Source organism: Schistocerca cancellata, chromosome 9 (assembly GCF_023864275.1).
Source record: "Schistocerca cancellata isolate TAMUIC-IGC-003103 chromosome 9, iqSchCanc2.1, whole genome shotgun sequence".
Lineage (NCBI taxonomy): Eukaryota > Metazoa > Arthropoda > Insecta > Orthoptera > Acrididae > Schistocerca > Schistocerca cancellata.
In genome coordinates, this window is record NC_064634.1 from 211,296,254 (window position 1) to 211,368,342 (window position 72,089).

The following is a 72,089-nucleotide window of genomic DNA, read 5'->3' on the forward strand; positions in this document are numbered from 1 at the left end:
AGCACACTTCACTCTCCTGTGATCCCAGTCAGAAGACATTTTAAACAGTCCATTTCAGAAAACACACTGCAACTGTGTCAACAGGCAAATTCCTCTCGAAAAGATAGAACTTACCGGATGGTCTCAGATTTCTTAGAAGCCTCCTCGTCAGTAAATAAATTGGCACTTAACAGCCAGAATACAGAAACCTGCATGAACAACCACGACGAAGAAACTGAAGAGCAACTACAACAAAGTACGAGAAATATCTGCAACAATGAAAGTGAAAAGAAATAAGTGCAACAAAGAAAGTGATAGGAAATAACTACAATAAAGATAATAAAAATAAACATTGTAAGAAGGAAATTAGTAAGAAACAACTTCAGTGATGACATAGATTACCCTTGAAAATTAAAAATAAAACCTGTCCAACTGAAAAGTGAAAGCTCTGCTTTACAGATAATATAGTACTACATGGTACTAATCAACAGAAAAAAATCTAATTTTTGAAAAAAAATTACAAAAAGAATTCGAAAGGCGACAGTAAAAGACCTTCGACAGATATGTCCAAACGGAGAATACCGTTGTAAGCATAAAGCAATTATCTTTCAAACAAAAAAAAAAAAAAAAAATACGCTAGTGAAATATCTAGAACTGTGGACATTTTTCAGAAATCTCCATCTTCAAAATGGTGTTCGCAGTGTCATCTTAGGAGGCCTTTGTCTCGGCGCACGAATGTTTTTGGAGAAAACAAAAAACTACGTTTCTTACTTTCTCGTGAATTTCAACATATGCTAAATTCAATAACGTCCGAGTCTATAAAGGTAACCCCCCTGCCTGAAGTGACGCGGTTCCTGCCAAAGGCATTTATGTTCTTACAGATCTAATTTGACAAGCATGGGTCATGTAGTCAATCGCCCATAGCCCAAAAGGAACCGTTCTACCATATGGCTGTAGTAACAGAGAAAAATCATGGACTACATAAATCACGCTACAAGACTACACTGTTTTGTTTACCACATATTTTGATTTGCTTACCTGAGAGGTTGAGTCAGTAACCTTTTATAATGAAAGAGATTTTTAATTTTTTATGTCAATCCTTGTGATAAGAACAGCGAGACTTCGGCCGTTCACTTATGTGACAAAATGAAACCCTTAAAGCCGTCCTCTTGATGTCACTTATTGTATGGCCATCTGTACGGTGCTTCAGTGCACCACCTGAAGGCCTTCGAAAATGCTGAGATGGTTAACACCATCCATATACGTGATGATCAGTGGCCAACATCTATAATTCGTTGTCGCAGACTACCTGAAACCGTAATGTTGTCTCTTCCATCATCGACTATCAACAGTTGACAGTCGATGGTTGGAGGGACAACATTGCTGTTACAGGTAGTCCGCAAAAACCAGTTACAGATACTGACCACTGATGCATCATGTATACGGAAGGTGTTAACAGCCTCAGCATTTGCTAAGGCTTGAAGATGGTGCACTGGTGGCCATACAATAAATAACACCATAAGGACGGCCGTAAGGGTTTCATTTTGTTACATGCGGCACTTTTAGTGAAGCTATCCAGGAAATGAAAACAGTTCTAAGTGCGAAAATGTGGTAGGAACAACAGAGACATTTTATGAGCATGATTATGATTTGTAATTGCGTAGGCTTCCGCGGCCAGAGTCATTCACATAAAAGTTTTTTGGGTATGGTACGGCGTCATAATGTATAAAACTGCTGCTGCTGGAGAAAAACCAACGTTTCGGCCACGGCTGCAGCCGCCGTTTTTTGGGTCTAGACCCAGAAGAAGGACGCTGCGAATATAAGGTGAATAATGAGATAGCTACGGTAAATAAACACCAAGAAAAATGTTTCTATGTGTTAGAAGGGAATACACAACTGAAAGGACAGATTATGGAGAAAAGTTTACAAGTAGTTTCTTCATAGGCTAAAAGTATGTTCTGCGAAGTTCTATCCCAACAGGGTCATTAACTTGTACTCCATTCTGCTACTTTTTTATGCAATCTATAGGTAATACATACACAACTGAGGTCGTAGAGATTCAGCAGGATATTGGAAACTTATATCCGCCAGTTCTGGTAGCGATATAATCTAATTTCTTACATATATTTAGATTCCCCTTACACCTAATCATAGCTATACAAATTTTACACCGAAAACATGCAAAAGCGACTTAGTGCATTTTTCCCAGCTTTAAGCGACCAACTGCCACGAGGTTCCAGAACAGAAACGCCTGGTTGGACAACGGTGAGCTTCTGGTTTAGAGCTAAAAAACGTGATGTGTGTCTCTCTCTCTCTCTCTCTCTCTCTCTCTCCCTCTCTCTCTCTCTCTCTCTCTCTCTCTATATATATATATATATATATATATATTAATTGTATTCTTAATCCTCTTGGGGTATTTATTGTACAATTTTATTCATCGGTAGTAAGTCCTACGTTTTATGTTTGCTTCTGATTGGCAAATGTAAGTTCAGTCTAGATCTTCTTCCGTGCTCGCAGTAAATTACATTATAGTGTTTGTTTGTTACCGCCTCTCCTGTAGGTTAGGCGTTATGTTCGTATTCTGTGCATTTAACACCCACAAAAGAATTACACAGCTAAGTACTGAGTGTATGTGTGAATAGCAAATGACTAAAGGACACTGGCTGTTACGCGCTGATGACAGAGCTCTAAATACGTAACATTTTGGTGACATTCTGTTAGCGATTATTTTTGTGTGTTCACATTTTAACTGAAAACTCATCCCTTGTTGAGCGGTTTACGGAGGTATCATCTACATTTAATCTAACAGTCTTATTTTCCTTCTTCCGATCAATATTCAAGAAATGTGGTTCTTTACGTTGATTGTAATTGTGATGCATTTTTATCAATTAATGTATCTACATACAATTTTAAAAAAATTGTACAGTCCTATGAGAGCAGTACACCTGCTAACTCTGTCTGTAGAAACGGCGTTGCACTATGAGAGTATGTCTTGCAGAAAAGATCTTGAATCTTAGTGAGAACGGGAGGAGCTTAGGAATAAAAGGCGAGCCAAACTGTCAAAGGATCAATTCTACAAACAGTATAAATCAAATTTATAGCGCTATGTAGCAATGTTTTGCTGCTGTATGTTCTGAGTACGAGCGTGACACTGACTTTTCTTGCTACCCTGTACTCGCTACGATATGTAAAACCTGCTGACGACTAGGTCACTCTCCAGACACCACTCGGTCCTTCAACGCTTGCGATTTACAACCTTGCTTTTCCCATTTAAGATGATTAAAAATTCAGCACGCAGTCTTCAGTGGCACATCCACCGTTATAAAATTGAACAGCGGGTAATAAGAGCCCGGAGAGACGTACTTTAATTGCGTGCCGGGCTATCTAGGTTCAGTGGGAGGTCATACAAAAGCTCTGGCACTTAGCTCAATGATACCTCATCTGAACATAACTTAGTAATCTGTTTATTACTAACGGTAAGTTGAATCTTAACGTCTTTTGCTTTAGCACAGAGGATGAATGCCGAATCAGATACATGATAAAGAACACCTCAGATAAAACATGTAACGTAAGCAGCTCCTCGTAATGTCGTTAATTAGACGCTGCTAAATTCTTAATAAATTTAGAATATTTGGCACATAAATTTTTCTTTGATGTCATGCAGTTTTCTGTGCGTTTAAAGTAGGTCGCAGAAGATTCCTTTTCGTGACAGCTTAATATCTTGGAGGCTAACCAGACAACTCATTTCCTGCATTCTATTTACTATCAGGCAAGTACATGACGTGTGGAGATACCGAATCCCAACATATGATGGACTCTCTGTAGTAAGAATTCCGCGTATATTAAATTACTGAGTATTTTAGCTATGTAATTGCGGTACACATTACATATATAATATTTTGGGAAAAGTGAAAAATTATTTACCGCAAATACTCTTCCTCTTGTGATTAACCTCAATTGCAGCAGACAAATAAGAGTATTTATAGTAAGTAAGTAATCATCTAAACAAACAAAGGCATTCATAATTGCAATGCTAGTAGAAAACATGGTATTCACTACTCTTTACTGAAACAGAAATGTCTCAAAATTAGATCTCTTATGTTGTGCAAAAATCCTCTGTCATTTAGCAAGAGATGTTGCATGCTAACCAAGCAGAGAGTTAATTTAAAACTGAATAAAATCATTTCCTATTCGCAGTCGCTACCTTTCTGTCATTTAATTGTTTTTTAGAAATTTGCGGCGCAAGTAGTGCAAAATTTTAGTGATGCTACTGATGTTGCTATAAAGCACTCATTTCGGCACTGTATATTCCTGTGCACGACATAGGCATATACCCATGTAGGAATCAGCTGTAACTTAACAGCCCGTTATCGTACTCATTTTATTAAAATTGTTTCTGAAGCCTGTATCTAGTTAACTAGTTTTCTGCTGAAAGTGAGAAACTAAACAGAGTTATTAATTCATTGAGTTTTAGGTCATACTTCACATACGTTAAAAGGGTAAACAACGTCTTGTTGAAAATATTTTTTGCTACTAGTTTTGACCGTAGAAGATGACTCTGTGACACTGTGATGTATTGTAGCAAGCCTACAGTACTTCAGTATGACGTCGAGCAGGTACAACAACACACACACAGATTATTGGTAATTTATTAAAACTTGAGCGTGATAAATACTTAACTTTGGAAACAATTATCATCGTCAGTTATTAGATGTATTTGATACTGTCGCTGACACAACATTTAGCACATCGTTCATAGAAGAATGATAATTTCACATCAGAATACGATTCCAGAATGAGATTTTCACTCTGCAGCGGAGTGTGCGCTGATATGAAACTTCCTGGCAGATTAAAACTGTGTGCCCGACCGAGACTCGAACTCGGGACTTTTGCCTTTCGCGGGCAAGTGCTCTACCATCTGAGCTACCGAAGCACGACTCACGCCCGGTACTCACAGCTTTACAACTGCCAGTAATTCGTCTCCTACCTTCCAAACTTTACAGAAGCTCTCCTGCGAACCTTGCAGAACTAGCACTCCTGAAAGAAAGGATATAGCGGAGACATGGCTTAGCCACAGCCTGGGGGATGTTTCCAGAATGAGATTTTCACTCTGCAGCGGAGTGTGCGCTGATATGAAACTTCCTGGCAGATTAAAACTGTGTGCCCGACCGAGACTGGAACTCGGGACTTTTGCCTTTCGCGGGCAAGTGGTAGCATCTGTGCTAACATAATACCATCGTCGTAAACGATCGTTACCGGTGGTCGCTGATTACATAGAGACTGGGCTGAGTGGCACTGCACTCGGACATAAATAGTTCTCCGACTGAGGCTGCGTAAAGAAGCACATGGCGGCGTGTCTACATCGACGTCTCCGACTCACTGATGTAGCTGTTCCCCTGGAAGACAACAGATTCGTGCCCTCCCACCGGCATGATGATGACGGTATCGGAATTCATCAGACCATGTAACCATTCGCCAACGTCCAGTACCGGTGGTCACGTGCCGCTTTCAGTCGCAGTTGCTGATGTCGTGGTGATAACATTGGTACATGCATTGGTCGCCGCTTACGGAGGCCCATCGCTAAGAGTGTTCGGCGCACTCTGTGTTCAGGCATACTTGTACTCCGCCCAACGTCAAATTCGGGGTGTTTGTTCCACCACAGTACGATGCCTGTCCTATTATACCGGTCTGCCCACGCGACGACGTCCCACATGTGTAATGAGGGGTGGCCGTCCAACCCCACAGTGTCTGGACGTGGATTCACGCTAGTTTCGCCACGTGTTGAAGACACTCAAGCCAGCACTCCTCGAACACGCGACAAGTTGTTCAGTTTCCGAAATGCTCGTGCCGAGTTTCCGGACCTCCGGTACAACTCAGACTGATCGCGCCCTCCCCATTCTACACACGGACAGCACGCTCACTGATACAGATGCACCGTGCATGTGTCTGACTAGCGGTCATCCTTCACCAGGTGACGCAATTAGCCGGCCGTAGTGGCCGAGCGGTTCTAGGCGCTACAGTCTGGAACAGCGCGACAGCTACAGTCGCAGGTTAGAATCCTGCTTCGGGCATGGATGTGTGTGATGTCCTTAGGTTAGTTAGGTTTAAGTAGTTCTAAGTTCTAGGGGTCTGATGACCTCAGAAGTTAAGTCCCATAGTGCTCAGAGCCATTTGAACCATTTGACGCTATTATAGCATGGACGAGTTTATATCGACTCTAGGTCGTGGTCTTAGTGTTCTGGCTGATCAGCGTACATGTTGTCTAGAATTAACTTGCACTTCCTTCACTGCTTTCTCACCATGCCAGTTAGATTACCAGTACAACTAGCATTACACCTTCTACACACTCTCCTTAGCGTACATATGCTTTTATCTTTACTGCTACCTGGGTTTTGCAGATATTGTTGACTACTAGTATCTTCTGCACTTACCCCCTCTCGTGATGACGAACACCTCATTGCAACTTAGCCGGCCGAAGTGGCCGTGCGGTTAAAGGCGCTGCAGTCTGGAACCGCAAGACCGCTACGGTCGCAGGTTCGAATCCTGCCTCGGGCATGGATGTTTGTGATGTCCTTAGGTTAGTTAGGTTTAACTAGTTCTAAGTTCTAGGGGACTTATGACCTCAGAAGTTGAGTCCCATAGTGCTCAGAGCCATTTGAACCATCATTGCAACTTAAATTGCATGTCATGTTGTCCATCCTCGCACAAAACTTGAAACCGTCGGACATCAGTTCACGAATACAGACAGCACTCAGAACAGCTGAACCTTGGTTGGAGCGATGGCGTATTAAAGTAAACGTCGACAAGTGCGAAGCAGTTCTGTTCACACGCAGACCGAAACTACTGCGCAAACACCAACACTGTAGACCAGTAACACTACATACACGCCCAATACGTTTCCGAGAGAAAGTCAGGCACCTTGGTGTCTGGCTGGACCGGAAACTTACATGGGGGGACCACATCGAATACGTTGCCAACCGAGCGCACGCGAGGCTCAAACAGCTATACCCAATGCTCAACAGGGAAAGCACACTGAATAGGAGGGTGTCGAGGCCAATATACATGACACTGATTAGACTTCTGATGACGTATGCAGCTCCCGTCTGGGGCTATGCAGCTCCTACACGACTGCGCCGCCTGCAGATCATGCAGAACAAGGTGCTACGAATCATTAGCAACGCACCACGCTACACACGCACCGTGGACCTTCACCATGAATACCGCCTTGATAGCCTCAAGGAAGTATTCAAAAAACACGCCACACGACTATACAGGAACTCGAGACACTCGAACAATCCTTTCATCCTCACTCTGGGAAACTACGATCACAACCACAGGTGGAAGCACAAGCGGCCAAAGACACTGCTAGCTAGGGCATAGCCACCTATGGTAAACTAACATACGCAAACAGCGACAAACGTCGGTAAGCCCCTGCATATCAGCAACACTGACTGGCAACTACCAGCTGCTATTAGAGCCGACCAACAGGCCACAGCAGGGACACCGACGAGCTCGCCCACAGACGTACAAACAATCTGCCAACATTCCCTCACACTGTGCTTCCGGTATATGACCTATCGGACACAAGATCGATAACAAACCTAACTGTTGCAGGTTGCTGACGCTGAACGAGGACTCTGTACCAGCACCCAGCGCCAGCCGCCGAGCAGCACAAACACACAACGTCAAGTTATCGACATGCATGATACCCACTACTAACAAAGCCTATCCTTGCACAACCTATCGCAGGCAGCAAGACAACCGCTACTGCTCTTACCACCCGACCTAACTTTCGCAGAGGTTTTTTTCCCTTGGCTCTTGCCTTGGCACTTTTTTTCCTCTGCCCTTCAAACCGCTACCCTTCGTCAGATTTCGACCAATCTGTCTCCAGATGAGCGCGTATTAATGGTTAATCCTAAGCAGACGTACGCAAACATCGCAGTACCCACATCCTGCGACACCTCACTTTAGTGAATACTAACCCTTATGCAGAGATGGCAGTAGACCTTTTGTGTTGGCCATCATGCTGGTGTGGGCGTGGAGGGGCTCCAAGTCTTATTAAAAAATGTCATGTTGTATTATTGCTAACAAAAGACACCCAACAGCGGAGTCTCAGTGTGTTTTCCAACGATGCCGATGATTGTTCACGATATGCGAAACTCGGTCTTTGGTACATCCAGAATAGCACTCACAGCCGAGAAAACTGAGTCAACCAAGTAGAGTGACGAACTATTTGCACATGGAGAGTTAATGGAATGTGAATGGTCTTTGTAACTGAAATTTCACCTTAGTAAATACACTGTAGTCACCAGATTATGTCTTATAAAATAAAAATGACACTTTCGATGGACTCTAGAACAGTCAGAGAAACTAAGCGTCTTAAACATTGTTTGCTCTTACCTTTTTGCTTTTCACTTTATTACTGCATAAATTTCCAAGGAAACAGCTACGTGATCACCTGAATTAACTTCCTAATATCAACGGTAATTTCTAGCTGCAACTACATTACCTGTATGTTAGGAGGTCGCAATGACTACATTTTTAACTTAATATAAGGTTGCTTCAATGGCAAAATAGAAAGGTACCTCCAAAATTGTCTGGTGAGTAGCTTATGGCGTCTGTTTTCTAGCAAACAGTTGCTTAAAACGTGGTATGCTCCAATCTTCGACAGGTGATAATAAATCATTTTATTTCGTTCAAAAAATGGTTCAAATGGCTCTGAGCACTATGGGACTTAACATCTGAGGCCATCAGTCTCCTAGAACCTACTTAAACCTAAGTAACCTAAGTACATCACACACACATCCATGCCCGAGGGAGGATGCGACCGTAGCAATCGCTTATTTCCAGATTGTAGCACCTAGAACCGCTCGACCACTCCGGCCGGCTTTTATTTGGTACCAGTTTCAAAGCGGTGGTACTCAGACAGAGACATATTTTCATCCCTATGCATCACCAATCAGTACATTGTGAATGACTACTTTCAGGACAATGTTACGAGTCTTCAAAAATTTTAGTACTCGATAGCACCATCTACACACAACCGAAAGATGAGAATACATCATGCACGACTTTAATTAATTGCTGTTTCATTACACAACTGTCCCAATCTTTACTTTCGTTACAAACTTTATACTATCGAGGACTAAAATATTTGAAGCAGGCTTGACTGTAAACTAACTGACTAGATTAAAAATGGTAACTTCGAAAGCAAAGATTATTTGCGTTGGGGTGCTCAAATATCGGTCTGTGTCTGCAGTGACGTTCGCGAACAAGGACTGATGCAAAAGTTGGTACCTCATGACGCCACCACAAGTAAAGACAGTCGCTCCTAGATGCATCGACCAATCGCAGACGTCGAGGTAGACACGCTCACATATGTTTTCAGCCGTGCTCAGCCCAGTCTCTATGTAATCAGCGACCTCCGTAATGATCGCTTACGACGGTAGTATCATGTTAGCACAGATTCTGTTTCGTGCTTATTTAACAGCTATTCAGAAATTATTCCCACAGAATTGTGCTATAGGTTAAGTGGACAGACAATGTTCTACCTAAACAGGTGTATAAAAGAACAGGTGGGTATAAAGAAGGCTATGTGAAAACTTTTACCATTGCGGCATGAAGAACATTTTAATATGACAGAAGGGGTGGATTGAAGAAACGTGGACTCAAAAAAATTATAATATGCGAGACCAGTATGTAAACTACCTTTCTTAAATGGTTCAAATGGCTCTGAGCACTATGGGACTTAACATCTATGGTCATCAGTCCCCTAAAACTTAGAACTACTTAAACCTAACTAACCTAAGGACAGCACACAACACCCAGTCATCACGAGGCAGAGAAAATCCCTGATCCCGCCGGGAATCGAACCCGGGACCACGGGCGTGGGAAGCGAGAACGCTACCACACGACCACGAGCTGCGGACATGTACACTACCGGCCATTAAAATTGCTACACCACGGAAATGACGTGCTCAGACGCGAAATTTAGCCGACAGGAAGAAGATGGTTCAAATGGTTCAAATGGCTCTGAGCACTATGGGACTCAACTGCTGTGGTCATAAGTCCCCTAGAACTTAGAACTACTTAAACCTAACTAACCTAAGGACAGCACACAACACCCAGCCATCACGAGGCAGAGAAAATCCCTGACCCCGCCGGGAATCGAACCCGGGAACCCGGGCGTGGGAAGCGAGAACGCTACCGCACGACAGGAAGAAGATGCTGTGATATACAAATGATTAGCTTCTCAGAGCAGGTTGGCGCCGGTGGTGACACCTACAACGTGCTGACATGATGAGGGTTTCCAACCGATTTTTCATACACAAACAGCAGTTGACCGGCGTTGCCTGGTGAAACGTTGTTGTAATGCCTCGTGTAAGGTGGAGAAATGCGTACCATCACGTTTCCGACTTTGATACAGGTCAGATTGTAGCCTATCGCGATTGCTGTTTATCGAATGGTGAGATTGCTGCTCGTGTTGGTCGAGATCCAATAACTGTTAACAGATTATGGAATCAGTAGGTTCAAGAGGGTAATACGGAATGCCGTGCTGGATCCCAGCGGCCACGTATCGCTAGCAGTCGAGATGACAGGCATCTTATCCTCAAACCCGTAACGGATCGTGCAGCCACGTCTCGATCCCTGAGTCAACAGATGGGGACGTTTGCAAGACAACAACCATCTGCACGAGCAGTTCCATGACGTTTGCAGCAGCATGGACTGTCAGCTCGGAGACCATGGCTGCGGATACCCTTGACGCTGCATGACAGACAAGAGCGCCTGCGATGATGTACTCAACGACGAACCTGGGTGTACGAATGGCAAAACATCATTTTTTCGGATGAATCCAGGTTCTGTTTACAGCATCATGATGGTCGAATCCGTGTTTGGCGATATCACGGTGAACGCACATTGGAAGCGTGTATTCGTCATCGCCACACTGTCGTATCACCTGGCGTGATGTTATGGGATGTCATTGGTTACACGTCTCGGTCACCTCTTGTTCGTATTGACAGCACTTTGAACAGCGGACGTTACATTTCAGATGTGCTACGACCCGTGGCTCTACCCTTTATTCGATCCCTGCGAAACCCTACATTTCAGCAGGATAATGTATGACTGCATGGTGCAGGTCCCGTACTGGCCTTCGTGGATACAGAATATGTTCGATTGCTGCCCTGGCCAGCACATTCTCCAGATCTCTCACCAATTGAAAACGTCTGGTCAGTGATGGACGAGCAACTGGCTCGTCACAATACGCCAGTCACTACTCTTGATGAACTGTGGTATCGTGTTGATGCTGCATGTGCAGCTGTACCTGTACACGCCATCCAAGCTCTGTTTGACTCAATGCCCAGGCGTATTAAGGCCGTTATTACGGCTTGAGGTGGTTATTCTGGGTACTGATTTCCCCGGATCTATGCACCCCAATTGCGTGAAAATGTAACCATATGTCAGTTCTAGTATAATATATTTATCCAATGCATACCCGTTTCTCATCTGCATTTCTTCTACGTGTAGCAATTTTAATGGCTAGTGGTGTATTGAAGAAAACGTTAGCGCAAGACAATAGAGATCAATAAAACTGACGGCTTGAAAATATGCGTTGTTTAAAACCGATTTAGTCGCTCTTTTCCTGTTGTCGGAGCAGTTTCTTATCACAAACGATGAGCGTAGCTCACGTGCAACACATAAAAAAATACTCTGTAATAAAGTCTAGAAAAATTTGATTTGCACCTCCCCTAGTTCAACATTCGTTACACTTACAGAAACAATACCGTCTCTGGAGATATCTGACTATATTGCGATCACCTACAACTTTGTGCTGAAATTACGTTACCGTTCAACAACTGTTACGTGTGCCACTGAGCAAAGGTCACAGTTTCTTAGAGATCTTCCTTCGAAGGCATGCCAGTTACTCCTGTTTCGGCCGTTAAGAGTACAAGGAATACCTTTCCAGACATTAGTAGCTGGATATCTCGGCTTTAGAGGTAGTATTTACTCATTCCCAGCGGCCGTCACGTTCCATGGTCATTATCAGCGGGGAAGCGCTAATATATTTCGACACGGGAGCTCCCGGATGGCTTATTTTACGAACATGTGGTTCGTTCTGGTCGCGGCCTTGCCAGTCATCGAGGAAGAAAGTGGAGAAGGCCACAAATGTCAAGGACAAACACCTTGCAACCAAGGACCGATCTAATAATTCTGCATGCCTCCCTGGCATCATCTTCCTACAATTTTCTCGTCCACTTCAGTGACGTTGGATGCGCTAATAACTGAAAAATAAAGAAGTGCTGACGTGGCTGACTGGATGACGAATTATTTCGTTGGTGAATTGTTGCTATGGACTATATCACAGTCCATGTCGCTAATTTCATACCGTCGCAGAAGGGTCTAAAGAACCAGTGCCTTCACATTTCCACACATGTTATTTGACGTTTTGTTGGTTTGGTGTTTTACGAGCAAATTACAAAAAGGAGTTGCAGAATTACAGCGTGCACCGTCCAAAAAAATTTAATGATAGAATAAAATGCCAAGAAACTGTTCGTTTTCGCTACAGAGCATCGAAAAATGTGGTATGTGCACTTTCCGTTTTTGCTGCTGTTTCTCACCCTACGGATTTCTGAAAGTGGAATCAGATGCACATGGAGTGTGAGAATATTCACATCGCCAATCAATATAACGTGAGTGTGTCAGTTGGTGATATGATGCAAGAGGTATTATTTACCACGATTTTGTTGGCATTCGTCTAACAGCACGTTGAATGATAGACCGTTATTCAAATGGTTCAAATGGCTCTTAGGACTATGGCACTTAGCACCGGAGGTCATCAGTCCCCTACAACTTAGAACTACTTAAACCTGACTAACCTAAGGACATCACACATCCACGCCCGAGGCAGGATTCGAACCTGCGACCGTAGCGGTCGCGCGGTTCTGGACTGAAACGCCTACAACAGCTCGGCCACTCCGGCCGGCGACCGTTATTCGTTACATTTATTTTGTGTCTTTTTCAGACGGCACTAGGTGCCTGTTTTCTTTTAATTTGTGTACTGGCACGTGTTTTGATACAATTTTCATATCATTGCCACAACTGTTATCACGAGTGACAATAAATAGGATTCGAATGGTGTAATGATAGTAACACCTCCCTGTAACTCAGATTTCCTGAAGTAGACGTTGCCTGAAAATGAGATATCTTAAATAGTGACAAAAATCTTTGATCGTTTAGCAAGAGATTTTGCGCGCTACGCTGGTAGAGTTAACTTAGAATTGAATAGAATCCTTCCTTATTCGCAATTCCTTCCTTCCTATCACATAATTCTTTAGAAATTTGTAGCAAAATTTTAGTAATCCTACCGATGTTGCAAGAAATCACTATTTCCTACATTTGTATTTATATGAGCGTGCTCCGAATTTACCTTGTAAGAATCAGCTGTAGCTTAACAGACTTTTATCGCATTTATTTCATTAAAATTGTTTGTGGAATCTACGTAATTACCTAGTTTCTAAGCTTGTAAAATGATATGCAAGGTCTTGTTGAAAATATATTTTTCTACCTTTCTGATCACAAATATTCTCGGGCGCAGACAGCGACAGTTTAGCAACCCAACGTTAATAACCATTACGTTTGAAGTTACGATTTTGAGGCTAATTATTTACTTTATCGCCCAACCAGCATAAAAAATTATAGTCCTCGGTAGCAATGTTTGTAAACAAAGTAGAGATGAACCTTCACTAGGCTAGTATCTCAAAAGTATACCTCTAGGTATTTACGGTGTCACAGAAAGTTGCCATTCACTTGGAGCACCTTGTTTACCGCAATGTCTTTTCGTTAAGTGATTACAGTAAACGGTAAAAATTTTGCGAATTTGCTTTTGCAGCAAACAATACTCTGGAAATGACGGTGAAACATTTGTAACAATGCACCGAAGAGTGCGAAGCCACGACACCGTAACTTACGTTGGTGGCGGCAGTTTAACTACATTAATGCCCATAAATTAAGGATAATGCTTAAAAATGGTGAAACAACGCTCTGGTGGGCGGTATGCGGGTTTAAATCCCTCGCGGTATGGCCATGCGATGGATTTGACCTGCGGTCGTGGCACGGTGACGCTGGCAGCAGTCCTCATACGGAGAGGTGTGTTGGTGCATGTCGAGGTACGGTGCAGCGAGTAAGTGTGCAGACGTTTTTAGACGAGCTACTGGTGACTGTTTGTTGAAAATGGCTCATAGAACACATATTTATGACGTTATGAGGGGCAGAATACTAGGGCGACTGAAGGCCGGTCAAACACAGCAGGTCGTAGCACGGGCCGCCCGTGTGCCACAAAGTGTGATCTCAAGATTATGGGAACAATTCCAGCAGACAGGAAACGTGTCCAGGCGCTGGAGTACGAGACGTCCACAGTGTACAACACTACAAGAAGACCGATATCTCACCATCAGCGCCCGTAGACGGCCACGGAGTACCGCAGGTAGCCTTGCTCGGGACCTTACCGCAGCCACTGGAACAGTTGTCTCCAGACACACAGTCTACAGATGACTGAACAGACATGGTTTATTCGCCCGGGAACCTGCAAAGTGCATTCCACTGACCCCTGGACACAGGAGAGCCCGTAAAGCCTGATGACAAGAACACGGTACATGGTCATTGGAATAGTGGTCCCAGGTTATGTTCACGGATGAGTCCAGGTACAGTCTGAACAGTGGTTCTCGCTGGGTTTTCATCTGACGTAAACCAGGAACCAGATACCAACTCCTTAATGTCCTTGAAAGGGATCTGTATGGAGTGTGTTTGATAGTGTGGGATGGGATTATGGTTGGTGCACGTACACCCCTGCATGTCTATGACAGAGGAACTGTAATAGGTCAGGTGTATCGGGACATCAGTTTGCAAAAGTATGTCCACCTTTTCAGAGGTGCAGTGGGTCCCACCGTTCTCCTGATGGATGATAACGCACGGCCCCATCGAGCTGCCATCGTGGAGGAGTACCTTGAAACAGAAGATATTAGGCGAATGGAGTGGCCTGCCTGTTGTCCAGACCTAAACGCCATCGAGCACGTTTGGGTTGCTCTCGGTCGACGTATCGCTGCACGTCTTCAAACCCCTACGATACTTCAGGAGCTCCGACAGGCACTGGTGCAAGAATGGGAGGCTATACTCCAGCAGGTGCTGGAGTATGCCAACCCGTTGTGCGGCCTCTTTACGTGTGCATGGTGGTCTTATCGAAAATTGATGTCGAGAAACAGTGGCGTTTTGTAGCACATGTGTTTCGGGACGGTTTTCTCAACTTACCACCAATACCGTGGACTTACAAATCTGTGTCGTGTGTGTTCCCTATGTGCCTATGCTACTTGCAAAGTAGGTTAGAAATCAGATTAATAATGTTGCTCACGAAGCATATGTTCGCTTTATCGGGCAACAACAAAGTTATTGACTGTGGATGGTATCGTCAGGATGGAAATAATGAAGTCACTGTAAAAAAGTCATTAATTTCGGCACTTATCTTGAATGGCTTCCCACGTAGATTTCATCGAAGTTGTTATGGCTCATCTTGTTGATTCTACCACATTCTGCAATTATCCTTAATTTATGAGCATGAGTGTAGAATCATGTCGCTCAGTAATAGACATTTCACTGCGTCATAAAAACTCTTATTCCGTGCACAAATAATGTAGTACTACTTCGGCAAAATACACTATCTCATCAAAAGTATCTGATTTGTGGACTTTAATATTGGACGAGTCTGCCCATCGCCAATTCGACTGGGGCACCTTCATCCAGGTGTCTGGAGGATTGGCGGCCCACTCTTCCTCAAGACGTTGAAATCTGGAGCGCAGTCGACGCTGTGGCTCATCCGATATGTGTTACAGTGAGTTCAGGCAGGGAGTGTCGGCAGGCCAGTTCACTTCAGGAATGTTACTGTCCACAGGCCGTTGTCTCGGAGGTTGCATGTTGACAGGAAAAGCCATTGTCGCCGAACGATTCCTCTACAATGGTGTAAAATGTGTTCACATCCTTCCGCATATAGCATTTTTTAAGAACGTTAAGAGGACCAAACCTTGACCACGAAAAGCACCCCTATACCTCAACACCGCCTCCTCTTTACTCCATTGTTGGCACAATACACGATGACAGGTCACGTTCTCCAGGCATTCACCAAACCCAACCCCTTTCATCGGATTTCCACAGGACAAAGCGTGTTTCTTCACTCCAAATAACTCGGTTCCAGTCAACGACTGGCCGTTGGCGTCGCTTTTTACATCACCCGAACACTGCCTAGCGTAGACAATAGCATGATATGGCTCATAAGGAGCTGCCGGCCCATTGCATCCCATCCTTTTTAACCCTTGTAACAATACCACCACTTGCAAAGTAGGTTAGAAATCAGATTAATAATGTTGCTCACGCAGCATATGTTCGCTTTATCGGGCAACAACAAAGTTATTGACTGTGGATGGTATCGTCAGAATGGAAATAATGAAGTCACTGTAAAAAAGTCATTAATTTCGGCACTTATCTTGAATGGCTTTTCACGTAGATTTCATCGAAGTTGTTATGGCTCATCTTGTTGATTCTAGGGTGATTCCACTTTGACTGCTAGAAGGTCCAGATTTGCATTTGATCAATATTGTAAGACCTAACAAATGCGTTTTTTAGGAAATTCTTAATGATCAAACAATCCCAGATCAGAACAATGGTATAGTAGAAATAATTTTTGACTTGGTGTTCACGATCTACATTTTTATTAAACTTCTTGTAAATTCACATATACTTCTTCTTAACTGTCACATCATCAAGAAAACAGTTTTGTTCAATCTTCATATATTTAATTTCCACTTTAACGAAACACAAGACTTGACTATTCTTTTACAAACCGAAATAACAACTTAACTTCTGCAAAGTGAAACAAAGTCTGCTCTGTGCGCATTCGCGCCAAAACGGTTACAAGTAAGTCAAAGATTATGACAGTCTCACAGAAATTAATACACAGAAGAACCACATCATTGTAATATATCGATACATCGGAGTACCTATGCATTAATAAAACCAAATGTGAATATTGTCACAAAAATAAGTCTGTTACTTCGCAGAAAAGTAATACGATATTACTGGTATCGAGAATTAGGATTGGAGTGCCGTAACGGTCACGTAAATAAAGACCATTACACCCTCAACGCAGTCATTGTGGTAGTTGGACTGTTAGTATAACTGTGGAACTCACGACTGACTCCTCTCGCTGATTACATGCTATTTTCTTACAACCACTCTCCACAATGCTCGACGGTCCCTGTCAGTTAAGACACGAGAAGCTGTTGTTACTTCGCGTTTCCATTCCTCCTTAACACAGCCAATAGCCGAAACGGACAGTTTTATATGGGCTGAACCTCGTTGTTGGATTTGTAACACAGGTGACATCCAACGGATACTCCACGTTCGTAGTCACTAGGCTCTCCTGCTGTTACTGCATCTCCGCTGATAACACAAAATCTCCCACGTCTTTTTGTATGTACTGTCAGTCCGCTTTTCATGGGGATGTCAGGATACTTCTGATCAGATAGTGTATTTGTGAAATCACCGAAGCCTATGCTCTTGGAGGCTGTAGCAGTGATTTCCACATTCTGATTATACGACAAAAACATTACGTTACGCAATACCCACAGTCATAGTTTCACATCAAATGTGAGTGCACAAACAGAGACAAGATGGAGCCAATATTCCTAATACGTGTAGCTGCAGCTCATGGAACGAATCAGACCGGAAACTACTGATGTTCACCGATAAGAACACATGCAGCTAAACCCTTCGAGTACCAGCTACATATGCAATTCTACTTATACCAGTGCCAGCCCATTATCTCAGTCTCGTTCACTCACTGCCAACCGTTTTTACTGTACTTTGTCCTTTTGTACACACTCAGCATTAATCATAGAAATGTTTTTCTTAATAAAGCTTATTATTTACTTTTAAGAGATCTCCCCCCTCGACCCCCGCCCCACACTTACATTCAGCGTCTAAATTATTGTTATTTCTTTACTTTCTCAGACGCTAAGTCTGGTTAAAAATTATTATTATTATTATTATTATTATTATTTAGATACAGTACAAACGGAGGTCGAACATGTTATTACAACACCCAGCGACAGCGATACAAACAGCTGGAAATCTACAGAACCATTCGATTTCTAAATCATTTCGTGTTGGTAACTGAAGTTTCATTAATTAAAAAAGCAAATAAATATTGCTAATCGGAAATTCAATACTATCTTAGTCATCAACTTGTGGAGGATAGGTAGGATTAAACGTACGACAAAAATTGTGAGCCTCAACCGTTGTGCTGTCAACCACAACTTTTAAGCTGCGACAGTGAGAACGTCCTTTTGGAAGATGGAAGTTCCACATAAGCCCCAGCAGAAAATAACGGAAGTTTTCTGTGGAGACGATGCGGAAGAAATGAAGCTCTGATGCTGTAGTGTAATTATAGTTCCATAAATTGGTAAGTTCTGGAATAACGTTTCATTATTATTGTATATATTTATGTGTAGAACTGTAAGGTAGTGTTTATAGCTGCTACATAAGTCAACATGAGTAAATTACTACAGCCCACTACAGAAGTCTGGAGGATAAATTACTGTTCTGGGTGCATATGCAGTTGTTGCTAAAGTGAAGGAATCGTAATTTTTTCTTTCTTCCAACTGTTTTGATATGGACCACAAGGACTTCCACTCTTGTGCCAGCCTCCTCATCTCACAGTGGCACTTACGTACTACGTCCTCCATTGTTTGTTCAATATATCCCAATCACTGTCTTAGCTAACTGTTTTTACCCTATACAGCTCCCTTACTTGTACCAAGTAAGTACTCCCTGATGGCTTAGCATTTGCACTGTTATCATGTCCCTCCTTTTCGCCACATACACTATGTGACCAAAAGTATCCTGACACCTGGCTGAAAATGACTTACTAGTTCGTGGCGCCCTCCATCGGTAATTCTGGAATTCAATATGGTGTTGGCCAACTCTTAACCTTAATGACAGCTTCCACTCTCGCAGGTATACGTTCAAGCAGGTGCTGGAAGGTTTCTTGGGGAATGGTAGCCCATTCTTTACGGAGTGCTGCACTGAGGAGAGATAACGATGTCGGTCGGTGAGGCCTGACACGAAGTCGGCGTTCCAAAACATCCCAAAGGTGTTTTATAGGATTCAGGTCAGGACTCTGTGCAGATCAGTCCATTACAGTGATGTTATTGTCGTGTAACCACTCCGCCACAGGCCCTGCAATATGAACAGGTGCTCGACCGTGTTGAGAGATGCAATCGCCAACCCCGAATTGATCTTCAACAGTGGGAGGCAAGAAGGTGCTTAAAACATCAATGTAGGTCTGTGCTGTGGCAGTCCCACGCAAAATAACAAGAAGTGCAAGCCCCCTCCATGGAAGACACGACCACACCATAACACCACCGCCTCCGAATTTTACTGTTGGCACTACACACGCTGGCAGATGAAGTTCACCGGGCATTCGCCATACCCACATCCTGCCATATGATCGCCATGTTGTATACAGTGATTCGTCATCCACACAATATTTTTCCACTGTTACATCGTCCAGTGTTTACCCTCCCTTCATATATACACCACTGGCCATTAAAATTGCTGCACCACGAACATGACGTGCTACAGAGGCGAAATTTAACAGACAGGAACAAGATGATGTGATATGCAAATGATTAGCTTTTCAGAGCATTCACACAAGGTTGGCGCCAGTGGCGACACTTACAACATGCTGACATGAGAAAATTTTCCAACCCATTTCTCATACACAAACAGCAGTTGATCGGCGTTGCCTGGTGAAACGTTGTTGTGATGCCTCGTGTAAGGAGCATACATGCGTACCATCACGTTTCCGATTTTGATAATGGTCGGATTGTAGCCTATTGCGATTGCAGTTTATCGTATCGCGACATTGCTGTTCGCGGTGGTCGAGATCCAGTGACTGTTAGCAGAATATGGAATCGGTGGGTTCAGGAGGGTAATACGGAATGCCGTGCTGGATCCCTACGGCCACGTATCGCTAGCAGTCGAAATGACAGGCATCTTATCCGCAAGGCTGTAACGGATCGTGCAGCCACATCTCGATCCTTGAGTCAACAGATGGGGCCGTTTGCAAGACCACAACCATCGGCACGAACAGTTCGACGACGTTTGCAGCAGCATGGACTATCAGCTCGGAGATCATGGCTGCGGTTACCCCTGACGCTGCATGACAGACAGGAGCGCCTGCGATGGTGTACTCAACGACGAACCTGAGCGCACGAATGGCAAAACGTTATTTTTTCGGATGAATCCAGGTTCTGTTTACAGCATCATGATGGTCGCATCCGTGTTTGGCGACATCGCGGTGAACGCACATGGGAAGCGTGTATTCGTCATCGCCATACTGGCGTATCACCCGGCGTGATGGTATGGGGTGTCATTGGTTACACATCTCGGTCACCTCTCGTTCGCATTGACGGCAATTTGAACAGTGGACGTTACATTTCAGATGTGTTACGACCCGTGGCTCTACCCTTTATTCGATCCCTGAGAAACCATACATTTGAGCAGGATAATGCACGACCGGGTTTTGCAGGTCCTGTACGGGCCTTTCTGGATACAGAAAATGTTCGAATGCTGCCCTGGCCAGCACATTCTCCAGATCTCTCACTAATTGAAAATGTCTGGTCAATGTTGGCCAGGCAACTGGCTCGTCACAATACGCCAGTGACTACTCTTGATGAACTGCGGTACCGTGTTGAAGCTGCATGGGCAGCTGTACCTGTACCCGCCATCCAAGCTCATTTTGACTCAAAGCCCAGGCTTATCAAGGCCGTTATTACGGCCAGAGTTGAATGTTCAGGGTACTGATTTCTCAGGATCTACGCACCCAAATTGCGTGAAAATGTAATCACATGTCAGTTCTAGTATAATATATTTGTCCAATGAATACCCGTTAATCATCTGTATTTCTTCTTGGTGTAGCAACTTTAATGCCCAGTAGTGTAGATTATACAGCCAGACTTCACTAGATAACTGTTTCTTGTTTTAATCCGCACTACATAGATCCAAAATAGGGGAAGCGAAAAAGCAGTAGAACCGGCCGACTAATAGTACTATCAGAACAATATTCACTTGTAAGTTTAGATCGCTCGCTTCTGTGCAAGGGTGTCCTACCGCAAAATTTTTCCCTACGTCCACTATCTCTAAATGTTTGGAACAACCTCACGGAATCACCCCGTATATTGCGCAGGGATCTTGTGAATAAGATAGCTTAAGGCACATACCCTTGCTGAATATCTGTATTGAACAGGCAAGGAAGTCAATAATACTAGGCGATGTACCCTCCGATAAACGCTGTCGGTTGGTTTGCGGAATACGTACATGGATGTAAATGTAGAATACTTTGACGTAACATTACAGTTTGTTGCCCTTTGTGCGCCGACAGTTAACTGCACACAGTGGGAGTGCAACGCGAGGACGGCAACAACAAGCAGCGCCGAGGCGGTCCGACATCGAGGATGTTCCCGCCTGGGCGCGCACCTCGCCCTTCAGACGGAGGAGTCGTAAAAACCCGCCCGGCCAGGCCAGACTCGCCGTGGCGTAGCGTGGGCGGTGATTACGCATTCAGCACGAGGGAGGAGGCAGCCGGCATTGTCGCGTCACCTCTGCCTGCGGCGCTTCCTGCACACTGGATCCAGTGTGAGCAGGTAGGCAGACGTACAGTGGTCGACACCGCCGTCTGCGCTCACAAGACACAGTGGCGAGGCCTGTGTTACGAGTGACTCTGCCCATTCCTCTGCCGGGAGCGGCGGTAGCTCCGTCCCTGACTTATTTATTGACTCTGTGTTCTCTCCTCGGCTACAGCTGCGGTAGTAAAGAGGACCGTGTAAACTGAGTATGCAGGCAGGCTGCGCGGCGTAGCCACGCGGTCTTGTGCGTCGGAGGTTCTAGTCCTCCCTCGGGAATGGGTCTGTGTGTTGTCCTTAGCGTAAGTTAGTTCAAGTTAAATTAAGTAGTGCGTAAGCTTAGGGACCCATGACCTTAGCAGTTTGGTCCCGTCAGTCCTTACCACTCTTTTTTTTATCCAGGCAGTTGAGACAATCGTTTCTGTGTTAGTAGAAGAGCCAACAACGTATTACAAGTGCAGGCCGAAATGCACGCGTTTCAGCTCACGCCGGCTGGAGTGAAGAGGGAAGAACTATACTGACGTGAGGTCTGGAACGTGACAAGGAATGAGAATTCAGAAAGCGGACGTAATTAGTTTCATACTTAACTTTAATCCATTAATGATGAACGTCGCTCTTGACGGTACATGATTCACAATATTATCTGCTCAGAATACATTCCTGAAGTAATTATAGTAACTGGATATAGCACCTGGCTAGGTCGTAGCAAATGATGTAGCTGAAGGCTCTGCTAAACTGTCGTCTCTGTAAATGAGAGCATATGTAGACAGTGAACCATCACTAGCAAGGTCGGCTGTACAACTGAGGCGAGTGCTAGGAAGTCTCTCTAGACCTGCCGTGTGGCGGCGCTCGGTCTTCAATCACTGATAGTGGCGACACACGGGTCCGACGTATACTAACGGACCGCGGCCGATTTAAAGGCTACCACCTAGCAAGTGTGGTGTCTGGCGGTGACACCACAATCATCTTGCTGGGTGTGGATTCACCTGTTGACGTCTTTCCGATATTTGCAAACTATAATTTGGTTTTGAAACTCCGCCTTAAGCTAAACACAATTAATTTCTTTTACTTTCTTTACTTTCTTTACATGTTTTGAAACTTAGATGACAAATATAATTTCAGATTAGCACATAAACAAACAAAATACACTAATAATAGTTCTTAGAAAGATAACACCCTCCCCTGTAGCCTAGGTCAATAACTCAGGCCCGGTGGCTCTCGACTCGAAGGTAAGGCGTTTCGAATCCTGGTGGTCGATGGAATTTTCACTGACAGTATCTGACTGAGACGCGGAGGGGAGATAGTGGCATAAAGTCCCCTGATCATCAGTCTTTGCGTCAATATCCAGGATTAAACTCAAAACTTCGCATCGTCACAAGAAATGAGGAAATGCGACAGTGTTGATTGTGATCTGACTGTTGGATGGAAACAATGAGTTCGACGACCCTCTTGCTGCTGTTAGAGAGGAACAGGCTAACAGGGTATGTGCTGCCATCACGTTCCATCCTCCTCCTTTTCTCATTATCATTATACAATACAAACGAAAAGTGTTTTGTGCATATTATACATAAATCTATTAAACTCATCTACACCCTACAAATACGTATATGAAATACCTCTCATATATCCGCAAGGAAAGGTGTCATCGAGCATGACGAGAGAAGGATTGGCTGAACACGCATGTAGAATATCCCAACCAGCAAGGCCATTCAACATTTACATTTTTCTACAGAAAAACAACCATGAATATTTTTCGAGAAATGGATTGAGACCCACAGAACGTGACACATAGAAGTCGAAACGTAGTTCGGTGAACTGCAGAAGGTTGAGTTTGAAAATGCAAATCTAAATGTTTAGGAAACTGGTTAAATGATTCTAAAAGATTGGATAGAAATATAGGAAACCCAGATAAATCATTAGTCAGACCCAAAGAGGAACTATCGTAATACTGTTAATACCAAAACAAGCCTTCATAATAGCCACAGTTTGGAGTAAGGTCCACAAGTTTCTTTAGGTAGCCCACATTTCACCGAAGCTACTTACTGAGGATTAGATCTGCAGAGCAACCAGACTGTAACGATGTTGACTGCTACCTTTCACCCCTTGTTCCAAATAGACCCAGATATTTCCTATCATATTAAGTTGAAGTGATTTAGTTGTCTAGTCAAGTGCTTTTGATACTAGGGACTTACAAATGCAGCCCTGTGAACACCGTCGTTGCCACTGCGGAAGACAAAAATGTCGTCATCTTCAAACACTAGAATATCCTCAATATACTCATCGTAAATCTGTAGAAGAAAAGTGAATACTTGCTCACTGGAAATGTTGAACTAAGGACACTGGATTACATTCACATGGGCCAGGCTACGGAAACCCCACCGAAACCATCCACAGAACCATCTTTAGGCTGGACTACATCCTCGACACACGTTGCCGGTTACATGCTTCATTGACCTGTCACATGCATCAAACCTAGACTACATCATCCAAACACATCGCTGGTTCTACACGTCAGTGGACCTTCGGTGCACTTGACACCTATAAATCCATGTTGAGCCTGCTCTATATCCTCCACATGCATCAGTTGAAATGCATCATTGAACTGTTGCACTCATTGCCCACACATACACCTCCAGCCAGGTCTTCATCCATCACACATGCTGTTGATTAAAAAAAATGGTTCAAATGGCTTTGAGCCTGTGGGACTTAACATCTGAGGTCATCAGTCCCCTAGAACTTAGAACTACTTAAACCTAACTAACCTAAGGACATCACACACACCCATGCCCGAGACAGGATTCGAACCTGCGACCGTAACGGTCGCGTGGTTCCAGACTGTAGCGCCTAGAACCGCTCGGCCACTCCGGCTGGTGATTGCATTTTACATCGCTTCCCAGGCCCGGGTTCCCGGGTTCGATTCCCGGCGGGGTCAGGGATTTTCTCTGCCACGTGATGGCTGGGTGTTGTGTGCTGTCCTTAGGTTAGTTAGGTTTAAGTAGTTCTAAGTTCTAGGGGACTTATGACCACAGCAGTTGAGTCCCATAGTGCTCAGAGCCATTTGAACCAATTGATTGCATTTTACAGATTATTTCAGTGAGATGAAGGTATTTTCTCATAAATAAACATAACTAGGGTAACAAAGCGTAAAATCCCAGTTAACTTATTAATTTGTACGCGCTGGAGGGCACAGGTTCCTTACACTAAAATACAGACCTTCCCCGAAAAATCTCCTGTGTTTTGACGATGGCGTTCGGATTCACCCTACATGTTTCATAAACGTATGATAAGTATCGTAGTACATTTAGCTATTGTAGCGTGAGTGCCTGTTTTAAATTATTGTGGGAGTGAATACAGGTGGACAAATCGGAAACAGAAAATAAACATTTATAAAAAAAATGATGAAGAATTTAGCATACAATAAAAATTTCATGGATGTGGTGGTCTCAGCTGTAATGAGTGTTAAGAACCGTATTATGGAATAAACGGATGTATTGTTCCATCAATGTATTTCTGATAACTGTTGTTCCGTCCACGCAGTTGTACAGCTGAGATGGTTTTGTTCCAATAACGTACGTCTGGCGACTTTTATTCCAATTACGAAAATGCATAGCTGAGATAGTCTGCTCCTAGATCGAAATTGATCGTCTCTAATACCGTTACAGCAGTGTACTGCTTACTGCAGTTCTTAACAGAAAACCGGTAGGTAACGTAGATTGGAATTTAAATAGTGGCAACACTGCTGTGGAGTCACTATGCAATGGAATGTACTATTGTCGCTGATAACAAACGTTGTTGACATACCTACCTTACCTCCGAGCAAATGGAATCGCCCATCCCACATCACCGGCGTGCGCACAATCGAGAGAATAACAGTCACTTGTGAGCGAGTGGTCTAACGTAACGCTGTAATTATGATTTCCAAACAGGAACAACGGAGTTGGATCAAGATTGAATGTGCCAGAGGTGGTCTAGCACGACAGTGTCATCAAGGTCTTCAAGAGGCATGCAGGGAATCGGCATTGCCATACTTAGAACAGTGGCACGCTGGGTAAAAGCCTTCAGCGAAGGTCGGCAAACTGTGGCAGACATGCATCGAGCAGATAGTTCTAGCGTCTCTGAAGAAGTGCATGCTGTTGCCTCGTTAGTTGACCGTGATCGATGCCATACGATTCATGAACTCGCCCACGAAGCCGGACGACTATGCTTCGCATCCTGAAGGAACGCCTGTGCATGCGAATAATAGCATCACGATGGGTTCCGCATGACTTGACGGAAATGCATAAATGGACGCATTACGACGCTTTTTAGACGCACTTCGAGCGCTATGAGCGCGAAGGAGAGGATTTCTTGCGTCGTATCGTAACACTGGATGGGAAATGGGCCACGTCGTAAGAGCCAAAACGGAAACGTCATTCCAACGAATGAGTCGACGCGAAAGCCGAAGTGCGTCAGAGCCCCAGTATGGTGAAAATTATGGTGATTCTCGTGTACGACTGTGATGGTGTTATCCTAACGCATTACGTTCCTCCACGGCATTCTGTCAATGCACAGTATAAATGTTCGTTTTTGGAGCATCACCTGCAACCAGCTTTGCGAAAGAAGCGGCGACATTTTCTGCGCAACCCACTATCATTTTGCACGAAAATGCGTAGACGCATACAGAGAAATCTGTGGCTGCTCTGTTCGGTCTGTGGGACTGGGAAGTACTATACCATCCTTGTGACTCTGATTTGATTCCAAAGCTGAAGGAATCACTTCGTGACATTCGTTTCAGAACTGTTCCAGAGATTCGACAGGCAGTAGACCGCTCCATTCGCACCATCAACAGAACAGCCTCTGCTAACGGTATACTACGCCTTCCATGTCGCTGGCAACGGGTTCTACACAACGCTGGTGACAGAAGAACAGTAACAGGTGCAAACGTGTAAGTCTTTTGTATCGGTTGTGAATAAATAGTGGCCACTATTTAAGTTCTAACCCTCGTACAACGGCCATTCGATTTTATTAAATTTGCCTGTATGCTAATTGCATTTTTATACAATTTATGATTTGTTTAGCAGCCTTTCACGTAGTCTACGTTTAGCCAAGAAGAAAGAAGCAAACTAATTCAATCAAAGTACGCGCTACAGACTATAACAAGATTACTTAACCTACGAGTATCTACTTGTGCAGACATCCAACAGAACAATCGACGTAATTTTAAGTACGTTTGCAAGTATGATCGATGACATCTACGTGTGACAATTTCACACTACATTTAACACATTTGTGATGTCCCTAATCTGTGCCCTCATTATTGTGTTCTAAATATAAATAAATTTAGAGTCGTTCTCTAATATTTTTTACGTAAGTGCAATGTAAAATTAGTAGAAGATCAAGGTGCGTTTTTATTTTATTGCAGAAGTAATTTAAGTGTCGTTGTGACAGGTACCATCAGGTCATTATGATTCCTGCTCGTGGTACTTATTTTATTTTTGTGTAGAGTGATCATTCAAGAGTAATAATCGACAGAAAGTGTAGAAGTAAAAGCTGTGTCTCTCGATACGTGCAAGACCTTTAGAGTAGCTCAAGAAACATGTAAATGGTATGCTATCCATGAATGCTTCAACAACAGTGTAAGTTTACTGTTTGCATCGGTTTTACGGAGCCGTCAGCAGAAATACTGGTCGAATCAAAGCTAAGCAGTACTTTCATAAGGTAACGTACTTTAATACCCCTGTAAATGGCCCATTCTGGTGAGAAGCATGGATCGCTTAAATCCGAACCAGTATAATGCCTAATTAGAATGCGCATATGATTTTCCCTAACCTTCAAAATAAACACAGAAACGAATCTTTAAGAAGGTCATACCACAGTACTACACAGTACTGATATTTAAAGTTCCGGCAATGTATGATGCGGCCATTCTCGTAGGAAATTATCTGAGAAACAATAGGCCTTTCGCTGTTCCATAAATAAAACTCGCTAATTCTTCTAGAGGGCAACATTCCGATACTTTTAACAGTGCTAATATCCGAGTAGATTTCGAATCAAGTTACAGACGACAGATGACAGAACATTTCATTTCGTCACATTATCTACAAGTGTATTTTGACAAAGCATTGATCTTTATTTGTCTAATTTGCTTACACGTGTAGAGAGTTTTTTGTGTACTACGTATTTCGTGATCAGATATATTACACGCCCCATCTGATTTTATTACCTTTGCAGTGAAATATTTATATTTATATTCAAATATCTTTTAAATCTCTTATCTTACCTCTTCACTGCTTTTCCTGTTTAAACGAATTTACACCTGGTTGAACCTGATGACTCGACGTTGAGTATATAACTTACCAACAGCAGCGATAACAACTTCCAAGAATTAATCATAAATTTAGAACAGACTCGACGTTGAGTATATAACTTACCAACAGCAGCGATAACAACTTCCAAGAATTAATCATAAATTTAGAACAATCACTTCACACACTACACTCGTGTTTCTATGCATGGTTCTTCAGCACAAAACTTAGGTGTAGGAGTTTGACACAAGTGGCAGAGTGGCAGTTTCTCCATTGTATAATGTCTGATTAGTTCATGTCTTCCACTGTAACAGTGTGCACCCCATGAAATGTGTACCCCATGCCCATGCCATACTGCAGTATTACATGCCCTGCGGTTTACTCACTTTCTTAGTAAGATGACTGTTACGATTACAAAGGTAGGTGGTTTTCCTGACACTGTAGACTGTTCCGCTATGTAAGCCTTCACTGCTTAGGCCATATTCAATCAGTTTTTCAGTCAGATCGCCTTACTAGTTAATTTGTAAGTTTAAACATTGTTGACATGAAGGAATCTTACATCCATGGCATATTTCGGAATTTGCTTCTCTGCATAATCCTTCTTTGAAATCTTAGCAGCAAGCTCACAACACAAACAAACAAATAAGGCGGGAAGTTCTGCTATTCCGAGAAAACAAACGTCTCGTACAACGCTGATGCACGATCTTCGACCTGAGCTGTTGTGCGCTGCAGCAAGTTCGGAGCTGATTTGTTGGCGAGACCGTGATTTCGGTGCTCACCCCTCCCCCTCCCTTTTATGTGCCGCATAACGAACTGCGGAACGGCCCGTAATACTTGCGCAAGTCCGAGCGCATCTCCAGTCCATAGTGGCCCCTAATACAGGGCTGACGTCACGCGGTAACTACGGGTTTTACATCGTGGAGCCTCACTCCCTCTGATAACGTGGGAAATGCACCGTACCAAACGGGCAATCGCATTACGAAGGCCCCAAGTTCAGCCAATAGAACGGCTGTTACTGTTTCGTTCTTACTTGTGTATTTCACGCCGACTGCAAAATGATTGATTGTTTGCGATGTTTCCCACTCTTCCTCCTCTTCCGACGCCAGACTCTGAAATGGAAAAAGACGACGTAACTAATTTGACAGTTGAAGGTAATGTTCGGAAGACAGGAATTTAAACAAAGAAAGAGGAACAATGAACGGACGCAAAGCTTTTGATGTCAGAGGTGCCATTGTCGGCGAAATGCAGAGAGCAAAAGAAAAAGTAATGAACTAAAAAAAGAAAACAGGAAAATCATCGGAGGTAGGTATGAGATGGCGTGTACGCACATCAGTCCTCAAGGCCCTTTTTGATATTAGCTTTACCAGGTCATCGGTCATACTGGTTTCCTTGGATGTGGTTAAAAAGGAAGTGTACACTTTAGGTGGCTTTATTCTCACTCAGACAGGAGTGAGTAATTCGCTAATTGTCTTTCTCGAACAGCAGCATTGGTAGAGAACAAAACATGGAAACACACAAAGCGGCAAACAAATTCCTAGCGGGGAAGGTCATCCCATACTCTTAAACAACTCTATGAAGAAAAGCCCATTTGTAGTGACAAGCTGAAATATCCAACTAATTACTTCTCATAAATGTGAGTAATTAGTTATTCATTTGAAGGTCCGTTAGACACAGCTGTTTATGAAGTACAATAGTATAGAAGCGGCATACGTTTGTCTTACTCTATCATAAGAATCGTATCGTCCATTAAATAATGAGGAAAACAATAGCTGAAACTACTGATCAGGGTCCAACGTTTCTAAACATTTGTCTGTAAGTTCGTAATATGAACATGGTGACTCACACATGACCCCATACCACGTGTTTGAAGCACTTTACTCCCTTTGATATTATTGAGATGTGTTTCTTCGAAACGCGTAAATAAGACTGGAGTGCTGAACATCCAGTGACTAAAACTTTTTTTTTTCCAGTGATCTTTACAGGAAGGTCTAAAATTTAAAATTTCATAAAATGGTCGCAGGTCTCTTACGTGACTGTGTGTCACACGTTAAACTAAACACTTGTAAGTTGTATGTATGACAGAATCGAAGAAGAGAGGGACTGCTCATGTCAACAATCAGTCATTAGAGACGTAAAGCAAATATACCCTCCTTCCTTCCGCCCCCGCCTTCCCCCTTGCAAACAACGATGTTGTAGCTGCTGCTGTGCAACAATTCGTTAACAATCAGTGTTTAAAAAACTGACACAGAAATGAGAATGGCGTGGCTGCAGCAGTACGTAGTGGACAATAAGTAGCTCGATTCAATGTTCTAGTGAACGTTATGTCATAACAATTTAAATGACGTAAAACGCTGTGATGGACACTTTTGAAAAATGTTTTTAATTTTCTTATCTTTGTGAAATCAAATTTGTGCATGAACTGACACGTATCAGGTCCATTTTGGCAAGTGTCAGTCCTTGTGGAAGCAACATGATTAGACACACAACGCGTAGGAAAAAGTTAGGCATTCCCCGCAGGCAGGAAAAATGGTTGCTGCGTTCACGTGACCTCGGAAAATTAAAAATGGTTCAAATGGCTCTGAGCACGATGGGTCTTAACATCTATGGTCATCAGTCCCCTAGAACTTAGAACTACTTAAACCTAACTAACCTAAGGACATCACACAACACCCAGTCATCACGAGGCAGAGAAAATCCCTGACCCCTCCGGGAATCGAACCCGGGAACTCGGAAAATTACAGAAACTCTAAATCATGATAGCTACACATAGATTCGAACACTCCTCCTTTCGATTATGCTGCTTTATCTCGGCGTCGCATCTGTTGTTAGCTGTCTTAACGACCTTAGATTTTCGAAACCTTGAATATGAATGGATACAGCAACTGCAGAGTGGAATCTTCGTGAGGATAAAGTGAAATACAGCTAATCAGTTTGCAGAAATAAAACATTTATTCAAAGAGCTTGACCACGTTTCGACGTCTTTAATTTCGTCTTCTTCAGAAGGAGCAAGGTTTACATCGACAATGGTTAACTTTATGTACATGTTAAAATACAGGTATATAAAAAATGTGGAAAATAACTACCATACAGCGAATTATTAACACTTAATGTTTAAATCACGTTGTGGATAACGTTAAAATTGTAGCCATCAACTGATTAGGTGTATTTAATATTATGTGGGTAACTAATCCTATATCCAATTTATCGAGCCTCATGTTTCACCTTAATAAAAGTTTAAAAACTGGTGTACGTGAATATCGGGAGAAGTTTAAAAAAAAATCACAATTCAGCCCCAGACGTAGGCTTACAAGAGTTATTTTACTGATGAATTCATAAGCAAAAGAAATAAAATGGCACACGGCATGGCTAGCTCGGAGACCCCAAAGGGTTGCTCAGCCTCGTAAGCGGAAATCGACTGAGACGCGCTGTATAGGAGTTCGAGAATTACCTGTAACGTATGTCAACTTCCAGCTTCTCATACTTTTCCGCGTCTGCTTGCTCGTGAGCACTTTTGCTAAGATATTCTGTGCCCATCAACAGTTGTCTGAAGTGAAGCCAGTCTCTTCTGAGTCGAATATTAAACCAAGTAGTCTAAGCGTATGTCTCGACCAATAAGAGAGCAGCGAGACCTGGGCCAGTGCACCGTGTTCGGTATTCGAGTGGGACACACGGGCGGCGGTTTGTCCGATGTATGTAGATGGAGCGGCTGACCAGCGGTTGACGCTTGGGTCTTTGTGTAAAATGCTCCAGTGAGATTTGCTTCCTACGTTCTCTGGTTACAAGTCACAAGTAGCGACGTGCGACGTAATGCATTCCGCATTTCAGCTTCACGATTTATTTCAGAGTAAACAACTCACGTCTGTACAGAGCCATGCTTCTCTGTGCCGAAGCACGTGGGCCAGAAATTTTTCTCTATATATTGCACACCTGAGTCATAGGCGAACGATGAAAATCCTTGTTCATAGATCTAATTAATCTTGGTATTTTCTTTAATGATTCTTGCTACTGTCGTTGGTTTCTTAAATACTGTATACGAAAATTTTTTGTAGAGTTAACCATTTTAGCCAGTAAACAATGACCTGTGTTTTTAGCTCAAGTAACAATTTGCACACGATATATCGGATTTTTCTTATTGTGCTTGCCTTTATTAAAACGACAGTATTCATCCAAAAATTGTAAAAACAGCATTGTGACGGAAGGTACTTTACGTCTTTTTATTTAGGCTATCGTTTTCGGCTCCTCAACAGTCATCTGTAGGCTCTGTTGTATGAACAATAGAAAGTATTACTGGGAACCAATATCTGCACCTGGTTTCCTTAGAAGACTACACGAACAATGTTTACTCTTCAACACATGCAACAGCAAGTGTCAAGCAAAACACCCAAATTGTCCAGTCATATATCGTTCTAACGATTCTTCTTAATTTGTAATTAATTTTCTAATTAACTTGGCAAGTCATACGGCAGTGGGTATTCTAGCACGATTATTTTGTCTTCAGCAACCCCGTATCCTCTCTGAGAGTTGCTTGCACATTCAGCATTTATTTATTCAGCACAGGGTTTCTATTAGCGTTTACGTATGAATTTTTCAACTTCCAGAAGGTAAGTTTGCATCAAGATCTTAGGTGCAGCTAAAGATGTGCCAGGCTCTATTAAGAGTCCATTAAGAGTTCGTCAGTTTTACAATATTTTTATTCTTCATCTGGAAAAGAAAGTCACAATTGACAGACAAGCATGCTATTTGCACCTCTATATGATGCATTTATGCTCATTCTTATGATAGACTCACTGATAGGAAACTGCATTATGAAGGTGTACGTAAATATTCGCTTAAGCCCACAAAATTGGCTGTTACGCAAAGTAAGAGATATCTGTGTTACTTTGGTCCTAAAATGCAGTCAGGTGACCGTAAATTATTACTTTCATTGATTGGTATTCACAGATTGTAAGTGGTCTTTTTAATCAGTGCTAATTTCTGTACACACTCCTCGTGTTACCATCATCAAAGTCATGTGTCATCATTCTACGAAACACTGCACATATGTTTGGACCTTGCTCCACGACATTTGCTCAAAGCTTGATGCTCAGGAACTTCAGATCACCATCTCTCCTCCACTTCCCGTCCAAATACTGACGATGAAAATTTTCTCCTTTACCAAAACCTCGAACTGGATACTTGAGAGCCGAGCGCCATTGCACGAGTGTGCCTCGGCTTCGGAGGCAGGAGATGAGAACTTCATGAATGAAATTTATTTCTGGACATGAAGAGCTTACAGAAACTTGGTGACCTGGGTTGTGATAGTGCTAGATCATAATCACGATGCTGTTGCTGTGGGCTTAAGCTGGATCAATACGATGATTTATTAATTTGTTAAGTCGATTGCAGCTGTGGCAGTTCTTGTTGAGTTTTCTACAGCGCGGAGGCCTGCGCCTACTAGCGGTGTGTGGCGTGAAACCCTGTAGTGGCAGCGAAAGACAGGCGGGTGCTGCAAATTGAAACCATTAGCGGTCGCTTCGATGTCTGGCGAGCATCGTAACAGCCGTCTGCGACGATGGTGAAAACCGTGACGAAATGTCTCACCCGCTCTGAAAGTACCCTTTGCGGTCGCACTGGAGATGCCGATTACTTTCCTAGTATCCAGCTATGGATGTGTCAGTTGCGATGTCTCCATCTCATCGTGATATTCTTTCGCCAGTCTAAAACTTTTCATTAGTTTGTGTGTCCTCCTGCGTAAATTCCTAGGACAGAAGTTGTAATAGCACGCCATTCCATCTGAGATAATATTAATTCATTGGTGAACGATAAAGAAGTAAAAACAAGGACGCTATTTCGCGCCTCCTGGAAATCACTATGCATGTAACCAACTGTGGTGATATAAAAGATAGAGTAAACGTTAGACCTATGTCCTTCATAAACGGTTTTTCCAGTTGTGGACCACATATTCCACCACTTGAAGAGTGAATAGCGCATAACTTTCGCATCACATTAATTAGTTTACAAAAAATTTAGTAGTTAGTAAAGGTGCAGTACACTATTATCGCTCTCTCACGCAGCATCCGCGTAAGAGTAGTTTACTATACCTCAGAAGTTTGGCCCTGTGGGGCAGGTCCAGTTTGCTCTCGAATACGGATTTGTATGCACACTATTGTCTATCTGTCTTACTCTATTTATTCTAGGTGCTGGAAACGGGACTTCAGAAATAGTCTGAATATGTCACTATCATTGTTAGTAGCCTGTTAGACGCAGCATTGTCACGAGCTCACCCATCAATTACTACATAATCCGTCAATTAGAGTAAAGAAATAATTAATGTTCGACGATGTAACTCTGTGTAGTGGGTATCACAGACATCTAAAGCTTCTTGAACTACATAAAATTATGAGCAGCAACACATATATTGCGACTTTACGAGAAAATTACGACTGTTACAATGCCTGCATTGACACGTCTTTCTTGTTGGATGAATTTAACAGTACGTAGTCTATCAATATTTTATTGAGGAAAGTTCTATTGAAGTTGACATATCTTTCCATCCCCCATCCTGAGAAATCCAACCAGTTTGTTTTGCACTTTGTCGTTAAGTACGTTGAAACAGGCCATTCGTTTTTACCAACAGTAAGCGCCGCTGGAGTTCTATAACGGACTGCCGCCAATCATGAGGCCATGTAAACAGTGTGCGAATTGTGTTAGGACTGATAACACACCTGTAGTTTGGCGCATGTGTTCATGGCTACATTGCCGTCACCAATCACGTGTAACACTTATTCCCCAGCCCCCTCAACTGCTCTTGGTCAGAAAATCAAATGTCTAGCACTAACACGTCGATTTGGGAAAACTACTGCCGGAGTTGTTTCATTTGGTATACTTATTAAGGGTCAGCAGATCAATCTCCAACCCAGAACAGCAACATGTAGCGCCCATAACTTCGAAATAAATTTTCTCGCTGTGAAGATCCGAGGATACGACTCTGTCAGTGGAAGTCGGAAGGCTTGTCAATGTACGGAAAACAGGAAAGAAGATATCCTCAAATTTTAATCAAATGTAAACGCCAATTACCGTATATAAACCGCCTTGAGCATACGATTCATTTCAAACAAGCTTTGCTACCCTCATGTGAGGAAACGCAGAAATTAATCGGACCTGTAATAACCTACTGACGTCTACCACAAGCGAAAGGCGCAATGTGATAGTGAAAAAAGATGTGTTTGTACGTGGCACTGCAACAGATTCTGTGTCTGCACGGCTACCCCATCTCTCTGGAGCACTGTAAGTTCGAAACCTAAGGAATCATTCCATCGTCCCCATTTCGTGTGACAACGGTACTATGAACTCTTCAAGGACAGCAAGTGGCTGGTCAACCATCTGAAACTACCAAATTCTTTTAAACTCATAAGCTCAATGTGAGTTGATGTAAGAGTAAGAGTTTAGATTGGTTCCGGCCAGAGTGGGCGAGCGGTTCTAGGCGCTACAGTCTGGAACCGCACTACCGCTACGGTCGCAGGTTCGAATCCTGCCTCGGGCACGGATGTGTGTGATGTCCTTAGGTTAGTTAGGTTTAAGTAGTTCTAAGTTCTAGGGGACTGATGACAGACGTTGAGTCCCATAGTGCGCAGAGCCATTTGAACCATTTTATAGATTTGCATTCTGGAGCGTCGGTAACACACTTCCGGTCGTCAAGTCAAAGGTTCCCCACAGGTTTCCTAAATGAAACGAATGTCTTGATGGCTCTTACGAAAGATAAAAAGAGGGATGGTGTCATGGGCTTTAACGCTCTGTCATTAGGGACGGAGAACAAGATCGCACTGATGAAAGATAGGGAAGACAACTGGCCGTATCCTTTCTAAGAATCAACCCGGAATTCGCCTTTAGGGTTACCACGAAAAACCGTATCTGTTTGGTACGACGGTGATTTGAATTAGCGTCCTCCAGAATAGAAGCCCGGTATCTTACCACTGCAGCACCTCGCTCTATGTCCAAAAGGATAAAGCCTTTTCCCTTCCCTTATTCTCTTCCAGTTGAACTGGTACCGAAACGACCTCAAATCAAGGAAGTGTTACACGTCAACGATCTTTCATGTACAATACTGCCAAGGCTACTTTCCCCAAATTCATCAGCGTCGGCTACAGGTATTACTAAACGGTACTATTTTCAGACATAGCTTGCTGAAACTTTTTTCCCAGAATCGCTATGGACAGTGTCTACTACAAAATCGTACAACGTTATGGAGGTAAACATACGTAATGCTTGAGGACAGACTACTTTGTAGCTAAGTTTTTATATAATAATGATTGAATACACCAGCCATTTTGGAAAAGAGTAGAGTAAAAAGATACTAATTCAAAAGGTCGTTTGTTTGTAAATGATAAGCATTACTTGAATCTGAGTGAAAATCAATCAGAGCAGAGCATACAGCTTCACCGTGTAACCCGTTTCCAAATGCGTCTTTGGCATATATGTAAATTCTGCCGAGTTTGCTTTACGAATATAAACAGAACTGAACCGCAGATAATAACTCGTCCAGTGTTTGAGGCAGAAAACATGATAAACAAAATGAAAGGTGCTATGAAGTGTGAGTGATAGGAACAGCACGAATGGCTTGGCTGTAGTGACGGCAAGCGATGACTTGTTCTACACTAAAGGGAAGTGATGCGATGTCTTCAAGGAAATTGATATTCTGGTCGGCGTCATCATCTCGTTCGATATGTGTTCATTCTGTGTCTACGTCACTGACGGACATCGCTTCAACTAGGGTGTGTTCCCGAGATAGCGACGTTGTAATCGTTAAGTTTAATTCTGTTTATGCGTTAGTTAAGCTCTAGAACAAACCATAGAGATTCTGAATTCGAAATGAGATTACTGAGTGGATCTAAGGAAAGGTTGTTTATGGTCTCGTATCAAAGAGACTCTGAAAATTACAGAGATGTGACAGCTACTTTTGCTTATGGCACCCTGAATGGTAATTGTGTGTACTCCATTGAAATAGTCTTAATTTTATTTTTTTTACGGTCTTAGAAGTGTTAAAAACTGTCACGATATTTGACGACTGATGCATACTGTACGTCCCATTTAAACAATGAAATGTTTGAGACTGTTCCGTTCTGTTCACCTAAATCTCTTATCATCCGCCGGCCGGTGTGGCAGTGCGGTTCTAGGCGCTTCAGTCTGGAACCGCGTGACCGCTGCGGTCACAGGTTCGAATCCTGCCTCGGGCATGGATGTGTGTGATGTCCTTAGGTTAGGTTTAACTAGTTCTAAGTTCTAGGGGACTGATGACCACAGATGTTATTTCCCATAGTGCTCAGAGCCATTTGAACCATTTTGATCTTATCATCCCCAAAATTTTACCAATTGATCAAAATATCACTATACAAAGCTTCAAAACAGAACCAGTACACTATGAATAGTTAATAAGGTATGACCCAATCCTGCCACCTGTGATTTCTTCACAATTGTTTTTATAAATGGAATTTTGAAAGTCAAATATGGGTGTCTTTCTGCTGGTTGCCTTGCTCAATTAATGACCTGAGTTAGTAAATTCATAACTTCTTCTGTTATTACCTCTAAATTCGAAACGCGCAAGTAGACTCTGATCCAGCCTAATAGATCAACTATCGTGTCCCTATAATGTTGCAGTGGACGGCAACACAAATAAATCCCAAAACAAGTTTTTGCAATCGCCTGTCTGGCACAGCGTTTAGGTCAATGGTCTGCGTGGATGGCGCTCTTAGTTCCTCGAAAAACTATAAGGCGAATATCAAGACGTTCCACACGTATTTGCGCTATTTTCAATCTGCCTCGGACGTCAATGCAGACAAAAGCAAGGTACAAAGACTATCTTGCGATAAAGTTGCGAATCGACACAAGACCTCGATGTGAATAACACACTCACTTTTGTTGCACACGTTATCTATTGTTACGTAGTTCCGTGGGTGCTGACAGCAACTTGTCACATTTGTTTATGGAAGCGAAAACAACCGTTGTTAGGGTATCTGTTTTCGATTGAAGATTCGCTCTATGCTGTTCGAAAATCCTATAACTTGCATAGTCTGACTTCTGATACGTTGAAATGTTTCATCTGCTACACATACTTAGACATCGACACTCAATCTGACGATTATCTCGTCGTCGACAGTACATTCTAATGACCTTTTTGATTTTTGTTGTATAGAATTTCCCACCTAGACACATTGTATTATCATTCCATCTTTCGAGAGAAGCCATTTGATTTCATAGCATTAAAAACATTCTTGTAAGTTTTCATATGAGAACCTTGGTAAAATACAATTTTCTAATCTGCTAATAAATTCCGATTAGTACGTAACAGCTGACTGAACAACAATGGTGCATTTGTTTGTTCTGGAGGCTTTAAAAACTGACAGTTGACAAAATTGATCCAAAAAACTTCCCACAACCAGAGAAAACAAAATTTTGAGGAATTTAAACACAGTGTTCACTTTACGGTTTCACAAAACAACATTCTTACATTCGATATTCTTACACCCTTTGATCGCTGGTGGTCAACTTGGCAAAACGATTTCGCAATGTTTCCACACGCGTCTCAGACACACGTCTTCATTGAATCAGATATAAAATTTCGTATTTGGATGAAAGTTCTGGGTTAATAGCTGTACCAGGGAACCTTATACTGCGGTTTATTTCAATTACTTTTGGTCGTTTTGATGCATCGTGAAATACTTCAGTTGTTAGGTTTCATCAACCCTAAACCACTACAGCAACTTCCTATTAGTTACAGCGGCAGACTTTCCAGTAACCTTACAGCCGATTTTTCCAGCGTTTTCTATCTAATATAGAAATGACGCTTCTGCAAAAATTTCAGTTACCTGTCATATGTGAATTGTGAAATAACAAATACTCTATATCAGGTAACAACTTCCCATTTGGGCACAATAGTTGACAATTTCACATAATTATTGGCACGCATCTTACTTCAACTGATTGACTTCTGTCTTAGGGCATTTTCCTGTGCGTCACTTACACGGGTAGTCGTATATACTGAGAAAGTTGATCAACGTGTTCATGGAGGTGTTTACATCAAATTAACTTCTGACATAAGTACGGAGTCTTCCATAGCTAGTGTCAATATGAATAAAGTCATTTCGTGTATTAGACGGGTTCAATTTGTAACACTAAACACATCCATAAAACGAAACCGACGTTTTCACTCCCTTTGCAGTAATTTGCGTCAGAACGATGAAACTCATTTAATCCGTTGCTATGTTTTCTGTACATGAACTGCTATGTGAGGTAAATGCACATTCTCACACAGCCACTGTCAACATGAATAAGGTCCTACCGGGTTTCATAATGCATCAGTTTGTAATACCAAAAACAGATATAAATCAAATCGACGTTTCGTCACTTTTAGCGGCGATTCTTTTCAGGAAGATGAAAATGATTTTATCCTGGCAAGAGTTTTCTGCATGTTAACTGCCCCCCCCTCCCCCTGCTAATCTCGAACTGTAACACTATGAACACATATAAACGTAGCCGACGTTTCTACTCTCTTTGCAGCGATTCTCTTATGGTGAAATTAGTCTTACAATTGGTGGTGTATTCTGCACATTAACAGTATCTGATATAAGTGTGCAGGCTCCCACAGACAGTGTCGAATAGTCTTATTAGGTATTAGGCAGCGCCAGTTTTTAACATTAAAAGCGCCTGTAAAAGAAGAACGATGTTTCGACTCTCTTTGCAGGGTTTGTCTTCAGGACGATGAAACAAATACAATCGTGGAAGTTGTTTTCTGCACATTAATTACTGTGTTGTTGACATGGCCAAACTGAAGAAAGTCCTTCGGATAAAAGGCCGCATCAGTTTGTAACACTGCAAACACCTGTATAACAAAACGGAAGTTCCGACTCTGCGGCGGTCATCTTCAGAACGATGAAATTGTGTTTCTAGATGTCGGAGCACTGATTATTCTCCGATGCAGTCCAGCTTCATTAGTTTGAACAGCATCCTTTCGGCTGTTAGGGTGCTTCAATTTACAACACTAAAAATACCTATAAAACCAAACTGTTGTTTCGACTCTCTTCGCAACCGTTATCTTCAGGACGACGAAACTATACAACTGTCGTAGGTGTCGGATCGCTACTCGCTTCCCGGGGTGATGCAGCTTCGCCGCCTGAGCGGGGAGCTCGCAACCGCGGACAGCGCGAACTGTTGCAGTTTCTGCGGAGCGACGCGTAGTACTCGAGTGGCAGCGGGGCTCCAGATTTCCGGCGGCCGGCGCATTCCGACGCTCCAGCTCCAGCTCCGGCGTCCGCGGCCCGGGTCACCTCCCCGCCACCGCCGCCGCCGGCAGCCGCCCCTGCCAAAGGTCCTGCGGCCAGGCGCGGCCCCTCCCTCTGCTGAAGAAGATCAAGGTGAGGCGGCAGGAGGAGCGAGGTGGGTGTCGCCGCCGCCGCCGCCGCTATATAAGCCCCAGCGCGTCTGCAGTCGGCACACACCACCAACGACCGTCGTTGCCTCTGCAGTGCAGCCCGCCTTCTACTCCACCACCACCACCACCATGCAACTGGTGAGTATACAGTGTGGAACCGCCATCTACCGCACGGTCGGGCACCACGGGAGACTGTTACCGCGCTATTTGCTCACTTTGCGTTTCACTCCTACAGTGGATACGTACGGTTCGCTCAGCTGTTTACGATGTTGCTGTATTGTTAGAACTCTATTAACTCCCACGTTCGTGTGTTTGCCAAAATTTACTCAGTAACTCAAGTGATGTATTGTAAGGTCATATCAGTCCTTTTGAAATATTCGTAACTTGTAATAATATGCGGTACTTGTATTTCAGACGGAATATCTAACGCTTCTGAAATTCCCCTCCCATGTATATACGTACTGCAGCTAATGTCTATCTTATAACGTGGTTAGATTATGTATAAGCGTCTGTCTAGACTTGACCGCGTTGATCCTTGACTATTCATTCTTGACTGCTTAGTCAGTAATACGATTTCAGAGTTCTGTAACGTTCAGTGTATTGCCGTGATTTCCAATAGACAACTAAATACCCATACACAACAAACTTGAATGACGCTTACAAACTTTCCTGAATGCAAAGTTTGCTTTCTAAAGGCATACTTCCTGCCTCATTATTCGTAGCTGGCGACGAGGCAAATAACCGCATCTAAGATACGTTACTATTCGGAAAAAGTGTACTACCGAGCTACCTATCACCAAAAGAATTTTCAATTTGCTCTAAACTAGTTGGGTCAATACGTTCCTTTTTTTTAAAAACCAGCTTCTATGAAACTATGAATTACTCAGAGGGTGGAAAATATACTCAGTAAAGTTGGTTACTGAGAACGAAATATCTTGAAAGCTGGTAAGGGAAGAAATAAAGCAAAGCCTCGGTTGGAATTTAAACCCGTCTCGTCGGATCATATTTCTAGCTTACAGCTCAGCAATAGCTCCCGCCAACATACGTAACGTGTCAGTTGATACCAAAAGCAGATACTCTTCTACTGATCTGCTAAATGTGAATCGTATGATCGAGTAATTTAACACGTTCCTGTCTACCTAGTAATTCCTACGTCGATTCGGAATCCTGGAAAGGCAAATTATTAAAATTTGCTCACATGACCATAGAGAGCTACTGAATCCCACCTAACATTTTTTCTACCCAGAAACACCTTCTTCGCCATTTTTATCAGAAATATTCGGCACCAGTACCCCTGTACTATCCTCATTATATCAAGTTACTACACGCGGTTTTGCACTTAAGCCATCGGTCCGAAATGTGATCTAGGCACATTGTAACAGTTGTTTTCTTCATCCTTTGTACTATCTACTCCCATTACACCATTACCTCCGATCAATTTCAAGAAGTATAAACTCTTTGCACTTTTCTCTTGCTATTTTTAATATATTGCTTATGAGAGGGTCATCAACTTCCCTTAAATTTTGGTTGCTTGTAATAAAGAGAACTAAGGGCGTCAGCAATAACTACAGGTCCTACGCGGATTTTATGTAGGAATAATCGTTCTAAGTTTGAATGATTTCTTAAATGTTCCATTTCCCTAAAATGTACCATAGGTACAGATCAAGAGACTGTAATCCTGTGAAATTACGTACCTTTCCGACGTAGAACGGGAAAAACCATAAAGTGGACGCCCTATTGATGCCACTGCAGGACGCCTTCATGGACTTAGTATAGGTACGTGAAAAATAGCCCATGGTCTCTGTCATGAAACCTTCGTGGCATGTGCTTAAAGCTATTTGAAGGAACCATACTACATAGGACTAGTCACCGCGCTTTTTCCATTCGTTTCCTTCAAAATTACAAATAATTTTCTTAAACTCATTCTATACAATAGAAAAGCAAAATTTTTCGATCGCGTAACATTCTCCTACGTATTCCACGGAAGAAGGAATCGTAAGTTATATGGCATCGTATAGGTCAGTAAGAGACCGTGCGAAAATTTACTTGGACTGTCATAGAGCAAAAAAATTGCCACTTAAGAAAGAATGGGAACAATACTACAATAGAACATATGGAATGGTTAAGAATCTGTCAGATAGGCCGATACGATGTTATAGAAGACTTTGTAATTTGGCAGCACGAAGTAGACAACGATCTTCTCACCTCGTAAAGAAATGGTAGTCGTCTCCTAGAATCGAATACACGACATCCGCCAAAGAATTAGAGATTGACCACCGGACGGTGCGGGAAAGGAATATCGTATTTGGACGATTACATGTATAAGGAAATACTTGCCAAGTTTCAAGGTGTAGGACTGCCCATACGAGCTTTCGCAAAGAGCTGTTTAGGTAATCCACAGGAATTACGTTACTTAGACACGGATCTGAAGTAAGCTGCTACTTGACGCTATGCATCTAGTACCTGAAATATAGAAGCTCCTCTTTTTTGTGCTAGGTCCGAGTACCATTGCGGTGCTCCGTTTCTTCAGCAGGTTATATTCCGGTTCTTTTCTGGTTTTGTGTGACATTCAAGTTGTTGCTCTGTCGTTCCGAAACGAAGCTATGCGTTTCTGCAGCGTTGGATCCTAGCTTCCCTTCCGGCCGACTGATGACGTCCCTGCGCGGGTAGCGTTTGTATGCGCTCGCGCCAGCGCACTTGTTAAGCGTGTTGAGTGGAGCAGCGGCGTCCAGTGACGCATCCCGACCAGCACTGGCACCACACCGCCGGCCTCTGTTACGCAAGTGGAACCGACGCTGACATAAATTTTCCGGCTCATCGGACACTTGTGTGGACTGGACCGGAGGCCCTTACTTAGCCGCAATGGTCACTACGGTGTTGCCTTCCCACGGAGCCACGCGTAAATCTAGACGCAGCGTCCGGGTCACGACCACAGAGTTCCCGCCGAGCGACCTTACACCTGTTACCTCGCTGGACTGGTACCGCTGCCGACGCGGCGACAAGCTGTCGAAGTTTAGCTTAACTCAGGAACGAACTGAATGAGGAATTACCAGGTTGTGTAGTATTTATTTAGCGTTATGGCTAGTACAGATATATCTGTAATTACATAATACGTATATAGATATACATATTTACAGTAATGTGTGCGCTTCATAACTGGATATCCAATCCTTCAGTCCAGCGCACAGCATCTGGAGTTACCAGCAGGAAGTCCTCTTCACCGCGGCCGCAAGGTCGAATCCTGCAGTCACTGACAGTATCACTAATAGTCTGGTGTGGAGCACCGCAATTGCATTCTTGATTAGGCAGTTTTTTTCCACTTTGGGAGAGCACCGGTCTTGAGCCTTTCTGATTCTTTTCAGGCCAGTCCGCTTGGAAGTGTATCACTGGTTAAAGTGTTATGGAGGCGCACATCTCTTACTTCTTCTCACCGACCTTTCCATTCATCAATAGGTTAAAAATTTTTGGAACCCATGTCAGTAACATCCCTCATGGTTCGATTCAAAAGAGGCCGGTCACTATGCACTTGTAGACTAAGATTCTTCGAGAACTTGTGGAATTCCCTCATAAGTGCAGTAGATCTGCGTAGATCAGCAGGAATTATACCCGTTAACAGTGGAATCCAATGAACTGGAGTAGATCTGACTTCGCAAGATATTATGCGCATTGTAATATTCAGTTGGGTGTCAATGAGCCTCGTATGATTACTCATCCAAACAGGTGCACTGTACTCAGCACCTGAGTACACCAAACCCAAGAATGAAGATACCCACGTAGTTCCGCGTAGCTCATTGTTATGTTGTTTCCTGTCCTCAACTTTTGAGTCAGGTTGAGAAGATGCTGTCTGGAGGATAGTGTAGAGTCCAAGATGACACCAAGATCTTTTAGATTCCAATGATGACGAAGAATTGTCTGAAACTTACATTCGGATTCACGTTCGCCAAACGATAGTTTAAGTGGAAACAAGACACCTCTATTTTTACTCACAGTGGGTCGAAGTCTCCAGATTTTGAAGTAATTGTCTAGTACAGACAAGTCTTCGGTCAGGATTTCTTCTGTTGTCTCAATTTTCTGGTTCTGTGCACCTAGAGCCAGGTCATCGGCATCGCAGAATTTTCTGAACGAAGTGTCAGGTAGGTCAGATAGATAAGCTGAATAGTAATGGCAAGAGAACTGATCTTTGGGGCTATCTGTTATTTAGCTTCCCCTCCTTGCTTACTTTGCTTTGAGTGATAACTGGAACAACCGATTACTGAGCTTATTGTTAACCAGTTGGGCCATCGTTTTGCTTTGCAAGACGCGAAGAAATTTGTAGATAATACCTACTCTCCACGGGGTCAGCAGTATTAAACTACGAAAGAATGGACTCCATTTACCGGGTGTCGCGGTGCTTAAACACCGGACTTTAATAACCTTGTCGATGATGGGACAGAAAGCGTAACCTACCACTCTTTAGGTTTCTAAATTCCCATGGAAGAACACGATAGCAACGACCTACATCATAAAGAGTAAACTATTAGTGGAAAGGGGGGAGTGAGGAAGAAGTGTGACAAAACATTGTGAATTGGAAGAAACACTTGACGCTAGTAGTAGTAGTAGTGAAAGTTCTATTGAAAACTTAGATGTGTTGAGAGGGATTTCTGTAGACTGGCAGTGCTTATTTCAGGGGAATGGCATATTTATAAGACTCTCGTGAGACCTCTTTTTCCTATTACTGCTTGGTCCATTAAAGACTGAAACACATAGACGAATTTAGATACTATTGGCGAATCTCGGGGTATGGCCAAGTGGTAGAGGCGTCTTGAAACATATTTCTCATATTCATCTTAGTCGAACTGACTTCGTCTGAAAATGACGGGTACGAGAACTTACTGGAACGATGCTTCAAGGGGTTGCCGTCACTCTCTTGATGTGGCAAGAAGAATACGCCAGATAAAGACACGTCCGCACACTATACATTACCATGTAATAGAGATAACCTGGGAACTTTTGCGGAAATAGTTGGATGAAGGCTGACAGAGACCTCGAGATATCCTGATGAGTGAATTTAAAGAATCAAGAACAGGAGATACGTCCGCAGCAGTTCTCCTAGTTCTGTAGTATATGTCACGTACAGGGCGAGGAAATTTCGATACTAGCCATTAGACTGCACTCAGTGGAACAGTAATTTTCGCCGTGTTGTTCAGACGAACAATGTGAGCTGGTTCGTATGTTTCGAAACCTGCCTGTGTCACGAGAGTGGGGAGTTACTCACCTGAGATAGTTTAACCGTGTACCGGGTAACTGTTACCTGCTTATCCACACAACACTGATAAACAATAGATGTTCCGCTGTAATTAAGAAACACAAATAATGTCCTCACAAAAATTCTTAGATTAATCATAAGTCCAATTAATACACAAGATAACTACGTAGTTTAAGTGTATTTACGTAGAGAGTGCTATTACGAAACCACATTCTTATTTTAAATACGAGGTTCATTGTAGAGGACATTATTCTGATGACATACTAAGAGATGTGCCATAGTTATTAAGACGTTAGAGTAATATTCGGGAGAAAACATGGTTGGCCAGATTTTCTCTAGTTTCTCTAAATTACTGAAAGCAAAGGTATGGATTGGTCTTCGAAAGAGCCACAATACCTCGTCTCACGGCTGTTCTGTCGGAGCATTTCTTTTGCGGCTAACGTCTTCCTAAACGCCAGCATAATAAACCAGCAAACTTACTTCTTCCCTTCGACGAATTTACAAACGCTAGGCTTGTGAAACGTATTGCCATGAAATCTACTAATCTGTGCTCCGCCTGATTTTTTGTTCTTATGGCTCCTCCCAAACTGTCACTCATTATGTGTCTCACAAGTACCACAGCTGAACAAACAACCACTTTCCCATTGCACAACTAGCGCTGGTTAACAGGGAGCACCTGTTAGCATTTCACCAGTAATTAACATAGCATTACACGAGAACTTTTCCCAACAGAGCACAATGGTTTCTTCCGGTTTTGAAACAGATTAAGGGCAGTGACCTGTTTTCCACGCGTGCGGCGTAATAATACCGTAGGTTTACACCTTCCTTATGCAACGCGTTTTGGTAACTTCCTGTCTCACCTTATGAAACTGCTTGCGGTGTGACACTAGAAAGTTCATTGAGACTAAAGAGCTGATCGTTTTGTCAGCTGAGAATTTATCTGTTACGGTCTTACAGGTGGATATGAAGGACACCCTCCGAGTCCGTTGGAATTTTGATGCACGGAAGAAGGAAAAATGTGTATCAAAATTCCTATACCGCTCGGTATCTGAGATGATCTGTTTCATTCTTTGGGACCGCTTGATTTTTCCCAAATGGACGCACTGCTGTTCCCTTTCACTGGTTAGTTTTTTCGGCAGTAATGTGGCCAACAGAAAGTGACACAAGGCGAAATTCTAAGTATGTTGAATAACTCGCAGTCTCTCAAAAACTTTCAGACTAACACAGTGATTTATATACTGGGCACGGAGCTGTAGCTAATTTGCCTCGAATTTAAGTCGGAGATTAGCTGAAAATGAGCTAAAGTATTCGTTTTGGGCGAAGGGCAGTATGGTGTCAGGACTGACATTTCGGCAGGCCGGTGTTTGAGGGGGCGGATCGGATGGGCCGGAGGGGAGACGTAACCGGATGCAAGAGCGACCTGGCAGGGCTGCCAACCTTGATCCCGCGTGACCCCTCGTGACCGGGTCCAGGGTCTTTGGTGCGAGGAGCGGCCCATCTGTCAAACTGATAGAGAGGGGGCGTAGCATCGGGGTTGAGGGTGGCGACACAGGCGAACAAGTGCGAAGAGAAACTAGGAACTGAATAGTCTTTTACGTGGTCTGAAAGCGCTTCGGATGCAGTGCTTCACTTAGTGGGACGTGATTAGCTTTTAGGCGAGGTGACGTAGCAAATTCTTCTTGCAACAGGCCACCGATCCGTGACGCTGTTTTGTTGAGCTTCCATTGAGATTGCAGAACGTGACGTAGGCGCTGCTAGGGCAATGTGCTACGGATATTGTGACCAATTGCACATGCTATAGTAGAATGCTAACTAGCGAATGAAAGAAAGCCATACGTAACAGACTACTTATTCAGTGAAAGCTTCTAACCAAGAACTGTCGAATTATTAAGTGCAAGAGAACAAAAGGAGTTACGAAATGCGCAAATTTAATAATAACTGTAATTTAATGGAGTTTCTTACATAGTTCTGTACTGCTCTTTGGAAAATGAAGTATCAAGTGATGATCCGTCATTCCAGTTGTAATAAAGAAAAAGTGAAGCAATTTTTAATTGTATTAATCATTGTCTCGTCGATGGGACGCAGAAATACGATATATGTTTACTAGGCCCAAAGATTGTGCAGATACTATTTGTATTGTATCAATTTCTCTTACAGTATTTGAAGCCATTGGTTGGACAACTTGTTCTGCAAACACCTGTGGATATTTATCCGTAAACAGTTCACCATCTGACTGCATAATGCCGAGACTGTAGACTAATATGGTGAATTCTTGGTAACAGGTGCTTTTTACAATCTCATTGTTACATCAAGTTTTATACATACCCTACACGGACAAATATCCGTTAAAAGCAGTCTGCTGTGACTGTTTCATTTGCATGAAGCTTAGTTTATGATTCAGTGACTTTTGACGTAACATTCTTGCTTCGTTCAGGCAAAGAGTGAGCGCAGTTCAGGAATGGAAAGATTTGAACGTAATTACGGAACCCTTGTTACCGCCACATGGGTTAAATATTCTTCCTAAAAATGCGAAGCTGTAAAGTATAGAAGTTTTCGCAAAAAAATGCACCCTTCGATTTGAGGAAGGCCACGCTATAGTACTTCCAATACACTCATGTCAAGTAAAAGTTTGAACTAATTTCCGCGTTTCAGGTACAGGGGATCAGTATGCCGATCTACCACCGACTCATCCCCTGCTAATCGCGACATGGGGGAAGGGAGAGAGGGGTTGGGCCAGTTTAACGCTCGCACAATGGTTGCCAACTTACAGAATCTATTTATGATTCAAGGAGTTCGTAAACTGGCCTCACTAGACTGAATAAACGCCAATTTAACTAGTTCACAAAAAAATTCCTTAGCAATGGCAGGAATCGATCTCTGGTCTACGCGTGGCAAACACACCATGACTACTCAGCTACAGGGATGGAGTGTAGGGCAACTCAGCTGGATTACAATCAGGCTTGTGCTTTGCTCCTGCGTCTGTTTTACGTGGGTTAGCCGTAACCTGGAAATATTCTTAGTATTGTGGATATTGAGTTTCCACTGGTGGACAAACAGCATCAGCACCGTCTTGAGATAGGGGGTTCTTACACGTAGAAGCAGAAACAGTATGTGCTGTAGCCAACCGTCAGTATATAATGTCACCATTCTACAATGGGCTGATGTTTCATAATGCGTACATCGAGTTTCTCAGATTCGTTTTCGACAGTTGAGCGTCTAAGGATAACGTTCTAGGAGTGAATTCAAGTTGATTTATAGTTCTCCGTTTCCCAGTTGTTTTGACGTGTGCTGAGGAATGACACTGGTGTTTTCCTGCCCCCGCAGTTGGTCTGCCTGTCCGCCGTGTTGGCCGTGGCCGTCGCCCGGCCGCAGTTCGGCAACTACTACCAACCGCAGCCCACGTACAGCCCCACGGCGCGCCAGCAGGTGCCCATCCTGCAGTACAGCAACGAGGTCAACCCTGACGGCTCCTACGCCTACAGGTAAGCTCGAGCAACCGCAGATCTGACGGGCAGACGCTGCCTCGTTTCTGAGCTGACACTGTGCCGCACCACAAACATGTCCTCTGACTGTCCTATTCTGTAATGTGGCTCCTCGTAAACATTCGTCCTTCAGCTGTTAGGAAGCACGCTACTTCGTGAATGACAAATGGTGAAAAGAAGGATGACAGGCAAATTGTTTATTAGAATACACTTTGAGATTAAGGCAACGAGAGTGCTGCACCACAAACGTGTCCTCTGACTGTCCTGTTCTGTAACGTAGCTCCTTGTAAACATTCGTCCTTCAGCTGTTAGGAAGCACGCTACTTTGCGACTGACAAATGGTGAAAAAAAGGATGACAGGCAAATTGTTTATTGGAATACACTTTGAGATTAAGGCAACGAGAACACAATGATTCTCAGTACGAGTGTAATGCAAAGCGAAGTTTTCTTCACTGCCCAAAAGCTAAATTTCTCCCATTTCTTTCTCTTTAGTTCTTCTTCGTTTCACCATAACGTAATGTAAAAAGCCGCAGGAATTTTGGAATTAGTACCATGGTAAGAAGCGGTTACTGCTGGATCAGTCACAGTATAGACTTGTTGCTCGCCCCAGTCAGATTTTAGGGCATGGACGACAAAGTAGAAAGAAGTACATTTCAAGTGTAGATTCTGGCGAGTACGGATCACATATAAAACAATTCAGATACATGCAGGAAAAGCTGTGTAGCAAAAGCCGCACTTACGTTCCATTTACTGGGCTGAGGGCCGAGTTAAGGGTTATCTGTTGATTTTACTGGCACAGGATTACAAAGTGTTATGATAGTAGTGATGACTGAAGAAGAAATTTATTTTCATAAAGTATTCGACATCAAGGTTCGGTGCACAACCTGCTAAATACTCGCAGCACCAAGAAATTATTCTAGATGGGAATATGGGAAGGAGAGCCACTCGTCTCGAGAGAGGGTCTGTATGGAGCTATTCACAATAGAAGTAGGAGATTAGGTTTCTAAAACGAGAGTATTTCTCTTCAGCATAACTGATTTACTTCAAGCAGAAGATAAAGCGGACTATGTCGCCAAAAACAATTCCTACAGAAAGATAATAGCTAAATTTTACTACGTTAAAACGCAATCATCCACATTTAGATGTATGTGAAAACAGATACTTTTTTCTTGAATCACTATTTATACTAACGTCATTCCGTGCTCTGCCTCCTCCCTGTTTAATGTTAACATCCATGAACATGGGCGATAATGCTTCACAAAATCTGTTTGTCTGCCTGTCGTACATTTCCCCGTGTTAGTTTGTCCGCTATCTGTATCTGATTAAATATCAAGTGCAGCTATCTCCAGTATGTTAGTTATGAAGTGAGCCATCTGCTCTCTGTATGTCACCTTTAGTAACAAATATTCCGATTTACACAATCAAATGCTTGTGACAGGTGAAAGAAAATACCGGCTGGTGCAGTTTTTATATTCAACCCTGTTACATATAACCCTGTTAAATCTTTTGGTTCTGTATACAGATAGCATTGTAACTTCCGTAACTCTTCCGGAATTATTAGTACCATAATGGGTCACTATTCTGGAGTATATCACATTCTTCCATTTTTTGGAGCATTTTAATATGCAGTGCAACATAAACGTGCTGAAAATCATCTCTAGACACGACGATGCATTAGAAAAGAGCCGTATCCTTTTGTTTTTGTTCCCGTAGAAAGTGGTAGTTTTTCATCGAACTCAGGCTTGCTTTTTCAAACAGTGCTTTCTTTCCCCTTAGCGCCTTTGACATGGGCTATGTTTTCTTACCGTTATTGAGACAAGCTACTTCAAGGACGCAGAAAGAGCTTCTTTTGCATGGCGTTTCAGAGACCGTATACCCAGCAGAGTTTCCACTCTGATGCTTTATCTTTTTTATGGTAGTCAACCAGAAGATGGATTCCACGTTGAGCATGCTGCAGTGTTTAACGGGATGTCTGAGCCACTGAATAAGCATAAGACGCAGAGGGCCCAGTTTCAGTGATACCTACAATATCTGGTACTGTCTTGATTACAGCTCAGATTATTCCAATTTCCTCTTCTACACTTTCTCAAGGTCCACACTGTTTCTTTCATACAAGGCTGTGTTCCGGCCATACAAGTTCAGAAAAATTACTCTTCACTTGCTTACAACACTGGGAACCTTCTTCGTTCGTAGAATGTCAAGAGTAACGGACCAAGGAATAGAGATAATATACTTTATTCGCTAATCTGACCATCGTCAAGTGGACAGTACTGTAACATAGAAAATGACGCATATGATTTTTTAACTATACAAAATTATCAACAATCAGACTGAAGATTCCAAATATGACAATCAGTTCAGAGCAATCTACGTCACTTGATGTAGAATCCCTAGATCACCGTCAAATGCTCAAGTGGGCATGCTCGAGTGGGCACTCCGTAAAAGTTTGTTCAATTTTTTTCTCCTCCACTCGGCAGTCACAGGCAACAGATGAACAGAAAACTGACTTCTTCGACGAACATCTCGCTTGACCTGGCCTGATGTTGGAATCTCTGTCTCCTTTGTCAGATCTAGAAGCAGTTGAGCATTTTTGGGTTGATGTCAGTTTCAGCTCTGTCGCCACTTGGAGGTCGCGTCGGAAGAATTGATCCAGTGCGAGTCAGTCTAGGGTTGTTTCGCACGATTTCAGACGTGTTGTTGGTGGATATTGTAGGCTTCGAGCAGGTGGTTCTTATGAGAAGTGATCTTCTTAATGTAGAATACACGGTCGGGGTCTGATCCAGTGCGAGTCAGTCTAGGGCTGTTTCGCACGATTTCAGACGTGTTGTTGGTGGATATTGTAGGCTTCGAGCAGGTGGTTCTTATGAGAAGTTATCTTCTTAATGTAGAATACACGGTCGGGGTCTGAGTCTTGTTTTTCGTTGCAGCTACCAGACGGGCAACGGCATCGCTGCCCAGGAGCAGGGCTACCTGAAGAACCCCGGCCAGCGAGACCTGGAGGCGGAGAACGTGCAGGGCACCTTCTCGTACACGGCACCTGACGGCACGCCCATCTCGCTGCGCTACGTCGCCGACGAGAACGGCTTCCGCGCCGAGGGCGCCCACCTGCCAACCCCTCCCCCCATCCCGGAGGCCATCGCCCGCTCGCTCGAGGTCATCGCCCGCACCCCGCAGCAGCCCTTCCAGCCGCAGCCGCAGTACAACCCCTTCCGCAGGTTCTAAGCGCAGTCGGCGCCACTGTAGCCGGCCGCCGAGGCTACCACCAGCTCGCGGTCATCCTGCCCACAACACCGTCGTCAACCCCCAAATTGTGACCGAAGTGTGGACACTGTGACACGAGGACTCTTCCCTGAAGGAGTACAAAACTTCTTGCCCCGACCTGTTACGTGTATGACACTGCTGAGGGCAGAGTCTGCGGTATCGGCTACGTTGGTATCACTGCCACCGCCAAACATTCCTCCCCATACGCCCCACCACGACCCCACCAATACGAAACGGCAATGGCACAATGGTTACGTCTTGTTCGCCTCAGGTACGAGCCGTTGTTCTCCCGTTCGGAGATAGCAGAACGGACGCAGTGGCAACTACTTTGGGGTGGACTACGCGGAACGCTAATTCGCTTATTTCTTTTTTAAAAGTTTTGTACATGTACTATTAACGAGCGCGCACACAGATTCTCACGAGCTGAGACAACAAGGCCAGGAGGGTTATCGGAACAGTTTTGTTTCGCTGCCCCGGTGACTGATGGAGAATCCTCCCATCAGTTGCACTCATTGCCCCTCATCTGTTTCCCATGTCGCTGGAAGGCAGCCGCTTTTGGTGATGTGGCTCTCTTTCGAGCTAGCGTTTCGCTTTTGCGAGACGTTTTCTCCATCTTCTATGCTCTCTCTCTCTCTCATACGATCATAGTTGTGTCTAATTTCTGTGATGTTAGGTCTGTAATATTTTATAATGAATGAAGTTATAAAAATATGAATTATTTCATATTAAAAATGTAAATGATGTACGTTAAACTAAATAAATGTTTAACATAACTTTATTTTTCCTTTTATTTAACCATGAAAATTCATATGTCATTAAGCTGAAATACAGGCACTCAAGAGATATACACTGTTCCGCTATAAATCGAGAAGAATTTTGTAGATGTTGGTACTTCACGAGTTTATAAGCAACATTAGAACGAACGGTTGGCTGTTACTTCTTACTCCTATAATAGCTTGAATTTGCTGCAAGTTTCTCTCTAGTTACCTTCTCGGATACACGCCTAGGAAAGGACAGCTTTGTGCCGCCTTAAAACTAGCGAAGTCATGGAAGCAACAGATACCAAATTGAATAATGAGTACTCCCAACCGAAGACCAGTAGATTTTTACGCAACATTTAATAGCCTAATTTTTTCAGAATTTCAAAAAGGAAGGAATGTCGAAAGGAAGAAATACAAGTCGTGAAGTCCAGAAGCGACTATTCCTACAACTCACTATACCTATTAAAGACCAGTTTTAACGAACATCGCAAACTAAAATAGATGAAAAATTTTTAATTCTTTACCTTTGATGATTGTGAACATAAATAACGGTAACATGTAACAAAAGGACTCGCTAGATGGACAAAATGTAAACGGACAAAAGTTCTTTATGAACGTAAGACGAATATCGGCTGACAATAACTACTAATAAATTTGCAGTGGGTCTCCCAAAACGCTGGAACAACGGAAAAAGCCTCTGTACATTATTATTAAACTGTGATCGGAGTCTGATATCTGACTTGGTCACGCCTTACAATCCAGTACCTGATTTAGGAATCTCTGCCAGATCATAATGTAATTAACTGGATTCTTCCCGTACCTCTGTGCCTTTTCCAAGTATATCTGCTCCTCTTGTGATTCTATTCGCTGTTACTAGCTGAAATTTATTGCCGAACTCAGTCAGCCTTTCCCCTCTCAATTCCTAGCACCAAGCACATATTGTAGCGCAACCTTTTCCTCTACTACTCCCTCTACAACCGCATTCCACTCATCCATGACCATTAGATTTTCATCTCCCTTTACCTAATGAATTACCTATTCAGTATCTTCATATACTTCTCCTATCTCTTCATTTTCGGCTTGCGACGTCGGCATGTATATCTTAACTTTGGTTGTAGATGTTGGTTTGCTGGCGATTCTGATGAAAACAGACCTACCACTGAACTGTTCACAGCAGTTCCCGCTCCGCCCTACCTTTCAATCCACAACGAATTCTACCCCCGTTATACAGTTTTATGGCTGCTTTTGATGTTGGTCTACACTCGGCAGACCAGAAATCCTTGTATTCTTTCCATTTCACTTCACTAACGTCCTCTACGCTAGATTGAGCCTCTGCATTTCCCTTTTCAGATTTTCTAACCTCTGACATTCCACACGGGGTCACTTCCATCTTGACAGACCCCTCCCGGAGATCCGAATGTGGGATTAATCTTACATTTTTAACAATAGAGATATCATCATGACACTTTTTCAGTTACAGGCTTTATGTCTTGTGAATAGACATTATGTGTCTGTGACCACTGCTTCCTCATGCAGTTGATCATCAGTGATTCTTCTGACTTTTAGAGGGAGTTTCCCATCCGAAGTGCATGAATGTCCGTCCGCTCCTTCGCCATCGTTTACAAAGCCATTGGCAGAAAGAGGGCCAGGAGTTTTGGGCAACCATTGCTAATGATTTCTATTCAAAAGTTCAGCCGCGGCGAGGTACGAACCCGGCACCGAGGATGCTTTCCCTTACTAGCCAAAGACGCTACCTTTTTTTTCCATTTTTGTTTTAATCATTTTGTTCGGTATTGTTCGTTGCGTTTGGTCTGGACCGACGTCACATGCCATAGGTTCCAGCTGATCGTTGATTCCTTTAATTGGTTTTTTATTGTGGAGGGCAACCAGCCCTCGGACCAAACACGTTGAGGTACCGTGCCGGCACCCCTAGATCATGATTATATCCATTATTTACAAAATAATGGATCGTTGTCATAAGTGTACTAACAGAAGTCTAACGTAGTTCTACGAATGGAAATCGTAAAATAAGTTTGATTTACTGACTCTCTAGCTGCGACTTTATGCTTATCGACAACTGATTGTTTAGTTGTGAGTAGATGCGGCTGTCTACGCTTATTTACAGACTCGTGCAGAAAATTGTCTACGTATCATTTATAAGGTTATGAAAACACATTTATATTCTATTTTCAATAACAACAAAAGGAAACAGCTCCATAGATAATATTTATACACATTGAGAAGCGTTTTTATTTACTTATTGGCTTAACATTCTTTTAGGAACTTTTGCATTGATTTCTATATTTGCAGGCAGAGTTTTAGACTCGTTAATTCTTCCAGTTTTTTCCATTAAAGCTTGCCAAGATTTTTTACACTTCAATTATTCCACTAAATGACATATTTTTCGAGTAATTATATTGGTTTTTAAAACAGAATGATGGTAATAATGAATTTTATCATAATTACGTTTTAAACAAAGTGCATTGTTTCTTATACACCCGTGTATCTGAATGGCAATGTTTCTCAAATTACCAAATTTTGAAAGAAATTTAAGTGTGATTCTTAAGAAGGAAAATTAGGGCTTCAAGGTAACGTATTTTAGCCTTAAAAAGAAATATGCTAGAGGTGTCAAAATCTTCATCTTACAAAATTTTACTAAATTTAAAATATTGCTTGTTTTCTTCAATCACATTATTCTATAGTAGCAACCGAAAAATATACTCGAAACAATAAGAATCATAAAAAAATTTCACTTAAAAAGTTTTGACTTTCCGAATAAGAAATCTGATTTGTAGGAGTGTTATTAGAGCGATGGGAGAGGTTCCACATAGTTACAGCTAGTCCCGGCTTACATTCATTAGTATCAAATCCCCTGAAGCATTGGCGTATAGTGTCACCAGCGAGCACTCAACAGTGTGTGACTAGTTCTGTAGAGCTGGAGGTACCATTCCTTCCACCCCAACAAAGCAAGCAGTTTTTTGGGATGTCTGTCGTCCCACACAACCGTCTTATCCCTACCACATCCCCGTCTCAGCCAGTCGCCTAGGTATCTGCTGCTACAGGCTACAGTCGCTAACCTGTTGTTTATTAAAACTCAACCGGTTTCGCGGATTAAGGCCGCATCATCAGCGGGAACACATTGCTCGTAGTCAAAATTTACTATTCAGAGAATATCGTCAATACTATGTTGATCTCTGTTTTTCATTCATTTATGCCGTTTTTGCCTTGTCCTGTACCAAGTTGCCCTGCCGTTTACAATCATGCCGGCATATTTTAAGGAATGGAGCTCGACTTTACCTTTCGCTCGACGTAATATTGACAATATTCTCTGAATAGTGAACTTTGATGATGTTCTCTGAATAGTCAATTTTTACTAGGAGCGATGGGTAGCACTTGCTAAAGCGTCTTTCAGCCGTGAAGCTAGTTTGTTTTAATAACCAACATCATGCCTTTCAACAGCTGCGGTTGCCCGAAATATAAAATAGTCTTGGCGTCTATTACGTCTTGTGTCTTAGAGAATTAAAGAATTAATGACTATGATATGCTTTGAAAAGTTAAAAAAAAGTTATGTCACTGCTTTCAAGTTGGGGCTAATGTGTTTCTTCTTTTTCCGACTGACGTGAGAAATCAGTCCCCTACTGGTTTCGTCGTTACTTGGGTTTTTGGGCCACACTAGTGTGCCTAGATTGCCGATTTCCCTAAAAGGAAGCAGAACTTGTTTTCATCATGTTTTTATGCCTATACCAGCAAAGTCGACAAACCGCTGCTCTCTGTAACACGTATGAAAACAAATGCTTTGATTTAGCAGACGCGTTTCTTCGAATGGACAGCTGATCAACTGAATGAAGATAGTGTATCGCAAGGTAACCTAGTGGAAGAACATATAACAGTGATAAGTTATAGCGTGGATGCACCCTAAAATCAGTGCTGCAAACACTGTTTACCTCGAAACTGAGCACAGTTATACCTGCAGAGTCAAAACAGAGGTTGCACAGACAGGCCTCTTGGTCGCCATTTGATCGTCAATGACCCTGACAGACGAATGAGAAACACTACAAGCCCTCAGTACTCCCATACGAGATCCGTTCCAAAAATTCGGAACTTTGGTCACAAAATTTTTCTACGGTTACTTTTTACTTATTGTGCACGGTCTCCCTCGAAATACTCTCCTCCACGATTCATATACCGCTCCCAACGTCATTTCCACTAATGGAAGTAGTCCTAGTACACCTCTTGCTGGATCGTGTTAAGCGGTGTCTACGAATCTTCTTTTATGTCGTCTATCGTTGCAAATCTTCGCCCTTTCAACGGGGTTTTCAACTTTGGAAATAAAAAATGGTCCGCAGGGGCCAGGTCTGGAGATATCGGAGGATGAGGCAGCACACTGATTTGGTTCTTTGTGCAATAATCACGCAGCAATAGTAATAGGGATGGACGTGCGGATGCGTTACCGTGATGCAAGAGCAATGAATTCTCTCGCCATGTTTCAGGCTATATCCTTCTCACATTTTCTCGCAGGCGTCTCAACACGTTCCAATAGTACCATCGATTAACAGTTCGTCCCTAAGGCGGGAATTCATGATGAACTAGCCCTCCAAAGTCAAAGAAACCTATCAGCATTGCTTTCACATTTGACCTGACCTGACGAACTGTCTTTGGTCTTGCAGAACCTTTCTCGACCCACTGTGAAGACTGAACCTTGGTCTCAACGTTAAAACCGTAAACACACCTCATCACCAGTTGCGATTCTCTTTAGGAACATCTCTTTCTCATTTACGCGAACCAATTGCTCTTTACAGAATGCGAGGCGAAGGTCTTTCCAGACTTCGCTCATGAGCCGTGGGACAAACTAGGTGGCTATGTGAGGATTTCAGGACATGGTCCAATTGAAATGATATATTCTTCTGCAATCTCCCGTACAGTCAGTCTTGGATTGAGAAGCACAATTTCGTTGACATTCTTGACATGAGTGTCGTCCATAGACGTCGAAGGGCGTCCTCAACTAGGATCTTCTTTAACTTCAGTCCGGGCATTTTTAAAAACCGTGTGAACCATTCGTAATACCGAGTACCGCTTAATCATTCATCACCTTAGGCTTCCTGCATCATTCACTGTCCCTCTGTATTTTTTTTTTTAGTTCCACGCAAAATTTAATGCTACGCATTTCTTCTCTGCCGTCTCCAGATCCACACACTGTGCGACGCAGCTTTCTACACAATACAACGCTGATCAATAACTAACAGACATAAAACAATGAAACTTCCGACGATTACACATTAAACACAGGCGTGTGCAGGGATACCAACTGCATTTCCCTCCAACACAGTATTGTTGCTAAATACCTCATGTTTCGGAATTATATTATATTATACCTGCGTACCACTGAACAGAGTCCACATTTTTTCGGTATTCCACTATGCACAGTCAAAAAAGCGAGAGGAAAGTACGAGCACACCGTACAGAAAACTAGAAAATATTTGGAAATTTGGCGTAAGTTCCAAACTGCTGAGGTCATCGGTATGTAGGCTTACACACTACTTAATCTAACTTAAACTAACTTACCGTAAGGGGAACACCCACCCACCCACGCCCGAAGGAGGACTCGAACCTTCGCGTCGGCGGGGGGGGGGGGGGGGGGGGGTGAACCGTGGGAAGGCGCCTAGACCGCGCGGTTTACTGTAAGAAAAAGTCGAAAATGTATCCACATCTTAAATTATTTGCAATACAATAACAAAATAAGCGAAAGATGAGTTTATGCAAATGAATTTTACAGAGTTCAAATTCTTATGAACACGATATGAAGATGGTAGGCTATAACCGCAAGATGCACTGCAGCAGAGGAGAGGAGGAATGCATCATCATAGACGTTAGGAAAGTCTTTTACGGTGAAATGATAGACGCATATAATTAATACTTGTGGGGTAGCCGAACTCTTTGAATAAATTTGTTGAAACTAGCTTCGTATCGAACTCTGGAATTCATATTCTAACATGCGGCTGCAGTAGACTGTAGACAGAGCTATGCCTCTACGCTGTACAATGTCAGACGAATACAAGGTAATGTCGACAACATAGAAAATAGTATAAAGGCAGTAGGGTGAGCTAGAATTTAAACGTGGGACAGAGAGGGAGTTACTGTGAATAGTTTAGTAGCAGGATTATTCTCATCACAATGGAAACCAAATCAATGGGGATAGACGGAGATCTCGCACAGCTTTCCCTTCACAAGCGGACGATGACGAAACAGAGTACTCGCATAACAGGGAACTGATTGCATAGTTCAGTATGTGAAAGGAGAAAAAAGTTCAATAATTATGAAGGATAATATATAGTAGTGGAAGAATGAAGAGGCAGAGCCATGGGAAAATATGATCTCCGCAACGGGAATTAAGGTCTGTAAAAATCTCAGCTTGTACTATGTCCAGAAACCACAAGTCAAGAATGTGTACTTGGAAAACAACAATCTGATTATATCAAGACGAAACGGACATTCCGAAACTAGATATTGATTCCAATGAGTATGCAAGAGCAGATACAGACCCACATCACAATTTAGTGTTGATGAACAGAAGGCTGCAAGTTATAGACAAACGCAAGGAAGAATCAACGTACCAACGTACAAATAAGTGGTTTATTTGGGTACTGAGGAATGACTATGCGCGTTCGAAGTTCGCAGAGGCTGTAGTTACTACGACAATCGATACCACAGTATATAGCTTAGTTTTGGAGGTGTACAAATTTATATGAAAGTATAGAATCAAGAAGTTGAATAGACGAATGGAGGCGTGAGAAATGTAACATCGCCGGCCGCGGTGGTCTAGCGGTTCTGGCGCTGCAGTCCGGAACCGCGGGACTGCTACGGTCGCAAATTCGAATCCTGCCTCGGGCATGGGTGTGTGTGATGTCCTTAGGTTAGTTAAGTTTAAGTAATTCTAAGTTCTAGGGGACTTATGACCTAAGATGTTGAGTCCCATAGTGCTCAGAGCCATTTTTGAAATGTAACATCCAAGAAATTGCGGCTGACAGGGGAAATAAGTTAATTGACAAAACATGAAACTTAGCAGGTACAGAAAGAAATGCAACAATATATGTCACTTACACACGAAATCAAGGGGAAATATAGGGGAGCAAAACAGAAATATGTGGGAAAAGAATACGAAGAAATCGAAAAGGAAATAGTCGTCAGGAAGAATTGGCCAACAACCAAGACACGAACTTTGTGAGAATTTGAATGCAAGAGCGTCAATACCGAAAGTGGAAAAGTAATTCCGCTCTTAAATGCCGAGGACACGATATATGGGAAGAACAGACTCAAGGCCTCAAAAATGTACAAGAACTCTCTGGTACTGCGTCTATTTGAAAGAAATAGACAGTTAAGTAATAGAGTCAAATCTGGTCCGGTTTTGAAAGACCTGTCACCAAACAGGGCAGAAGGGACAAGCAAGTCTTACTTCGAAAATGGAAGGAACAGACAGCCTTACTTCGTAAATTCGTAAAATGGGGAAAGTGATAGCCACACCAGAATGAATGGAAATAAAAATTGCGAAATTTGAATGTGGGGATTAAGGTGCCAGAAAAGCCGTTCAGACGGTAACTCAAACAACGGGCAACTCAAATTACCTTTGTGGAAGTTCTTGATGCAGGTAGACTTTCGCGTCAGTCGTTCGACTGCATTGTATACCACTCTCCCTCTTTAACATTCTTGTCCTGTTAATTTCATCTCTACCTGCTACATTAAAAAAACCTCTTCATTTATTGTATATGCTTTTGTCTGTAATTAATTTTAATGGTGCTCGATATAAGATCTCTTCAAACACTTTCCCGCTTAGGCGTGTGTGTATTACCGGCAGTTCACGTCTCAGGTAGATGCAAAACTGTGCCCCAGAGATATATTTTCGGACGGTTCACTTTCATTAAGGTATTACTTTCTTACTGAATAAAGTATTTTTCTCCGACAACAGTTTATTTCTTATTTTATCTTCCATGCTTCGCCATTTCTCTGAAATCCAGGTAGGGGCATTCTTCACAACGTGGAACCGAAACCCCGTCAACTTTCGGAATTCTGTCATGTGTCCCACTCACTCTTAAAACTATGCTTTCAAGTCCATTCATCTTCTTTTCACAAAAAAAAGCTACGGGAGCTAAGAGATGGTAGGAACAGTGCTTTTACTGCCTGACAAAAGGTGGGAACGTGACAAACGGCTCCCACGAGTAATAGCTCGGTTGAGTGCTGTGTGGCGAGTGGGTCCTGGGAAGCGCGTATGGCCTCTTCCAAGCATGTGGTGCGTGTGCAGATGTTAACGAATTCATATTTCCTAACCCCCTACAGTGGCTAGCGACTTCCGCTGCTCTCAGAGAGGCACTGTTCGCACACTTCATTGTTACGACACTAAGTTAAGTTCTCCGCGTTGCGGAATGCTTATACGTTACACACTGAGCAAAATTATGCCATCAAACCAGTTCCTGAGACTCACATTTCTTATGAAGTTGACATTTCCATGTTATATGTTAAGCTTGAACATGTCTAGAATATTTAATTTTTACAAGGGAAACTCCACATCGCAACCCACTCGGATTTAATGGTAAGTTGGCCAATTGGAAGGCCCGACAAAAACTGAACACGGGTCAAGGATTAACGCAGGAAGGAGGTGTACTCAACTGTGGAAAAACGAAGCAAAATAGAAACTGTGAACGGTCACAAGTTAATAAGTGCAATATCGAGTGGTCTCAACGACTGATGTGTCGTGATCACGTGACCACGGCGTTAGGTTGCGAACGGCAAGATCCATGTTTAAATCTCCCTCGTGTCCAAAATATTTTTCACAAAATTAGGAACTGTCCGTCAGGTCATTGACGTCTCTGTTCGCTGTATTCAAATTTGTGAATGCGTCGTGGTGTAACGTCCGTTTTCAACAAACTACGTGTACCGGATGGTCCTCCGGAGGTACGTAACTCCCATTTGTTCCACACAGGTACCGCATGTTATGTCTCTTGCGTTCCGTTTTGGAAGTTTTGAATCATGAATACCTTCGTTGTAACGTAGTTGATACCCGTTTATTTGTTGTTTTCATTTCTGCTCTCACTAGCCATCACATCTACTTGCGACGGTATATATTGTTATCACGTGACTCATATTCTGTGGTGAATAGTGAGAGCAGGCGAATGCCGCATAGACTTCTAAGAGAAATGAAAACAACAAATAACTGGTGTGAACTAAATGTCACAATGAAACCATTCAAGAGTCAAAACATCAAAATCGGAACGCAAGAGCCATAACATGAGGTACCTCTGTGGAACGAATGGGTGATACGTATGTCTGGACGTCCCTTCGTGACACGACGCTGTTGTAAATGGACGACACATACCTAAAAAAGCGAGAAAAAACCTCAGTGACCGGATGGACAGTTCGTAATTTTGTGAAAAATGTATTGGCCACGAGGGAGATTTGAACGTAGATTTCGCTGTTCCTAACCACATGACCACGATATGTCGGTCGCTATGACTGCGCAATATTGCACGTATTAAAGTCAGACCGTTCACAGTTTCTATTTTGCTTCTTATTTACACAGTTCAGTATACCTTCTTCCTGTTTTCATGCTTGGTTGAAAATGGCTCTGAGCACTATGGAACTTTACATATGTGGTCATCAGTCCCCTAAAACGTAGAACCACTTAAACGTAACTAACCTAAGGACGCCACACGCATCCATGCCCGAGGCAGGATTCGAACCTGCGACCGTAGCGGTCACGCGGTTCCAGACTGAAGCGCCTAGAACCGCACGGCCACACCGGCCGGCTTTCATGCTTGATCTGTTTTTGACGGGCTATCGAAGAGGCCAAATTACCAGGCTTACCAGAGGGAGGTGAGATGGGGAGTTTCCCCTGTTAGTGGTACAGAATACTTTCGCCAGCACGACACCGAGTCACATGTAAAACATCAACAACGAATACTGCATGTAATAGAAGCAAAAGAGCTCCAGGATCAGAACTGTTTGTACCACAAGAACAATGTGAAAGTTTGGAACGTAGAAGGCTTCTTGTAAGTGAAAATGTCACCGTGTTTTAGGTCAATGAAAATATCTCAGCAAATTAATATACAACAAGCCTGGAAAAACATGAACTGTTTTGTCCAGATGCACGCTGACAGACATGGCCTAAAAGTCATTAACGCAAAATTAGTAGCTTATGCTGTACGCGAACATAAGACATTACATCTTAACGTAAAGGAGATATACCTTGGCTGGCACTGTAGTCAGATGGTAAGACTCCTCTCTGACATTTGGCCAATTCTAACTATCCGTGTAATTGTTGTGATTCAACGCTTTATCTAACTAAACCACTGACCGCTTGAGGTACAGGAAATATAATGTTTCAACAATCTGCTTCCATTCGAAACAGACAATGTTGGAAGCTCATTCGGAGCCTTTACCTGAAGCTCTTAGTCATATGTCAGTATTGAACAAAGGTGAAACCAAGCCATCACATCGGTCTGTACATTTAATTACCCACTGCCATGTAAATGAGAAACGATGTCACACACCCATTCGTTCTGAATCACGAGCAAATAACGTAGCTTAATGCTTGCTACTTCGGAAATACGTGGGATTTTTCGAGTTTGTCGTTTAACAGTCGAGCAAAGACATTGTTTCGTAGGGGAATACCCAAATGTGAACTTCGTCTGCAAAAAACCTTTTTTAACGAAGTAAGTGATATTTAGTTCATTGACTTGAGTGAACCCACATTTCACATTAATGTGAATAGGTACTGTATACTGAAAGTCTCTACATCTAATTTTAATTGAACTGTCAGAATTACTGATGCATGATGGAACCTCTAGTGGACTCAACACAGGGTTAGTTGTTGGATACTGTCAACATCTTTTTATTTCGCTTAATTGAACTGTCAGAATTACTGATGCATGATGGAACCTCTAGTGGACTCAACACAGGGTTAGTTGTTGGATACTGTCAACATCTTTTTATTTCGCTTACGTATACTATCATTTCACTTCATATAGGACGATACCAACATTTTTACATCATAGAATTTCAGGTACCAATATACACTCCTGGAAATTGAAATAAGAACACGTGAATTCATTGTCCCAGGAAGGGGAAACTTTATTGACACATTCCTGGGGTCAGATACATCACATGATCACACTGACAGAACCACAGACACATAGACACAGGCAACAGAGCATGCACAATGTCGGCACTAGTACAGTGTATATCCACCTTTCGCAGCAATGCAGGCTGCTATTCTCCCATGGAGACGATCGTAGAGATGCTGGATGTAGTCCTGTGGAACGGCTTGCCATGCCATTTCCACCTGGCGCCTCAGTTGGACCAGCGTTCGTGCTGGACGTGCAGACCGCGTGAGACGACGCTTCATCCAGTCCCAAACATGCTCAATGGGGGACAGATCCGGAGATCTTGCTGGCCAGGGTAGTTGACTTACACCTTCTAGAGCACGTTGGGTGGCACGGGATACATGCGGACGTGCATTGTCCTGTTGGAACAGCAAGTTCCCTTGCCGGTCTAGGAATGGTAGAACGATGGGTTCGATGACGGTTTGGATGTACCGTGCACTATTCAGTGTCCCCTCGACGATCACCAGTGGTGTACGGCCAGTGTAGGAGATCGCTCCCCACACCATGATGCCGGGTGTTGGCCCTGTGTGCCTCGGTCGTATGCAGTCCTGATTGTGGCGCTCACCTGTACGGCGCCAAACACGCATACGACCATCATTGGCACCAAGGCAGAAGCGACTCTCATCGCTGAAGACGACACGTCTCCATTCGTCCCTCCATTCATGCCTGTCGCGACACCACTGGAGGCGGGCTGCACGATGTTGGGGCGTGAGCGGAAGACGGCCTAACGGTGTGCGGGACCGTAGCCCAGCTTCATGGAGACGGTTGCGAATGGTCCTCGCCGATACCCCAGGAGCAACAGTGTCCCTAATTTGCTGGGAAGTGGCGGTGCGGTCCCCTACGGCACTGCGTAGGATCCTACGGTCTTGGCGTGCATCCGTGCGTCGCTGCGGTCCGGTCCCAGGTCGACGGGCACGTGCACCTTCCGCCGACCACTGGCGACAACATCGATGTACTGTGGAGACCTCACGCCCCACGTGTTGAGCAATTCGGCGGTACGTCCACCCGGCCTCCCGCATGCCCACTATACGCCCTCGCTCAAAGTCCGTCAACTGCACATACGGTTCACGTCCACGCTGTCGCGGCATGCTACCAGTGTTAAAGACTGCGATGGAGCTCCGTATGTCACGGCAAACTGGCTGACACTGACGGCGGCGGTGCACAAATGCTGCGCAGCTAGCGCCATTCGACGGCCAACACCGCGGTTCCTGGTGTGTCCGCTGTGCCGTGCGTGTGATCATTGCTTGTACAGCCCTCTCGCAGTGTCCGGAGCAAGTATGGTGGGTCTGACACACCGGTGTCAATGTGTTCTTTTTTCCATTTCCAGGAGTGTAACTTTGAATACCATCTTCGTGTACGCAAGGAAATTGACACGTAGAACAACCGCCAGACTACATTAGTGTTAATGTAGCCTGGTAGGTATTTAAGGGTATATAAGGGTAAGGAGCAGCGTCAGAGGTTTAGTGGTCACTGTGAACAACAAGCCCGCACTCGTCTGAGACAGAGTTACCTGCACCTGGCAGAGATTGAGAGGGACCCCATTGTGGGACTGTAGTTGTCCGAATCGTCTAATTATCCAGTGTCTAGACTTGTGGGACATTCAGATGTGACAGTCGCCCTATGTTGGACTGCATGGAAAAGTGAGGGCAAGCATACTCATTACCAACTTGAAAGGAGTCTACTGTGGCATATTTGTAGGTGGCACACGAATAAGATAAACGAAGTATGTCTCTGATAGGCCTTACAATGCGGACCGCTGACTGTGCACGACAGCAGAGCCAAAGATACCAATTCTGGTCTGAGATTGTAGTGTTGGAGTAAGAGGGTACTGGGTGCACAGTTTTAGGTAGTTGTCTGTGAGGGAAAGAGGATGGAGTAGGCAGCTTCTGTGGTGCGCTGTGTGAAGCCACCAAGAGTTTGATTAATTTAGGTGTGTCAGTATTGTTAAAATTTGAAGCAAAAGTCTTCATTCAAGCAAGGTAAAGATGTTAAATAATTACGATTTTTGTTTTTGCCACCGTGTTAGTATAGGTGAGTCGTCTGATAATTTATAATTATTCAGTAACCCCAGACTGTACGTCAACTGTTTTGATAAATAGGCTAGTTACATATTTTACTTTTGTAATGCTTCTATGATTTGTTAATAGAAGTATATGTAATTTGATGATCTGTATTTTACAGGTTTAATGAGATTAGATAATACTTGCTGTTTTCAATCTCATTTGCTGTGAATCAGTTGTGAGTTGTGTAACTTCAATTGTCAGATGTTTTTGAAAAGCCAAACTTAACTTGCAACATAATTTTGCTAAAAAAAAAAAACTCAGTGTTAGTAATTCACCATTCTCGTTTATCAGCCAAAATAATTTAATGTGCATTTCAAAGCATTATGGCCAGCAATGCACACTGCTGAGCCTGTAGCTAGCATTTATATTTTCGTAAATGAGAGACTAAAATATATCGCGTTACTCCCTTGCTGCTGTAGAGGTCCAGCAATTTAATTTATTTGTTATGTGCACATGAACTGAAATCAAATGGTTCCAATGGCTCTGAGCATTATGGGACTTAACTTCTGAGGTAATCAGTACCCTAGAAATTAGAACTACTTAAACCTAACTAACCTAAGGACATCACACACATCCATGCCAGAGCGGTTCCAGACTGAAGCGCCTATAACCGCTCGGCCACTCCGGCCGGCGAACTGAAGTCATCAGTTTTGAACAGGACCAGACGATTCAGTCCTTAGAGGGCTGAATGTACTTTGCAGTGACTGTATTTCTTTATTGGTATTGGGAGCTGCACTGCCCAATCGATTCGTATTAAGTTTTGCTAGTAATAACACAGAGTAAGTACACCAGTTTCAGTTACAGCACGCTACACGACAATTCGAGTTTTGTATCCGTTCCACAGTTCAGAGAATCAATCAAGGTAATCTATAAAGTTTTCTTGTTTTAATAAAAGAAAATTACAAACTTTCCAGTCGACCACGTCTGACCACCTAGAAGGAGGATCGCCGAGCACATCAAATCCCCTTCCCATCTGCGTTAGTCATCCGAGAAAATAATCGACTCCAACATTCTGTACCGCATCCCACACAATGGGTCGAAAACTAGCAGCGCCAGGGTAGGCTATTACCGTTCGACGCGTAGCTACCTTTAACACCACAACAAAAAGGCACGTTTGGTGTGGTGCGTCGCCGGGAAATTTGGACTGCTGTCAAATGGTGCCGCATTGTATTCTGGGATCAATTGTGGTTATGCGCTACCTACGACGCCCACCTTCGGCGACTTGTGGAGTGGTTTCATTCTGCTGGTTTTCTGGAATGTCACAGCGATGTTATGGCGTGGAGAGCACTCTAGTATCACTTCAGGCTGGTAGTGACTGACGGAATTCTGATGGCATAGCTGTTCTTCATGCACCTCCTACGTCCTCATTTGATACGTCTCATTCTGGCGCTCGTTTTCGTCCAAACACAGCACGTGTCTCTAAGAGCAGCCCGCGTGATATTGACGTACTTCCACCGCCGGCAAAATCCTCATTTACCTCTCCTGATAGAATATGAGGTACCAAATCGGACATCGACACCGTCCTAGTGACAGTGCCAAGAATATCAGGGACACGTTGCAAAAGATACAGCGGCTTCCGAGCCGATTCAGTGCATACATCCGGACCAGAGTGGGTGCAACCACACTGGTAAGTGACCTCGTACTCTCAAGTGCTTTTTAAATTTGCTTCCATTTCGTAATCGCTAGAATAATGTTACATACGCTCTCAACGCTCGTAGTTTCATTTGATTTTCTCACTTTCTAACTTCCCTGCCATGTGGTTCACTATGCAGTTTAGGCCAAATTTACCTCCCACTCTATAAAAAGTCTACGTATTACCAAAAATATCTACCCAAAAATTGTTATCCAACCTAAGATCGTACGGTATCATTTGACTAAACAGAACCTAACTGCAACTGGTCTGAATACAACATATCTTTATATTAAATGCTCAACTGAAGTAAAACAATCATCTGGCCCTAATCAAAATCTCCACTTAACTCGTGTCTTGACAACATTGTTGCAGATTCTCGAGAGCACAATAGCAAACAGCAAGCAGGCTGTGGCTAAGATAGGTTTCTATTTACAAATGAAATTTCCAAATATTATGAAAACTGTTATGGATAAATAAGGTGCAAAGTGATAATAAAAAACTCCTTCCGAACAGGCCATGTAGGCCCAACGGTACCGACGGGCCGCCGTATCATCCTCTGCCCACAGTGTCACAGGTTGCGAATATGGAGGGTCATGTGGTCAGCACACCGCTCTTTCGGCCGTATGTCAGTTTCCGAGACCGGAGCCGCTACTTCTCAATCAAGTAGCTCCTCAGTTTTTCTCACAAGGATTGAGTGCACCTCGCTTTCCAACAGCGCTCGGCCGACCAAATGGTCGCCCATCCGATTGCTAGCCCAGCCCGACAATGCTTGTGATCTGACGGGAACCGATGTTACCACTGCGGCAAGGCCGTTGGCGCAGTGTGATAATACGTGATGATAAACCTTCTTTAAACAATGGGATGGGGAGACTATTCCTGTGAAATGATAGGCCAAGACAACGATTTTAAAATGAAGTATGTATTCAAAATGACAGAGTAAAGCTTCGCGTGATCTTCACACAAAGCGTTGTTTTGAACAGTAATTTGGTTAACAAAGTGAATGCTTATTTAAAAAGGCCGCAATGTTAATAGAGAATTTCTATAAAAACCAAACAGCTTAATCAGCTGATACATTAATGCATGACTCAGGGAAGTGGGGTGGTCTTTCATTCAGCTCTGAACAAGAGAACAAAGTTAAATAGCTGACAACAATCATTCCGACAAAGACGAGCAGTGCTGCAGTCTTACCTCAAACTTCTTCTCTTTAAAAAAAATATTCAAAACTAATATGCTTTTCTCTCTTTCAACATGTACATCATATTCATCCTTGCTGTCCTGTGCAATAAAATGTAATAGATACAATCACAAGTCAACACAGAACACAGCACTACAGAATACTTCCTTCACCTACCAGACTTCAACTAAGAATGTATCAGACTGTGCAGAGATAAAGACTGAACCACACCAAGACCAACGAGCGTTTAACAGTAACATAACTTGTACTATCTCTCTGATGTGCACAACGGTAACTGACAAAAATCTCAAATGACGTGACCACCTTACAACCTGGCTGCTTCACTTCACCAAAAGTGTAATAATAGTAATAATAATAATAATAATAATAATAATAATAATAATAATAATAACCCCCGTGGAGGCCCGGGAAAAGAATAGGCCTCCGGTATGTTCTGCCAGTCGTAAAAGGCGACGAAAAGAACAAACCACTAATAGGGCTAACCCCCCTTTTAGTGTGATTACTTGGTTCAGGACAGAACTAAAGAAGCCTCGGACAAGCGCCGTCATGGTCGGGGACGACGCTTGAACCCTATGCCCGCCCACAATGGTAACGACACTGCTAGCCACATGGAAAATGATTTAAATCCGAATAGAGGTGTTTTGCAGGATATGCTTCCTGCAACCACCCTAGAAGGAAAACAAAGACAGAGGATGAGATGGTCAGATGAAGTAAATCGACACCTCATGTTCTGTTATTACCAAGCAACAAACCTAGGAACCAACACAACTGGATACAGATCACAAGTATACACAACATTTATTACCAGATACCCGGAATTAAAATTTTTAACAGAACAACGACTAGCTGATCAGATCCGTGTAATAATCAAAAATAACAGGATACCCCAGTCAGAATTAGAAAACATCAAACAACAAGTACAACAAATACTGGAACAAAATAATGTGCAATCAGAAGAAGAAGAAAACACAGTAATGGACTCAAACATCCCAGAGCAAACAAACAAAGACCAACACGCATCAATTAAACAATCAGAGGAAAACGAAATCTTAAGACAGCCACCAGAACAAGCACAAATAGAACACGAAGAGACACACGTGTTAGATATAGAAGAGAAATTTCAGCTGACATATATAGAATACAAAGACACAAATACAGACATTAGACCATTCTTGCATAGACCGCCAAATAACCCCCAAGTCGAAACAACAATAAAAACTATCAACACAATCATACGCAACAAAATAAATGAAAACACAACTATGGAAGAGTTACAACTACTGGTTTATATAGGAGCACTCACTACACTAAATATACACACTAGGCAGAGATCAGAACAAACCAACACACAGAAGAAACGCACAAAACCAGCATGGCAACACAGGTTACAGATCAGAATAGAAAAACTGAGAAAAGACATCGGACAGCTAACACAATTTATAAGAAATGAAATATCAGACAAAAAACGAAAAACGTTAGGTAAAATCTCACAACAAGAAGCAATAGAGCAATTAGATGAAAAAAAGCAGAAATTGCAAGCATTGGCCAAACGACTTAGAAGATACAAAAAAAGTGAAAATAGAAGGAAACAAAACCAAACATTCAACACAAACCAAAAGAGATTTTACCAAACAATGGATAACACACACATTAAAATAGACAATCCACCAAACATAACAGACATGGAACACTTCTGGAGCAGCATATGGTCAAACCCGGTACAACATAACAGGCATGCACGGTGGATACAAGCAGAAACAGACACATACAAGATGATACCACAAATGCCTGAAGTGATAATTTTGCAACATGAAGTCACCCGAGCAATTAATTCTACACACAATTGGAAAGCCCCTGGAAATGATAAAATAGCAAATTACTGGCTAAAGAAGTTCACCTCAACACATTCACATCTAACTAAATTATTTAACAGTTACATTGCAGACCCATACACATTCCCTGATACACTTGCACATGGAATAACCTATCTGAAACCTAAAGATCAAGCAGACACAGCAAACCCAGCTAAATATCGCCCCATAACATGCCTACCAACAATATACAAAATATTAACTTCAGTCATCACACAGAAATTAATGACACATACAACACAGAACAAAATTATAAATGAAGAACAAAAAGGCTGCTGCAAAGGAGCACGAGGATGTAAAGAGCAACTGATAATTGATACAGAGGTGACATATCAAGCTAAAACTAAACAAAGGTCCCTACACTACGCATACATTGATTACCAAAAAGCCTTTGATAGTGTACCCCACTCATGGTTACTACAGATTTTGGAAATATACAAAGTAGATCCTAAATTGATACACTTTCTAAACACAGTAATGAAAAACTGGAAAACCACACTTAATATCCAAACAAATTCAGATAACATCACATCACAGCCAATACAGATTAAGCGTGGAATATACCAAGGAGACTCATTAAGTCCTTTCTGGTTCTGTCTTGCTCTGAACCCACTATCCAACATGCTAAATAATACAAATTATGGATACAATATTACTGGAACATACCCACACAAAATCACACATTTGCTATACATGGATGATCTAAAACTACTGGCAGCAACAAATCAACAACTCAACCAATTACTAAAGATAACAGAAGTATTCAGCAATGATATAAATATGGCTTTTGGAACAGACAAATGTAAGAAAAATAGCATAGTCAAGGGCAAACACACTAAACAAGAAGATTACATATTGGATAACCACAGCGACTGCATAGAAGCGATGGAAAAAACAGATGCCTATAAATACCTAGGATACAGACAAAAAATAGGAATAGATAATACAAATATTAAAGAAGAACTAAAAGAAAAATATAGACAGAGACTAACAAAAATACTGAAAACAGAATTGACAGCAAGAAACAAGACAAA

At 42.9% G+C, this 72,089-nt stretch overlaps 1 protein-coding gene across 1 annotated transcript; it reads left to right on the forward strand.

The window, feature by feature from the left end:
* The first annotated feature begins 21,539 nt into the window (after positions 1-21,539).
* LOC126101290 (uncharacterized) lies at positions 21,540-53,160 on the forward strand. The gene is made up of 4 exons (XM_049911970.1): positions 21,540-21,728; positions 40,317-40,532; positions 48,964-49,121; positions 52,049-53,160. The coding sequence occupies exons 1-4, from the start codon at positions 21,540-21,542 to the stop codon at positions 52,341-52,343; spliced, it is 858 nt and encodes a 285-aa protein (XP_049767927.1). The 3' UTR covers positions 52,344-53,160.
* Positions 53,161-72,089: the final 18,929 nt, after the last annotated feature.

What these genes read in the sequence shown, in the direction of transcription:
- LOC126101290 (XM_049911970.1), top strand. Translation starts at nt 21,540, where the DNA reads ATGTTCCCGCCTGGGCGCGCACCTCGCCCTTCAGACGGAGGAGTCGTA. An exon ending in ACTGGATCCAGTGTGAGCAG is followed by an intron (nt 21,729 to 40,316) that starts GTAGGCAGACGT and finishes CGCCGCCGGCAG; the next exon opens with CCGCCCCTGCCAAAGGTCCT. An exon ending in CCACCACCACCATGCAACTG is followed by an intron (nt 40,533 to 48,963) that starts GTGAGTATACAG and finishes CTGCCCCCGCAG; the next exon opens with TTGGTCTGCCTGTCCGCCGT.